General features: G+C 36.0%; 2 protein-coding genes and 1 long non-coding RNA gene across 4 annotated transcripts; 1 reads left to right on the top strand and 2 right to left on the bottom strand.

Annotated features, from left to right (window-relative positions):
* Window positions 1-7,274: 7,274 nt before the first annotated feature.
* Window positions 7,275-10,377, top strand: LOC135732149 (uncharacterized). Of its 2 annotated transcripts, none has more exons than XR_010526716.2 (6): window positions 7,275-8,351; window positions 8,695-8,776; window positions 8,865-8,911; window positions 9,060-9,110; window positions 9,476-9,543; window positions 9,671-10,377. It is a non-coding gene; the product is annotated as an uncharacterized lncRNA (long non-coding RNA). The 2 variants fall into 2 exon arrangements; XR_010526715.2 differs by having other exon boundaries at window positions 8,687-8,776.
* Window positions 10,378-34,617: 24,240 nt separating this feature from the next.
* Window positions 34,618-44,863, bottom strand: LOC135732690 (transmembrane protein 17A). Its single transcript, XM_065250943.2, has 4 exons — window positions 44,521-44,863; window positions 39,273-39,379; window positions 37,901-38,014; window positions 34,618-35,339 (listed from the first exon to the last, which is right to left on the bottom strand). The coding sequence occupies exons 1-4, from the start codon at window positions 44,795-44,797 to the stop codon at window positions 35,022-35,024; spliced, it is 816 nt and encodes a 271-aa protein (XP_065107015.1). The 5' UTR covers window positions 44,798-44,863; the 3' UTR covers window positions 34,618-35,021.
* Window positions 44,864-44,961: 98 nt separating this feature from the next.
* selenoe (selenoprotein e) lies at window positions 44,962-49,680 on the bottom strand. The gene is made up of 4 exons (XM_065250944.2): window positions 49,491-49,680; window positions 49,325-49,401; window positions 48,893-48,971; window positions 44,962-45,271 (listed from the first exon to the last, which is right to left on the bottom strand). Exons 1-4 carry the CDS (start codon window positions 49,605-49,607, stop codon window positions 45,128-45,130), a joined length of 417 nt encoding a protein of 138 aa, XP_065107016.1. The 5' UTR covers window positions 49,608-49,680; the 3' UTR covers window positions 44,962-45,127.
* Window positions 49,681-53,289: the final 3,609 nt, after the last annotated feature.

Raw genomic sequence — 53,289 nt, 5'->3', positions numbered from 1 at the left:
AGGGGAGTTTCATCGATCACGCCACTGCACGTAAGCTTCAGAAACCACTCACACAGCTTACTCACCAGATTGCCCCGTTCGCACTTAATGGACACAAGCTTCCTACCATCACCCACATCACGGAACCTGTCTCCCTCATCACATCGGGCAATCACCACGAGAACATTTCCTTCTACGTCACAGACTCCCCTCTCTCACCCATTGTTCTTGGACACACCTGGCTTCACCAACATAACCCGAAGATCGACTGGCGTCTTGGGACTGTTATCAGCTGGAGTGAGGGGTGTCACAAGTCTTGTCTTTTGTCTGCGTGTCTAACTGTTTCTGAGTCTGTGTTTCAGGGGGAAGCAGTGGATTTATCTAACGTGCCCGCAGAGTACCATGACCTGAAGGTGTTCAGTAAGTCGCGGGCTGATTCTCTACCTCCTCACCGTCCCTATGACTGTGCTATAGAGTTACTTCCAGGTACTTTTCCGCCTAAAGGCAAGTTATACTTTTTATCTGTTCCAGAGATGAAGGCCATGGAGAAATACATTTCTGATTCTCTAGCAACGGGGTTCATTCGTCCTTCCTCTTCTCCAGCGGGGGCGGGGTTCTTTTTTGTGGGGAAGAAGGATGGATCCTTGCGACCTTGTATTGATTACCGAGGGTTGAACAACATTACGGTAAAGAATACGTATCCTTTGCCGTTAATGTCTTCAGCTTTCGAGAGGTTGCAAGGAGCGTCCGTCTTCACTAAATTGGACTTACGTAATGCTTATCATTTGGTCCGCATCAGGGAGGGGGATGAATGGAAGACTGCTTTTAACACCCCTCGTGGCCATTTTGAGTACTGCGTCATGCCTTTCGGATTGACTAACTCGCCAGCGGTCTTCCAAGCACTCGTTAATGACGTGTTGCGAGACATGATAGATCAGTTCATATATGTCTACCTGGATAACATATTGATTTTTTCGTCGTCTCTCCAGGAACATGTGCAACACGTACGACGAGTGCTTCTGCGGTTGCTAGAGAATGGGCTTTTTGTCAAGGCGGAAAAATGCGTTTTTCATGCACAGTCTGTTTCTTTTTTAGGGCACATCATTTCGACTGAGGGTGTCCGCATGGATCCTGATAAGGTTAAGGCTGTGGTGAATTGGCCATCCCCAGATTCTCGCAAGGCCCTGCAGAGATTTCTGGGGTTCGCCAATTTTTATAGGCGTTTCATTCGCAATTTCAGCCAACTAGCCGCTCCTCTGACTGCCTTGACCTCCCCTAGTACTGCATTCAGGTGGTCAGACGCAGCCGAGGCTGCGTTTGCCAAAATCAAGAGCTGCTTCGTTTCAGCTCCCATTCTCGTGTCCCCTGATCGCACACGCCAGTTCATAGTGGAGGTCGATGCATCAGAGGTGGGGGTAGGAGCAGTGCTTTCCCAGCGCACACCTTCAGACGGAAAGGTTCACCCTTGCGCGTTTTTGTCTCATCGGTTATCCCCGGCGGAAAGTAATTATGACATTGGTAACAGAGAGTTATTGGCAGTCAAACTGGCTTTGGAGGAATGGCGTCACTGGTTAGAAGGTTCGGGTGTACCTTTTATCGTTTGGACCGACCACAAGAACCTTGAATACATTAAAACTGCCAAAAGACTTAACTCCAGGCAGGCTCGGTGGGCTTTATTTTTCGGACGTTTCGATTTTACTCTTTCATACCGTCCGGGTTCCAAAAACATCAAACCCGATGCTTTGTCTCGACTTTTTGAGCGTTCCGGTCGCACATCTACTCCCGAGCGTATTTTACCGGAGACTCTATTCATCTCCGCGCTCAGATGGGAGGTCGAATCGAAGGTTTTGACAGCCTTAGAAGGGGTAACGCCCCCGTCTCGTTGCCCACCGAACCGCTTATTTGTGCCGGAGAAGTTACGGTCCAACGTAATCCAGTGGGGTCATTGTTCCAAGGTAGCTTGTCATCCAGGGGTGAGTCGCACTAAGTTTTTAGTCAAACAACGATTCTGGTGGCTGGGTATGGCTCGTGACATTCACGATTTTGTTTTGGCTTGCTCGGTGTGTGCCACTGGTAAGACTTCTAATCGCCCTTCTGACGGGTTACTTTTACCGCTGCCAGTCCCTTCGAGACCCTGGTCCCACATTGCGCTAGATTTTATTACCGCCCTCCCACCCTCCCAGGGTAATACGGTGATTTTAACCGTAGTGGACCGATTCTCGAAGGCGACTCATTTCATCCCATTGCCCAAATTACCATCAGCCAAGGAGACAGCGGTCACTGTCGTAGACCACGTCTTCCGGTTACATGGCCTTCCGACAAACGTGGTCTCCGACAGGGGTCCCCAATTTGTGTCCAAATTTTGGAGAGAATTTTGTAAGTTGTTAGGAGCGACTGTTAGTCTGTCCTCCGGGTTTCATCCCCAGAGCAATGGTCAGACCGAGCGAGCCAACCAAGATGTGGAAAGAGTGTTACGATGTTTGGCCTCCAAGAATCCTTCGTCCTGGAGCCAACATCTCTCTATGGTGGAGTACGCACACAATTCGTTGCCAGTGTCATCTACGGGCCTATCTCCGTTTGAATGTAGTCTAGGTTACCAGCCACCTAATTTTCCCAGTCTGGAATCCGAGATTGCGGTTCCCTCCGCTCACGCCTATGTACAGAGGTGTCACCGCACCTGGACTAGAGCTCGTGAAGCTCTACTCTGGGTGGGGGCGCGCTCCAAGGCTAAAGCCGATCGCCACCGGTCTAAGCCTCCCGTATACGTCGTCGGTCAAAAAGTGTGGCTTTCTACTCAGAACATTCCGATGCGTTCCGTCTCGAACAAACTTGCTCCCAAATTTATTGGCCCGTTTGCTGTTGCCAAGATTATTAACCCGGTGACAGTTCGCCTTAACCTCCCTCCTGCGTACAGGAGAATTCATCCTGCGTTTCACATCTCTAAAATTAAACCAGTTTTTCGTTCACGACTTAACCCGCCAGTCCTGGTTCCCCCCCCGCCTCGTCTCGTAGCAGGGGAACCCACCTATTCGGTGAATCGTATTCTGGACTCTAGGCAGAGGGGACGCGGATTTCAGTACTTGGTGGACTGGGAAGGTTACGGTCCGGAGGAGAGAAGTTGGGTACCTGCTCGGGACATACTGGATCACTCCCTTATTGATGATTACCATCAACAGGTACAGCAGGCTAGGAACGTCAGGTGACGTCCTAGGGGAGGGGGTACTGTCACGGTGGGTAAATACACTGCTCTCTCTGTGTCTCGTGTATGGTGTTTACTCACCTGTGATGTCATGTGCTCGTTATCCCGATTCCCTTCACCTGTGTTGATTGTCTCACTCCAGCTGCTCATCATTACAGACTCTCCATATAAACTCACTCTGCTCTCTGTTCCTCGTCAGATCCTCACTCTTTGTTTGGCCTCCGTGTCTCTCTGGATTGTTTGTACTGCGTAGGTGGATTGTATCGTGTCGTCTTCGTGTTGGATGTTCCGGTCTCTGTTCCTGGGTTTTACTCCACTTCAGACCTACACCACCAACGACCTTCACAACCACCATCACCCGCTTTACCACCGTAGTCCTTCGAGCACCATTACCATCATCCGGACATTGTGTTTGTTTACGTCCCTGTGTTTGTCTACATCTTGAAATAAACCTGTGTTATTTTCCTGCATCTGCTTCCAGCGTGTTCTATCGTTACAAAAAGTTGAAATTTTGTTAGTCATAGTAGCTAGACAACTTTTTAGTTCTCATAACCGAAAATTGAGTTTGTTAATGCATATATTTTTATTTTATATCATGTTGCGGTAAGGATAATTTATTTTATAATGATAATCTAAAAAATGTAAATAATTCTATAGGAAATATTTTTTTAAATCCCCTAAAAATAATGGTTATAGTAAGTTCAGACCTTAATCTTATATGTGCAAAAATTTGGCTTCAAGGGCTTTTTAAAATATTTGATGCTGGACACCTTCTAAATCTGGATTTCGTGAGAATCACCCACTTGCATACTTGAGTTGCAGTGGTTAAGTATGGCAATGAAGTAGTCCTCAACCATAAACATTTATACCAGCACCATGGGATGATCAAATGCATCGTAAATTGCACCGGATGCCAAAATGCATAAATGCAAACATGTTGACTTTAAGTACCTTTGCTCAGCAGTGATATTAGTTTTCTCTGTGGGTCAGATGTTAATAGTCACATTTATATGATTTTAAAAGTGCATTTTTCTCAATTTCAGGAGAAATGCATGAGCCTCACATCTGCATTGATAATAAGTCGACCGTATGGCAAGCAATCCGACTCAGGCCCTCATTAATTATTCATACTGGACCGCTTCAGTTTTTACCATGACTCAATTAGTTTTTCGAGAGCCTTCTGTTGGGCCAGGCAACAGGGTTTTATAATTAAGTCTGCTCAGCATATCCATGATATGACTTATTTGAGTTATTATGGTGGGAGAAGAACACATCCGGATAATTATGGTTTAAAATATACACACTTGTGGGACGTTGACATTTAATATGAGCTATGCTGTAATGTTTTGCGCATGCCTGCACCAGTTAAATGTTTTTAAATGTTAAATGAAATTGACACTATATCTTCCTTTGTTTTGAATGCTGGTGTGAATCTACAAGATTAAAAATCAAAGTGCATCACACACTACAAGATATTAAGATTATCGTGCCAGAGGGAGCACTTCACGTCACCTCATGGGGAAACGGATGGAAATTAATGGGGATTGTGAAATTTAACACTTACTTGACGGGGCGTTACTGACATGACACCTTCATAATCATGACACGTGTCATAAACATGAAGGAGATTTTATGCATGTTTATGACAACTGTCATTAAGTGTCATTCGCTCAATTATGTCATTTTTAATGCTATGACATTGTTTGAGATATCTTTGTTACATAAACCAATGCACATAAACTTGACATTACCAAGACAACATAACTTGTCATGAATCGGTCATAAACATGATATAGCAGATTAATTATCAAATTTAAGAGCTTAATGGTTTAACATTACATTAACCTCCTAAGACCTGAGCTTTGGTTTGTCTTTTTTTCAGATTTCTTCCAGCTATTTTGGGGTTAGGAAGAATCAATAAATATAATAACCAAATATTTTTCTTTGAACATGAAGCAGTGTAATTGTCCATGTTTGTGTACAAAAGGTTCCAGTAACACAGCATTTAATATTATGGTGCAAACAACAACAACAAAATGATGTCCACATGTGGACAACCAGGTCTTAGGAGGTTAAACTGTTATGTGGTTGGTTTTGACATTGACTGTCATGGGGCCAGGCCCGGGGTGGGTAATCGGGAGAACCGGGAGAATTCCCGGTGGGCCGCTTCACTTTTGGGCCGGTCAAGTTTTTTTTTTTTTTTTTACATTTGTCACGTTAGTGAGTCTATCTTCTCTTAAATGACACTTCACACGTTTCGCATTGACACTGCAGCGCGCAGCCTCTGCATGGGTTGTACCATGTGAGGGAGTTTTCCCCTCCCCTCCCATAGAGTTGGTTCGGTCCATAGCACGTCCAAGAAAACTTTTCTCCGGTAGGCTGGGCCGGCCCTACCGTAACAATACGCGTCTGAGAGGAGGAGGGCGTAAAAAACGGGTTGAAGAAAAAATCCATTGGAGGAGGATGCTGCCAAATGTGCCAAACCTACAGATTTATTTTCAAGAGGACAAACAAAAGTGGCAACAGGTATCTTAAAGAGAAATAAGCCTAGTAATGATTAGCATTAGCAACGTAATTATTCGGCTAATACCGTTGTCAAACTATTTACAAGGCAAAATTTTTTTTTGTTAAAATATTACCCTTTTGTGTATACATGGCGATTCATAGACTTTGCAAATATTATGCAAGCAGCTTCTGAGCAGTCCCCCGCTGAAAATGAGGAGGCCATGAGTAAACAATATGAATTAAAGTTATTTAACCCTCAGGTTGTGTTCAGAACCCTATAACACCTTTTGTTTTCCCAGTCAAAAATGACCAGCCTAAAAAAGCTTATAAATCACTTGTTATGCCATTTACCCAATATTGTATTCAATATTTTTGTCAAATTGTTTTCTTTTTTAATTAGGACTTTTATATTTCTATTTGCATTAATCATCGGCCTCATAGCATTAGCAATGCTAATAATTTATCAACCTTTCCTTATGGAATACACTCTAAAAAGGGCTGGGTTATTTATATATTTTATATATTGGACAGAACACGCTGCTGGGTTAAAATTGACCCAGTGCTGGGTTGTTTTAACCCAATTGTTGGGTTATTATAATCCATGGTTGCATAACAATAACCCAACATTGGGTTATTTTTAACCCAGCATGGTTCTGCATGTGTTCTGTCCAATATTTACCCATTATGGGTAAAAAGTAACCCTAATATTTTTTAGAGTGTAGAGGAATATTTTTGTTAACTTCTTACCTTAAGTGAAATATTATTTAACTTTTACCTTATTTGTTGAACCATGATATTAATAAAAACTATAGTAAGAGCTGAAATGTTGCTTTATTTATCCAATTTGAAAAAAGTGCTAATTTGGAATAACACTATGAAAAAAGTGGGCCGGTCTTGGGCCTGAAACTCCCGGGCTGAAAAGTGGCCCCACTCCGGCCCTGCATGGGGCCATTATACTGTAATAGTGTCTGACCACTTTTTACCAGTGATACAAATTGAACTTCATTAAAATATCATTAAGTGTTAATAGTTAAAAATAGTTTTATAACAGCGTCATGAATATTTTTCTTGACCTCAACTATAGTGGTACAAATATAATTTGTCATTAAAATGTCATTAAATGATAATACTCTGTCAAATAGATTTAAAACAGCATCATGAGTTTTCTTCATTTCATAATGTTTCTTCCAGGTGTTAGAGAAATCAAATCAATTATCCAACAATAATAATAATAATAACTAAAATGTATTAAATTATATTTTATACATTTGGAGACCAATTCACCTAAAATTAAATGAAAACAGTACAATGGTGGGTAAAGCCATGCCATGTTTGGTCCATATTGCTGCAAAAAACAGTTACTTACATTAAATTAATTAATTCAATTAATTACATTTTTTGTTATTTTTTTGTTCTATGTCAGGAAACCCTCTGTTTGAGGAAGAATGAGTTCTGTTAGCGATCAGTGTTTTATATATTGCGCACATACATAAAGGTAAGTATAATATTTTAACATGTCTGTCACATTTTTTTAAAGGATTAGTCCATTTTCTAAAAAAAAAAAATCATTTTAATGGACTTTAACCCAGATAGCAGACGGACTCGGCCCGAATGTGGCCTCATGATGGCACTGCTGGCGTGCTGCCGGCAACGGCATGCAACAGGTCAGCCAAGTATGGGCCAGGTGTGGCAATGATGGCACTGGATCCATGATGGCAGATAACATTTGGGCCAGTTGTGGGTGGGAGGTATGTGGCCCAGATCATTGTAGTGATTCTGGCCCAGATCAGTCTAGTGATTGTAAGCCACATTTCAAATACTGTGATTAACAATGAATAATTATAAGAATTTAAGGATTTAATCTTAATGTTAATTTAACCTTTATTAAATAAAATGTTAGTTTTGTATTAAAAGAAGCTAATATATTTGGGCATGTTTGTCTAAATTTTAATCACATAAACATGCCTTCAGATCATGGGTCAAGATTATTTTGTTCAAATGACCCTGAACTTTCAGAAGATTTTTTTCTGAATTAAAAATTTTTGATGACGTTGCTTTGAGAAGCACAATGGATCGATTCGATTTAAACTTGCTTTTGCGCGATTTTCATTGTAGCAGGAGTTTATTCCTGCTGAAGATTTCTGACTTCAATGACTAAGTAAAACTATCATTGTGTACAATCAGATTTTACAAATACACGATATGTTTCACTGTGCTTTTGCCTGCCGAAGTGTTAAAAAAGATCAAATCATTGTGCCAGTTAACCTTCGCATTACGTTAAGGATGCGCAGTTTATTTATGCAGTGCAACAAGAACCTGCACGCGGATGACATCAAAGTACTGCGAGAGGGACTCGAATGATCATGGGCAAGATTCTGATTTCAAATCGCTCTCGCGGTATTTTAACGTCATCCGTTTGTCAGTTCCTCCAACGCAGCATTACGTCGAACACCTTGTCAAAAATGATTGAGATGGCCAATCAAATCAAAAAAGGCGAGTGCCACTGGCCAATCACATAACAGAAGACGAGCTTTCCTGTTAACGCAAGCCGAGCGGCGGCCAATCAAATTAACCAATAGGCGGGGTTAACCCCAGGAGCAGCAGTTACACCGCGTCAATCAATCATAACGGACACAGATTTCAAAGGCAGCAGGATGAGAGTTAACTAGTAAGTACCTGAACTTAAATATTTAAACTTTTTCAATCATAAAAATGTTTTTGTTTAAATGTCTAACAAACGTATAAAGGGATGCAAACGTTTACATGATTCATGTGTAATGTAATGCGTTATATTGTCTGTGTGACATAAATTGATATTAAATTAACGTTAGCTGTTTTCTAAAAGGTTAAGAATTTCTGTGATCATATTATAATGAAGTAATCGAACTTGGTTATCTGGTCTTCCTGATGTTAGAACATTTATTTAAAAAAAATATATATATATACATATATATATATTTAAAATGTATTTCTGTAATGTTTAATTTTATTTTTCTGTGAAAGTGTATCAGGTCTGTGTTCATCAAGACATGAAGACTCTGGAGTGGGACAAAAGAAGGATGATGGGGTGTATATTCCAATAGACACATTAAGGTAAATTAAATATTAAGGCTCATGTTTGCATCTTTGTGTTTATATATCAAAAGATTGCTCTATATGGCTTGTCACATTGTGATTTCAGTGAAAGCAGATAAATACAGAGGGCTGGACAGTGGTTTCATTCATTAGGTGAGTAAGAACTGACCCTAGCCTAACATTAATTTAGTTACCCGAATTGCATTGTTGAATACAAAGGACAATTATAAAAATACAAATATTTTGAATATCGAATACTGTGAAATTATTTTCTGTTAATCATCTGCTGTGTTTGCTTCAGGTAAAGAGGTGGGACAAGGATGCTGACAGGACAGGAGGAGGTGACATTCAGGTTAGTGACAGTACATCAGGGCCACCATTTAATTTAATGTTAATTTGTTTGCTTCCAAAATCAATACTTGACAAATCTTTACAATTATATTTGCAAAGCTGAATTTGTCATAGGTGGATAAAGTATGACAGCAATTGTGAAGATCTTAGACGTGCAGTATATGGTTCTTCTCATAAATTGATGTTTACTCACTCCTCTTACATTTATATTGATTTGACTTAATTTTCTTGGTAAATAATAATGGGGATATTCCCAATATAATATATTTTAAATACATGCTTAGAACATATCTCATTTGCTCATTTGCTTTGTATCTAAATGAAAAGTACGTCTTTAAGGTCTAAGCTATTTTTCATTTTATTTAGACATTCAACGCAGACATTTTCATCCAAAGCAACTTGAGGAAGAAAACAGAAGCAGTTCATCCTAAAAGGTTCATCTTCTAATTGTTTACCTAACTGTTTGTTTTAAAGTATATCATTATGCTTTTAATAACTTTATTATATGGCTTTTGCTTCATAACAATTATTGATTTGCATCTGTTTTCTTTTATATAACAGTGGGCTGCTGTAATGTTTACATCTATGGAAAGAGGAGCTGAGAAGAAAAGAGAGGCTGGAAAGCATTACTTCTTGTTGAGGACCATCCTGAATAGGAACACTTTCTCATACACATAGATTATTATTAGGGTTTGATTTTTTTTCTTTTTCATTTTTATTAATTGTATTGTTTTAATTTTTCGTTTTATTTGAAATTACCCAATTTTAGATTCATGCTAATACTTTAACTGGAACTTTTATCTTTGCGTGAAGCTGGCTGTGGAGTTGGTTTCACATACACATGAAGTTTCTAAATAACTTAACTAACTTTTAAGTTCAGTTTGGTTTAAACTTGTATGTACATGGTAATTCATTTAAATTTAAATTCATACTAATATATAAATTTCAATGAAAACTTCTGTATTTGTGTATAGCTGGTAATTTGGGCAAACTACATTTCACACACCAATGTAACTGTCACAAAGTTTTTTTTTAATTATCAGTTTGTTCTAAACTTTTGTTTGTTTACTAAGGATGAAATTGCTTTGTAATTTAAATGGTTGGTGTTAGATTCATGCCAATAATGTATTTGAACAAACTAGTACTTTTGTTTATTGCTGGCAGTTTATACTAGAAGAGTTTTAACACATACAATGTCGTAGTGTTATTGACTTGTGTGCTATTGATTAATAAAAAGGCAAACAATTTGAAAGTAATTGTTTGTGTGATTTATTTATTAATATAGTTTGGGCAAGATTAGGCTGAGTTATGGCTCAGTTTTGGAAGTTCTGGTTAAATGCTGGTTTTAATATGGTTGACCTATGGCTGAGAACTGGTACCGATGTTAGAACCTGTTCTGGCCCAGGTTTGGGCCGATTATGGGCTATTTTCTGGCAGAGACATGGGCCAGTTATGGCCCATTTGTGGCCCTTGTCTGTAATTCAGAACTGGGCCACTGTAGGGCCGTCATTCTTCGTTGTATGTGGGCCGAGGAAAAACTGGTTGTGTGGGCCGGAGCTGGGCCGGAACAAAATTGCTATCTGGGAATGGACACCACCACTTAACACTTAACTCAACACTTAACAGTTTTTTCAACGGAGTTTCAAAGGACTATAAACGATCCCAAACGAGGCATAAGGGTCTTATCTAGCAAAACGATTGTCATTTTTGACAATAAAAATAACAAATATCCACTTTTAAAGCACAACTTCTCGTTTAAATTCCGGTCGTCATGCGCTAGCGTGACCCGACGCAATACGTCATGACGTCAAGAGGTCACAGAGGACGAACGCAAAACTCCGCCCCAGTGTTTACTAATGTGGTGAAGGAGGACCGTTCCTACGTTGTTGTATGTCAACTGATACTAATTAATGTCTTTGTGTCAGTTTATTGTTTAAAATAGTCAGCAAACGTGAGTTTTATATATGTAACACGTGACCTCCCTACGTCACTACGCATTTACGTTAGGTCGCGCTGGACCGGACCTAAACGAAAAGTTGTGCTTCAAAAGTGTATATTTGTTATTTTTCTTGTCAAAAATGACAATCGTTTTGCTAGATAAGACCCTTTTGCCTCGTTTGGGATCGTTTTTAGTCCTTTGAAACTCCGTTGAAAAAAATGTTAAGTTTTGAATTAAGTGTTAATTGTTGGTGTCTATTAAAGTCCATTAAAATGAGAAAAATCCTGCAATGTTTTCCTCAAAAAACATAATTTCATCTCGACTGAACAAAGAAAGACATCCACATTTTGGATGACATTGTGGTGAGTAAATTATCTGGATTTTTCTTTTAAGAAAATGGAATATTCCTTTAACAGTTTTAATACAGTTTAAAATAGCAGTTTCAAAGGACTCTAAACAATCTTAAACGAGGCATATTTAGGGTATTATAAAGTATTTGACAGACTATTAACACTTAATATCATTTTAATAATAACTTACATTTGTACCACTGTAGTTGAGGTCAAGAAAAATATTTATGATGCTGTTCTAAAACTATTTGACAGAGTATTAAAGAGCAACTATGGTCCAATTCACGATTTTACATTGCCTTTGGTCTTGGACTACAACAAACACATGGATTGTAGGCAACAGTTTACTTCCTGGGATTGGTGATGTAGACAAGACCGACATTATCATAATTCATCCCGCTTGGACTCACAGCTTGTAAGTTAACTTCTATCAGCATTGCATTGTGACCGAATCTTTCAAACATGGTAAGGGGCTTCACTTTATTCATGGATTTCAGGCCAATCACAACGTACAGATTAGCTGGCCAATCAGGGACACAGCGCTTTTCAAATCGATGAGTTTTGTACAAAATCAGTGCGTTTCAGGAAGACAGGAAAATCTGAAATGTACGGTATGTGGAAAATAATGTGATCAGGGCAGCCTTTATTTGCTTGCGAGCAGATCGGGAGGTGTAAGATTTGATCTGTTAACATGACCTGACCATGGTCCTGGCCTTGATTTTCTCTCTGATTCTTGGGAGGAGATAAACAAGGGAAATTCAGGTCTGAAAATCCTATCTTAAAAAGTCCACCTATTATGCAAAATCACTTTTACAAGGTGTTTGGACACAAATATGTGTTGATAGTGTGTGAACACAACCAACGTTCATAGATTTTTTTAATCCCCTTTTAACCAACGCAGTCTCATTAGACATGCTGTTTTGATTCTCTTGTTAATGTGACGTCACACTGATAAATCCCCGCCCACCGCCACTGAATGACAGTCCTGCATTACCATATTTTCCACCCTCTGCCAGTTGTACACTGTCTGTCATATCTAAAAACTGAGATACTATTGTCTCAGACTGTATTCAAAGGATTCAGATCTATTTTAACTGAAAGCGTTCACTGTCGTAACTGGTAAGGGAATGAGGAGAGGTAGCACATTTGCGTTTAAAGGTCCGTATACAAAAACAATGCAGTTTTGCTCCCACCCAAATAGGGACATTTTGGACATGATATCATAAACGATCATAAACGAGTATTTTGAGCTCAAACTTTATTAACACCTCAGACTTACAATACATTTGTAAAAAAAACGATGTTGCTGCAAAATGTTGCCATAAACTATATTTGGTTTCCCAAAGAACCACTTCTTTCTTACTATCCAACCTTTTTTTCAACACAAAGAACCTTTTGGTTAAAGAGAAGAGAGTAAAAGCGAGAGTGTGAGAATGTAATGATTTCCTACTTGATTTCCCTGTTCGGACGACCTCTGAACTTTTGTCACAGTTTTCTCTGAGCGCTCCCACATGGACAACGAGCTACTTAGAAAACAAACTCCTTAGTGTGTCAAGAATTCGACTCAGTCTGGCCTGTATGTCAGGAGTCGGCAGGTGCCGTAAGAACTAGAAAGGTTTAATTACATCTGATGCCACATCGGCATTACGGCACATCTGATCTCAATTACATCACTTCCTTTATGTGTCCAAATGAAAAGCATGTGAGGGGAATGTTTGGACCAATCAGGTTTGACATCACTGAGCGTTCTTGTGTTTTATAAAGTGTTATTTTATAAAAAGATTCAATTTGTATTCTAGTTCCATCGTTCTTTATGTTTCTCAGAATTGTGTCAACTATTTGGGAATTCACAGATGTAACAACTCAATTGTAGTGATTCTTGGAAACAAATACTGTATGGACCCGAGCAAACACAGATGTGAAACTGTTGTTTGTGTACACTTGACATGTTTTTATCCACGGTGAAGCGACAGGCCCTGCCGTACGTGCATTCAAAAGGTTTTTATTCCTCGGCACTCAAATGATCAAGATTATCTCACTTGTATTTTTAGTATCTAGGGCATAGAAGCTTAAAACAACAACCCTGATATGATGCATACTTAAAACTCATTTGTGTGCTATACATATAGTGTGTATTGTCTCGGCAGTGTGTCTGTGTGAGCGAAGATAAGTATTGTGCAGTTTTGGTTGGTGGAGCATGAGACATTAAAATAATAGCCTGTTGGCAAAGCATGTGTAAAATTTCGCTAATTAAGAAATAGCCTGAAATGTGACGGCAGGAAATTTGGCCATTGTTTAACATTTGTTTAAAGGCTTTTTTCTGTGCGCAATGACCCACGGTCGGGTGTCTCACGGAGACCATTAATGTCAAATTTTGTGTCATGCAAATGAGCTGGTTTAGAAAAAAACTGAACCCACAATAGTGCACGTCCAAAGTAGCAAAACCGACTTTCTAGTGAAAATATCTGCAGATGTTAAACATGCATAAATGTGTTTTATTAAAAAAATGTCAACAACTCAAAACCCATGTTATGTCAGAGAGAGAACATGAATAGAAAGATAAGATACTAATATAGAAATACTGCAAGTGTTTCCAGATAAAATTTTGCCACAGGCATTAATCTCATGGCTATTCCTATAGATATTTTATGTAGGTGGCAAATTTGTATTAATTCATCCCACATTTGTACGTTTTTGTACGATTTGCTTTCACCCCTGCACATGTACGCATACATTTAAAAAAAATGATGGGTTATTAAAACAACCCAGCATTTTGGGTTGAAACAACCCAGCATAGGTTAAATTACAACCCAACGGTGTGGGCTTGTCCCTTTTTTGACCCAACACTGGTTTGAAAATAACCCAGCATTTTTTAGAGTGTATAATTATGTGCATTAACATTTTATGTCCTTCATTTTCATCCCAATAATTTTCTGATTGGCCGCTACATGTTTCCGGAACATTTCTCGTCCTGTAGGGAACGTCAAGCCTACTCTTTTATTCAGCTGCTTGTCAACAGCGAGGCTGAAGCCCATTAACCGAGACGCTAGTTCACTAACAGGCCCGGCGCTCATGGCTGTCACAAAATCTCGAGATTAAACACAAACCCTGGGTAAGCCAAATTCATCAACGTCCAGAACAGCCGCTTATACCACCTGTAGGGCCCAGTTATTTCTCGATTGCCTCCGACACAAATGACCAGACAAATTGAAAATGTGATTTTCTCAATTGGTGTCTGGGCGGAGAGGCTGTGTGGATGCAGCGATGGCAAATAAGACTCAATTCTAATGCCAGAGATGAGCTCTCTGTTCGCCTTTGGAGAGGAACAACACTGCTTTACTTTGCGGTGACAATAGCTGGTTGAAATTGATTCGCTTTATTTGCAAATGTTGTTGTTATTCTGTTACTATAGATTTATGTGCATGTTAAAATGACATACTGCATTATACTGTGTACCTCACTTTAATTAAGTGTTAAGTGTCCGGTTATCATCTCGGCAGGATAATATAAAGTCAGCTGGCCATTATCGTAAAACAATCCCCAACATGCTGGTCAGGATCTGAAGAGATGCAATGATGACTGGTATCTCTCTGAAGGGGTTATTTTGCAGTAAATAACTGGCTGACTGAACATCTTCCCATTCATTACATGGCTACTTACCAAATAAATAAATGGACATGAAATATTGATTTGAGTTACAATTTTATGATGTGAAAAGAATGTGATGGGAGAGACTGGACATACTTTTGTAAACCATTATAAAATGTTTTGTACGGTGCAATAAAACATTGGACACCAGACATGGAAGACCAAATCGTGTGGATTGCATTGCGGAAACTCCTCTGTGCCTTTTTTGTTTAAATTGTGTATCTGTACATTTTGGGAAATTCAGCTTCAACAACAAATTTGAATATGGTGTACAAATATACTCAAAGATTCTCCAATCCTCGATTTGAATACCTTTTCGATTCTAAGGTCACGATTCGATTCGTTTCGATTCACGATTTTTACTTCTTTTTTTTTTGAAAGCATGAAAAAAGACTTTTATGGAATATAATAAATGACCTTGAACCCAAAGATGCCCTGCCATGTAAGTCATGCTGCCAGCTGAAAAATATGGTACACGCACATACCTGATAAAACGAAACTTCCTGTCAAAGGAACATTCCTGTCAATAATTTGCACCTTAAAAACCCACTTTTATTACCGTCAGAAGAGATTGTGAGACTATACCCAAATAAGTCATGTTTAAATGCTGTTTTCATAACTCTTATGCAGGGTTCACAGCAGACGCAGTAGACGCGCGAGTGATTTACATTTTAAGTCAATGCAAAGACGCGCTTAGGCATCCTGCGGTGGAAATTGAGCGTTGCCGCATGAAACGCGAGAGTTGAAAAATCTGAAATTCAACGGAATTTGGCGACGCATTAACCAATCAGGACCTTGCGGAAGTAGTGACGTGATTACAGGAAGCGAGCGGAGTGGCGGAGTCTCAGCGGAGTCGCAGAATTCCCTCCCATGACGCAAATTTCTGCGTGGATGTCTCGATTGACTAGAATTTCACGCGCGAATGAAGCGAGTGAACTCAAATGTTCAAGCGTCCAACTACGCGTGAATAGCGATTTTTTGCCGCCTCTACCGCGGTTGGTGGGAATGCACCATTTAAGCAACTGAAATAAGTTGGTGTGAAACTTAAACGGATTTCGGTTCAAAGAAACGACCGGTCCTGGCAAAGACGCCATTCTGCTGTGCACACGTGCTCTGATTGAGTTCAGCTCAAGGTGGGAGCCGCTTGCTGTTTTTTGTTTCCCATGTAAAGAGCAGCCCGTGTGGTGTCTCCTGTATCTGCCATGCTATCTTTTGACTGGCTGTAGCTAGCTAAGTTAGAGGAGGTTGACTCGCAGCACTCAACACGTGTTTTTCCCCGCTTGGCAAGCTGACCGGATGTGACATGGGGGCATGGCAGCATCAACGATTCCATTTTTTAATTCGAAGTTTGAGGTTTCGAGATTTGTGACTTAATTACGTAATAGAAAATATGGTAACGTATGATATAAAAACAGCTTATATCTATTTGCTACACTATTAAAGGGTCTCCATATCCAGTCTACCTCACTATTGTTTTTAACTCATTCCCCGCCAGCCTTTTTTTTATAAAGTTGCCCTTCACCGTTTTTAGTGATTTTCACAAAAGTAAAAAAAAACTTTCAGAAAAAACTTCTAAAAATATATAAACATAGAAATATATCAAATGAAAGAACAGACCCTCTCCTTTCAAGCAAACAATAATAATAATAAAGAAGTTTCATCCTATCTATATATTTTCTCTGCTCATAAACTTTTCTTTAAAAATATATTTTTTTAGTAAAAAGCTGAAATAATTGTATTTTTTGTTCAGAGGTCAGATTCCAAACGATTATTAAAACAAAACATAAATAATGTTTTGCCTCAGTATTTTTATAAATTGGGTAAGTGTGCCAGATTATCATAAAAACTCATCAGGAACATGTTTTTTCATGCAAATGTTTTCTCTTATTGTCGAGATAACTTGTCATATGTCAGCGCCTCCCTAAATATCAGCATGTAACAAATAGTAAGACTTACTAAGAATAGTAACAGCGTTATTACAGAAAGAGCTAAACTTAATATAAGTAATATTTAATTAAAGGACACCAATTAGGCCAATTTTTACAAGATGTAATATAAGTGTCAGGTGTCCCCAGAATGTGTCTGTGATGTTTCATCTCAAAATAGCCAAAGATCATTTATTATTGCATGTCCAAAATGCCCGTTTGGGTGAGAGCAAAAACATTACTTTATATGCAAATGAGCTACTGCTCTTCATTGCCTTACCAAATGACGCAGTGAGAAAGTTCGGTTAAAATAGATCTGATTCCTGTGAATACAGTCTGAGACAATAGTATCTCAATATTAAGATCTGGCAAACAGCGTATAACTTGCTAAGGGTGGAAAATATTGTAATGCAGGATTGTCAGTCAGTAGCGGTAGTCGGGGCTTTATCAGTGTGATGTCACATTAACAAGAGAACCAAAACAGCATGTCTAATGAGATATTTATGTCAAAAGTGTATTTTGCATAATAGGAACAAAATCAAGTAAAATTGTTACAGTTGAAATCTGACAGTACTGCATTTGAAGAGATGGAAAAGTCCTTGCCTAGAAGCAAACTTCTTCATAAGCAAGGCCAAAGTTCATCTGTCTCCACTTCTCACAGCTTTTCAGAAAAAATGCTAGTGAATGCCCAACCAATGCCCGCAGGCAAACCAAGTTTAACCCTGACAGCATTACGGGGAAAATCATGAAACCTAGACGCTTGCATCACAGAGACAAACACTTGTGACCCATGAACGCCTCTTTCCACTACTATGTGGTATTACAAGTCATAGGAACACACCACAGGCTACTTTTTGATAAGAACACAAAGTCGACCGCAACAATGAATCACGATTGCCACAGCATAAGGTTGATGCAATGCAGATTTTAAAAAATAGCATAGAAATCTAAAAACCAAAAATGTTTCTTGTGCACCTTTATTTTTAAAAGTTTGCTTACTATCAGGTTCACTGTTCCTAAGTTATGTGCTGCTCTTACTGATATATCCACTGTTATTAAAGTCTATCAATCTTGAACACTACAGGCCAAACACAGTCCACATATCATATTTTATCTGGAAGTGCAAACATGTAATGAAGGCATCCACCCAATGGCATCCATCACTTTCATATTATTACTTTTATTTCACATGTGTCGTATAGCCGTGGATGAGGATAATGTGTAACATTCCCTGCAGACAAGCGAAATAGAATAGATGAAATTCCCAGTTGCTGAAATTTCTCATGCAGTTGGATTTCACCTGTCATACAGAAATGCTAATACGTACAGTACTGCCGCAACGCACAAGTTTATCTTAATTTTAAATATGTATGATACAATACTGAGATTGGGATCGTGTTTAAACAGTAGGAAACTTTTGTCATGCAGGCGATCGCCAGAATCTTTAAGCCGTATGAATTTAAGATGGAAAACTCAGATCCTTTAATCTCTCCCGGCAGCCTGATATAGGGACGTATCAGCCAGACTTAAAAACCTCAATGGTAACTTGCTGCACAACACAAAGGGCTCATGGGAAGCGAAGGCACGGTTCTATGCTATAAATACCACACTACTGCCACTGTCTGCCTCATACTACATTACCTCTTAAAAACCCTGTTGCGGGAGTACGCCAGCTTGCTAATGAGGTATATGAGTTGGTAGTTAACTTTCAAGTCAAAAATATTTTCATCACAATATTATTCATGGATATTTTTATACCAACAAGAAATGGGCAACTCTGCAGTACAGTGGGGAACCTTAAGGGCCTTCTACGCCTTCAGAGAAGGCCTAAAAAAATTAACAAAAAGATTTTTTATAATAATAATACAAATAAATAATATAGTATTCAATAAAAATATGTTTTTACATTTTAAAATTTCTATTTAATTCAATTTAATACAATACATGTAATATATTTTCTCTCATCTGTTCTAACGTTAAGCTTACTGTCAGGTTCATGTCATGAAAACATCTAATCCAATCAGAATCGTCTGTCTCTATTAAGGCCCGGTTATCTGGCTCATTCATTGGTTAGGACTTCATGAATCCCAGGGAAGGCCAAGCTATGTGTTTTGGTGTGGAGAGTGACGGGCAAATCGACCAATCACGTTTTGATTTCAAGGGGGCGGGTAAAAAACAAAACATTGTAAGCCTTCATGAAGTCCTAAGCATGCAACAAACTGGATGCGAGCAGCCTTTGAACACCAAAGACGAAGATCATAGACCGTTAATATTAATACAGTCTAGTGCCCCGAATCTCTGCGGTGAGAGTGGTTGAGGTAAATGGCGGAAAACGTGATTGACGTTGTGGTTAGCTTGATAGGGCTGAGGTAAAAACGAAATAACTTAAGCACGTACTCGTGAAGAGCACAGCCGGGAGAAGCGCGTGCAAAGGAGACTGTAAATATGACGCGAACACGAGTAAAATAAAGGGTTTAATTATACTTTTACTTCCTGACAGTTTCACTTGTTACGCGAGGATAGTAATGACTGACAGACGACGGCCATACAATATAATTTCCTAACAAAATCTGAGAGAATGCGAAAACATTCAAATATTTTTTTCCCCGCTATACTCAATGGGCAGGGCGGAGATACATTTTGGTAGCCCTCGGGGCTCGGGCTAGAGATTTTGCGAGCCCTGGATATCTTATAACAACAGTTATAAGCCACAAGGAGGTGCACTGAGAACGCAGGGTGCTATATTTCCCCTTATGAAAAAGGCTAACAAGGTATCCTACAGCTAAATATATATTTCCAAAAATAAAAAATAAATTAAAGAACATAATTTAAGCTTGTTAAATGCAAATTTACAGAGCCCCTGACTGTCATTACAGAGCAGCAGAGTCTGTATTTGTGTTTATCAGTTAGATTAAAGTAATTTTAAACTTTAAAACTGCATATAAAGGCAGACAATGGCCATTCTGTAATTTAACTTTGCGTGCTCAGAATTTTTACACGTTCACTGTATGATTTAACGAAATATGAATAGCCTAGTATTATGGATGGAGAGGCATTTGCACTTCATTGCATATTTTGAAGGCCCAGCTGAAGTACCCACGGTTCGCCACTGCTGCAGTATTACACTAACAATCATCTAGATGCACACAAATGTAATAATCATAGTTGCAATATTCCTGAATCAATATGCTTTGTTTAAACTGTTTTTTTTACATTTGGGTTGATATTATGGTTAGTTAAGTTGAATTTTATTTAAATGTATACTTGCATAAAACATGCTGGGCCTCATGGGAAAAGTGGTGTAGGGTGGAGGACAAGTAAAGGTTTCATTATATATACAGTAATTTAACATATTTTTCTAGTTATTAGCTTTCCATTTGCCGAATTCTTATGGGAACCACTGTTACCAGTAAAAGCAAAGCTGGCAATAGTTAGGCTTATATCACTCACTACACTTTATAAAAAATGCTATGGGAGAAACAATACTGTAACTGTGCATTCACACCAGACGTGGAAGAGGAGGCAAAAACCCGCTATTCGCGTGTAGTTGGATCCTTAAACATTTTGAGTTTACTCGCTTCATTCGCGCGTGACATTCTTGTCATTCAAAACATTCATGCGAAAATTAGCATCATGGGAGGGGCTTCTTCGCCTCCGCTCGCATTACTACTAGAGCAAGCTCCTGATTGGTTGACACGGTGCTAATATTCGCCAAAGTTCAGATTTTTCAAATCACGCGGCAACGCTCAATTCGCGCTTACTGCGCCGCAGGATGCCTATTTGCATCTTTGCATTGACTTAAAGCTATGGTCTACAATTTCAAAGATTGTTCATTATTAATAACCTTGTTTAAATGCTGGTTATGGTTCTACAGTAAAATCCTAACAATATGAAAGAAAGAAAAAAATCCATTCACTCTATTGGGTGTACAGCGGCAGAGAAGTTGACCAATGTAAGCTGTCCGGCCGGACAGCTTACATTGGTCGACTGCTCTCATTCAATCCCCGCTCCACTTGAAACTCCATCTTGCGCTCGCGTCTCCACCCCATCGCATCCCACCCGCAACATGAAATTTATGACAGTGTATGGTAGCTAGCAAACTAGCAACAGCTCACAAATGGAGAAAAAACAAACCGACAGCAGCAAGCGGCCCCTGCTTGAAAGAAAGAGAAAGTTGTAGAAGAGCAGAGATATAAACGGAGACTCAAATTCGAATTAATATAGGGTCCGCCATTGACCGTTGAAGGAAGCTTCGGGGAGAAATGGGACTGAAAACCGACGCTGACACGGCAGACTTTTTGTTGAGCAGATACGCATTTATTTATACTTTTATGGTGTGCGGTGTTACATAAATATCTTTGTATCAGTCTGACAACATGCTCATGCTGCCGGTCGGCATTGGAATGTTAGCCGATTAGCATCGCGTATCACGGGTCAAAGTAAATATTTATTAAAGTGCTTGAATTTCAATAGGCCTAGTGGGTTTCTGTTCGAGCCGATCGGAATTTGAACAAGATGCGCTGTGTGGTGCTATAACAATTACTCAAAACCTTAGCAATACTAACTAATAATTATTGTGCAATTAATGTGCGCTAGGTAGCACTTTTGACCAGGGTAAACGAGGCTCATTGGGGAAATGTATGCCAAACGTTGTTGTGAAAGTAAATGACGTCAATCAGTCATAATTCTAAGCGTTCATTCCTTCAAGGCTTTATGTGTTTACTGCTCGGTAAATCTCTGTTCTCATGTTTACTACCGGTGATCACAGCTTGACTGAGTGACGTTGTTCAGGTCGTTTCCCGGTGGGAGGGATAAGGTAGCACAGAGGGGCGGGATGAGTTTTTTAAAACTTACTAACCGTCTCAGGCTTTCTCGACCGATTTTCAACATTGTAGATTACAGCTTTAACATGTAAATCAATCACGCTTGCCGCCTCGTCCACAGCTGGTGTGAACGCTACATAAGGAGTGTGTCGTTGTGAGTAGGGGTCTTCACTGGTCCACTTAGATCCGAAAACCTAAGGTCCGAACCGAGCAGGTTTCACATGTCGGGTCTATATTAGTGGCCTCGGGTTTTGGGTCCATTCGTCAAAAACACATTCATTTTAAATTATCCGAGAAGACCCAAACTATCTTGCGTGTGTGCATCGAGTCCTTTTCCAACCCTCCCTCTGTTTGCAAAGAGAGTTTGTGACATTGTGTGGCTGGCAGTATGTTAATTTTTCTTGAGCCAGACCTGTCAATCAATTTTTAATACACACTGTAATTGCTAACTGTACCTTGGTGTCATCATCAGACAACAAAAGAAAATAAGTAGAGAAGTGAGCCAATTTGCGAGCCAGACTGCGATTTTGCCAATGATGACATCATTCGTTTCCACAATGCTCAATTTCCATGAGTGGCAATACCAGCCAGAAATGCATACAAATAACACGCAGTATGAGTATCGTGCAATACTTACGACAAATTCCAATTTTGCGTGCATATGATACGCCAGTCCTTCTCGTTCACTTATACGCCACATCTTTTCGTGTCGTTTTATTTATTGGTTTCCCATTTGTTTTCTGTTTTTTTACCATTGTCGCTTGGGTTTGGGGTAAGAGCAAGTTTTGTAACATAAAATGACACCCTAGCCCGAACCCCAATTCTTAACCCAACTCCAAGCGGCCATGGTTTAAAAATAGACAAAACATAGATAAACCTATATATTAAATGACATCCTGAAGCAAACCCAAATCTAACCCTAAACCCAAGCGACAATGGTTTAAAAAACTCAATGGTTTAAAAAACAGAAAACAAATGGGGCACCAATGAATACAACGACATGAAAAGATGTGCCATATAAGTGAATGGGAAGTACTGATTTACTCAAATACATTTGTTCTGATGACACTAAGGAAGATATTTTGATGAATGATGAATGATGAGCGAAAATTCACACACCCATAGTAAATAGGGCTCATGAAAGGAACATTCCTCAAAATATCTTCCTTTGTGTTCATAATAACAAAGAAATTAATACAGGTTTGAAACAACGTGAGAGTGAGTAAATGTTGTCAGAATTTAAATTTTTGGGTGAACTATCCCTTTAAATTCTCCTTACTGAAAATCAAACGTATACCAACCAGAGCTGCTGACAAAGCAATAGAAAGATTGAGCAATTTCAACCAACATTTTTAGCTCTATTAGAAAAGCCCTGCAATGTGTTACAAAACAATGAGAAGTCATCATCTTCTCTCTTTCTAAGCATAAAATCTCTGTTTTGTATCTTTTGTTCATTTAATAGTTTTCTGTCTCTTCACCTCCTCCCATCTGGCCAGCCCTGCAAGGGTCCTACACGGTCCCACACACATAAAAAGAAAGGTTGTAAAACAGTTCTTCATGCAACCGGGATGCAACCATTTTTTGTTCTTCAACGAACGTTTTAACCCCTTCAGACCCTGTGTCCAGTGGAATGGACTCACATGTTTTGGTTCAAACCAATAAAAATGCTGATCAACCAATCAAAACCAGGCGCACTGATTAAACACCTGAAAAATCAGGTCTGAAGGGGTTAAATCAAATGTTCTTATAAGAAACAACAGTATGCCAAAATAGGTCTTCTATGTCATTTTTGTTTTTAAAAGTGTACAGCCACATGCTTCAGTACACCTTAGACCTCAGTGCATTGCTTTACATTTATCTTTAGCTGTATAATATACCGTCTGAATAAACATGGTACATTACCTTTTACTTCATCAAACTCTTTTCATTTCCACATTTGACAGACGCTTTTATCTAAAGTGACTTTACGGCGCATTCAAGCTATACATTTTATGGTGTGTTTCCCGTGCAGCCAAAACAATGTGTTTTGCCTTCATGTTGGCAATGTTGCCCTCTAATCTTGTTGCCTTAACACTTTACTTTAAGGGATGTGCTTAAGTCTGACATGACATCTTCATAACATGTGCCATGAACATGAAGGAGATTTAATGCACATTTATGACAAAGTGTCATTTGTTCAATTATGTCATTTTTAATGCAAAGATGACATTGTAAGAGATGTTTTTGTTATGACAACTTGACATTAAAGCAACACCAAAGAGTTTTTTTACCTTAAAATAACGTTTCCAAAAAAGTTTCAGTGGTTCATCCACTCAAAACAGGGTGAATGGCACTTTCACATTCGCTTTGCAGCCCTCTATCGGCCAAAACCGCACTAAAGAAGTTTCCAACCGTCGGGTAGTGGTCCTGTAGTTCGAGTGAAAACTACAAAAACTTGCTTTACGGCAGACCTACAATCCAATCAGAGCCAGCTATGCTGCAGTATTTACGACAGTGCTAATGAACAATTACGCTTCTAACCTGTAGAGGGAGCAAAGAGCAGGAACTCTTTAGTGTTGCTTTAACCACTACCAGAGTCGTATAATAATAGAGTTACGACACTCACATAGACGTCCGTTGTAAGAATGGAATGCGGAAGTAACAGCGTTTCATGTAGTGAACGGTAGTGACGCATAGTTCCAAACGCAGCACTGAAGCCCATTCATTTCAATGGCACCTGCTGGTAAATCGATGAAATTACCGTTTCTCTTAACATTTTCGGACATTTCTTTAATATAGTCAACAGTGATATTTTATTAACTCTGCTGTAGGTAATGATTATCGTTAATAATAACTAGTAAAAAAATTATATTTTAATGAGTTGTGTATAATGTGTGAATAATATAGATTTAATGGTTTAATATTTTATTAATGGTGGCCATCTACTTTATACTTATCTTTTTTATATATTACGAGTAACACTAGGGGGCAACAGCGACAAGCTAAATGCCTTATAAGAAAGTCACACTGCTTCACAATGCTGCTGTGTTTCATTGTGTTTGGTAAGTAATACGAGTGATGTATCCTCGAAAATCATGTATGATTATATTAACATTTAATGTGAATTTAAAATATGAATTTAGTATTTTCTGTTATGCTTCACTGTTACAAATAACCGCAGTGGCGATCTTTTTTGTGATTTTAATATAGTAAAAGTGTAGGAATTATGTTTTTAGCAGATTGATAGCCATTTATATAGCCATATTTTGGTACAAAAATAAAAGATAAACTGTGTTGCTGTAGTTCGTATAGATAACCACAGTTATATTTGGGTCACAATTAACTGTTTATCTTTATTAACTGATTTACTGTATTTCCATCACTCCCTAGTAAAAAAACGTTATAAACACAGTATAATTATCAATTCCCATTACAAGCTAATATTTACCTAAAATAGCTGAAAGCCTATGCAAACAGATTGACAGCCCTGCTTGGTTTGGAACTGTAGAACGTTACATGAATCACGTGACCGCGCGGCGGCGAGATCAAAGCGTTTCGTAACTCTGTTATTATACGACTCTGACCACTACATCATAATTTGTCATGACAACTTGACATTACCAAGACAACATAACTGACCACTTTTTACCAGTGATACAAATTGAATTTGTCATTAAAATGTCATTAAGTGTTAATAGTCTGTCAAATAGTTTTATAACCGCATCATGAATATTTTTCTTGACCTCAACTACAGTGGTACAAATATAATTTGTCATTAAAATGTCATTGAGTGTTAATACTCTGTTAAATAGTTTTTTATAAAATGGGCAGTTCTGGTTCTTCATTCTGATTGGTTGAAATGCGCTCTAAGCCGTGATAAAATACACCGGTAACCTCACGGTTCAGACCACATTACATAAGTATCACTGCGCCACTGTTGCTGCGTACTGATTTATGAAAATAAACACCACAGTCTTAAATCATATTTTTAATTTGTCTACAATTGCACAATTAATGGCGATATCCAGATAAATGTCAATAAATATTGTTAAGTCATCTCGTTGATAAAGAGAAAACGTTGTGTGAAGAGTTTATAACTCAAGTTCATACGTCTGCTATTATCCACTGGGTGGCGATCTTACCCAACCTAAACACTGACGCATTCACTCAACACTGAAAACACAACGTGTAAGTTTTGATGGCTTTGAATCTGATCTCTTACAAAAGTTCTTCACAAAAATGGAATTATCTCCGCTTTTAGCTAAAAAATTTGAGAGGTGATAGGAGAACAAATGAAGGTAGGATGAAACGTTTTTTTTTTTGTTTGTTTTTGTTTGAAAGCGGATGGTCTGTTCTTTCATTTGATATTTTATGTTTATTTAAAGAAGATAATTTTTCTGAAGGCATTAAACTTAAACTGGGTGGCAACTTAAAAAAAAAAACACGCTGACGGGGAAAGAGTTCAGCATGCTTCCAAGCATATTTGATCATCACTTCAACAGTTGCACAATATAAATGTTAATGTATAAATTAAATTAGATGAATGGTGATTTATAAAATAAACACCACAGTCTTAAATCATATTTTCATTGTGTCTTTGCTGCATCTCTGTTGGTTGGGAACTGCGCTCTGTTTCAGTCACACTTGATTCTGAGGAACTACTTTGTTTGGCGGAAGAGTAATATTTGTACAAACATAATTACAACTTATTTGTGTTTTATTTTATAAAATCCCGCTAACGTTATGCATATGAAGTAACCGTTTTATAAACGCAATAAACCACTCGAAGCGTTGGGTTACCAGTGCATTTTATAACAGCTAGGGGGGTTTTAGGCACTCCGCTTCGCGTCGTGCCTAAAACGCCCCATAGCTGTTATAAAATGCACTGGAACCCACTGCTTCTTGGGGTTTATTGCTTTAATAAGAGCATCATGAATATTTTTCTTGACCGCAACTTCAGTGGTACACATATAATTTGTCATTACAATGTCATTAAGTGTTAATACTGTTAAATAGTTTTATAACAATGTCATGAATATTCTTCAGTTCATAATGTTTTTTTAAGTTTCCTCCACGTGTTTAACAAATAAAATCAATCATTCAATAATAATAATAATAATAATTAAAATTGATAAAATTCTATTTTATTGCATTTGGAGACCGAGTCACCTAAAATTTAATTAAATCAGTACAATAATGGGTTAACCTATGCAGGGTCGGGTCCATATTTAAAAAAAAAAAAAATTTAATTAATTAAATGTTTTGTTCGTTTTCATTTGTTTGTATTGTGCCCATACATAAAGCTAAATATAATAATTTGACGTGTCTGTTGCATTTTATTAAGGTATTTAAAATTATTTGACAGTATTAACATCAGAGGTGGGGGACTCGAGTCACATGACTTGACTCGAGTCTGACTAGAGTCACAATTTTCAGTACTTGTGACTTGCTTGATTAAAGTATGAAAATGACTTGACTTGACTTTGACTTCAGAACAAGTTACTTGAGACTTGACTTGAAGGGGAAGACTCGAAAATGACTTGAACTTATAAATAATAAACAAACAGCAATAAAATTCATTAAAATAGAAAATATTATTGTGACGTCAACACCACTAATCAGCGTCTGTGCCTTTAATGCTGCACAATTCAAACCGCGCCAAACATAGCAGACATTAACGTTAGTCGAGTTCCACAAATAGTCTCGTTTGGCTATAAAGACTTTGAACTGGACCGTGGCAATAAAAAAAGATTTGCCAGATGCAAAATATGCAATGCAAGAATATCCGACAGGACAACCGCAACCTCAAGAAATATAAGGTAAGAAAGTTATCTCTTTATAGTCCGTTTTACTCTATAACGATTACGCAATAAATTATCGTTAATCTTTCCTGTTTTTCATAATTTGGCCTTGGTTGCATATTATGCTTTAAATGTGACCATTATCATTACTGATACGTCTCATAAATATGTATTGGGGAATTTGGCTATAACAGTGGCGTAGCTCTATATTACATGTAGGATAATGTCTGTATTAAATGTGCACATTTTCAAGTGTTTGTGTGGACTTCGTGTGGAAAATGCTCTAGCAGTTAATATGTGGTCAAGACCCACGGTTCGGCCCGCATGTAATTCGATTTGCGGATTGATCCGCAAATTTAAACAGGAAAGTTTATGTGGTAGTTTTTATATGGAGCGCCTGTTATGCTGGGCCGTTTGCAATTCGTCCTCCGTTTGTGTGTGCGTGCACGTTTAAGTGCCCTCAATAGTGCGCACACACAAGAGAGATGCGTTTCAAAACAAGCGAACATAAAATCTTTCTGTTCTTGTCAGGGCACATACAAACCAAATGATCTCCACACAGTATTCTTTTTCTAATAAAAACATTTGTTTATTTCTTAAATGTATGTATAGATTAGGCAGAAACCAGTCTGTTTTAAAGAGACAGTAACCTCAATTAACCTACTCAAGTCTGTGTCATTAAAGAGATAGTTCACCCAAAAATGTAAATTCTGTCATCATTTACTCACCCTCATGTTGTAACAAACCTGTTAAAATTTAATTGTTGTGAGGAACATAAAGGAAGATATTTTGAGAGATTTTTGTAACCAAACTGTTTGTGGACCCCATTCACTTACATGGTAAGAAAAAAGAAAAATTAAGATAGCTCAAACCGCGCCAATACGATTTTCTGGCACAGTCCTCGAATCAGTGAGTCCTTAAAAATGTGTTTTTAAACATGCTCATTTCATTTGACTGCTTCATCTTACCCTTGTCTGTGTGGCAAGGGTATCTCTGAATGTATGAAATGTGAAGTCTGTATTTTGGTAAACTTTTCTTTCCTCTAAACAAACCCGGTCCTGTGGGATAGTAAACAATCCAAAGTGCTTTTCACATCGCATGTAACCCATGGGTTATCTTCTCTCCAGACACGCTTTTAGAGCAACGTTTCACACTTGAAATTTCGAAAGGGGGTTGGCACTGTTTTAATAGGTTATATTGGTTAAAGCACTGCTTTTAACCCTGGGTTATGAAACCCTGTGGAGAGGATTATCTCTGCTTTTGTGAAGCATGCACAGTGGTGCCAAAGGTTTGCAGTGTGAAATAATGCAGTGATGAATGTAACTGCCAGTTGTTTAGCATCCAGACTCCCCAAAAACTAATTGTCGTAGTGCTCGCCTTTAAATATTCATGAGCTTTCTACAGCCAAAAACTTAGCATCCCAGAGTCACTGCAAGCTATGGTTGTCATTGACAGTAATGCAAATAACAACATAAAAACCATGTTTACAATGAAACCTAAATATCCAGGAAATATTGTTATCCCTTCATTCATATTGTGAGGTTAAAAATGAACCTGGGATGTGAAGTGCCCTATCTTAAAGATGCATTGTGAGGATCTCTTGACAAAAATGCAATATAATATACATTACTATATTATCAGAGTATTATCAACTATATTATACAAAATAAAATGTATTGTTTTTGTTCAGTGTTCCTGTACAGCTCAGTGGTACAGCATTGCGTTTGCAGTGCAAACGGTCATGGGTTTGAACCCAGGGAACACAAGTACTGATAAAAAAACATGTATAGCTTGTAATCCACTGTAAGTCGCTTTGGATAAAAGCGCCTGCCAAATGCATGAATAAAATGTTTCTACAGTAGCCCAAAACGGACAAACTGTTATACAGAGCGCATTGTCACTGTGTTGTCTCAGACATGTTTGTCCTGTGGCAGCTACCGTAGATTCTCTATGCGTTTCGAAAGGGAGGGGTGAGCTGTGGACTAAAGGGCTCATTATAGTAGTGTGTACGTCCTACGACGTAGCCGCGATGGCGTAAGTCACGCGTTGGTTTTCATATACCGTCCACTGACGAAGACGAGCAGTGATGGATGTAAATAAACTGTGACTTTGGTTGCAGTTTCAGCTAAATCACTCTTCAACTTGGCCCATTTTTGTTCTCACCGTTGCAAGCAGAAATACCTATGACACAGTTTTTTATACCTGACGGGAGGGGTTCTAGTGGACCAATCACAGCACTTGCGGTCCGCTAAGAAGTGACGTGCTGTTAAAAATTTGGCAAAGTGCACGTCAGGCTACGCAGGATAATCTACGGCATAGACTTTATGCACGACTATAAATTGGACTTATGCCATTGGTTGCAATTCACAATCTCAAGGCTAGATGGCGCTAAAAATCTACACACCGGAACCAATCAATCACCAAATCAAGTTTACACTTTTGGAAAGGATTTCTAATAGATGTTAGAACACGGTTAAAGGAATTTTCTCCCCTTCAGACATGAACGCGACAGTGGATCTGGCTTGGTTTGCAGTTCTTGGTTCAGTTTATCCCACAGTACATTAGGTTTCATGTCTGAGCTTTGTGCAGACCAGTGAAGTTTTTCACAACAGGCTCAGTAAAGCATTACTTTATGGACCTGGCGCTGTGCACAGGGACATTATGCAGAGCTTTGCTGTGCCTGAAACTTCAAATGTTTGCTTGAAAGGTTTGTATGGCTTTTTGACAGTATTGACTACAGACACTACAGTAGTGGTGTTAGTATGAATGAAGTAAAGTCTTTGCTCTAGTGAAGGAAGCCCTGCCATCCAGTTAAAGGATTAGTCCATTTTCTTAAAAACAAAATCCAGATAATTTACTCACCACCATTTCATCCAAAATGTTGATTTCTTTCTTTGTTCAGTCGAGAAGAAATTATGTTTTTTGAGGAAAACATTCCAGGATTTGTATCATTTTAATGGACTTTAATAGAACCCAACACTGAGTTTCAAAGGACTATAAACGATCCAAAACGAGGCATAAGGGTCTTATCTAGCGAAACAATTGTCATTTTTGAGAAGAAAAAAATGCACTTTTAAACCACAACTTCTCCTCTATCTCCGGTCCTGAAAGCGCCAGCGCGACCTCACGCAATATGTCATCACGTCAAGAGGTCACAGAGGACGAACGCGAAACTCCGCCCCAGTGTTTACAAGTGTGGAGAAAGAGGACCGTTCCTACGTTGTTGTATGTCAACTGATACTAATTAATGTCTTTGTGTCAGTTTATTGTTTAAAATGGTCCGCAAATGTGCGTTTCATATATGTAACACGTGACCTTTCTACGTCACTACGCATTAATGTGAGGTCGCGCTGGTGCTTTCAGGACCGGAGATAGACGAGAAGTTGTGGTTTAAAAGTGCATATTTTTTAATTTTCTTGTCAAAAATGACAATTGTTTCGCTAGACAAGACCCTTATGCCTAGTTTGGGATCGTTTATAGTCCTTTGAAACTGCGTTGAAAAAAACTGTTAAGTGTTGAGTTAAGTATTAAATGTTGGGCTCTATTAAAGTCCATTAAAATGATAAAAATCCTGGAATGTTTTCCTTAAAAAACATAATTTATCCTCGACTGAACAAAGAAAGACATCAACATTTTGGATGACATGGTGGTGAGTAAATTATCTGGAATTTTTTTTAAGAAAATTGACTAATCCTTTAAAGGGGACATATCATAAAAATCTGACTTGTTTAAGTGCTATAATTGGTCCCCAGTGCTTTTATCAACCTAGAAAATGTGAAAAAGATCAACCCAGTAAGTTTTGGTAAGCCATTCTCTGCAAGCATGTTAAAAAAATAGATCATTGAAATTTGGCTACCCTTGTGATGTCAGAAGGAGATAGTACTGCCCCTTAATCTGCACTATCCAACCACAGCACTTCCATTTAGTGCAGAGATCAGCTCATTTGCATATAAAAGGACACACCCCAAAATGAAAAAAATTTGCTCAAACCTACAAAGTGGCTATTTAAAAAATGTATAATAAATTATCCATATGGTTTTTTGAGCTAAAAATTCACATATGTACTCTGGGGACACCAAAGATTTATTTTACATTTAAGAAAAGTCTTGTGAAATGTCCCCTTTAAAACAGACAACTGTCAGTTGTCAAGGTTTAATTGTTGGTAATTTTTTATTTTATGCTGACCAAAAAGCGATTTTAAAGATATCTGTCCTCCATTAAATCAGATAGGACTTGGTCTTGTATGTCTGAAATAGCTGCCTGAAGATGCTGCAAATATGGCCACCGAGTGGTGTAACTCTTTTTAAAGGGATTTTTGTTTTAAATTCATGCAATGTGGGTAATAGGTGTTATGATCTTACTCAGTCCATATTAAAAATATCAAGGATATATTTTCACGAGATGTTCTTTATATTATTTAGAAAACAATAAATCACATAAAAATTAGGTTGTCAAAAATGGGTCACAAATAGAGAGAACTCTTTCAAAAAAATCTCACATTGTTTATATTTTTAATATATAAACAATGTGAGAGGAAAATAAAATGATGCTGTAAGGCAATTTCCAGAAAACACTGTCAGCTCGTCTGTGAGACTCAATCTTCTTAATTGACTGCATTGCACATTGAGATGCTATTTAATGCAAATGAAAAACAACACCTGAAGCAACGGCCCACCAGACCGTCTCTGGCAAATGTTGTTACGCCATATGTTGACAGGTTGCCCCATCTGTTATAGCAATAATTACAGTAACAGAGGGAGTCTTGACTGGGAAAAGAGGAAAGCTCTCTCTCTCTTTCTCTCCAGGAACTGCCAAATTACTGCTCAAATATACAGCACACAAGTTACTTTTATCTTCTCGCTCATATGAAGCCCTCATATCTCAAGAGCTACAGTATTTGAAAAGGGAACATATGTGTGTGCGACACCTCCCAGCTGGCAGAAATCTTAAAAACGTATAAATTATTTGACTAATGATCTGTATGAATGAATCATTTGGTAGGTTTTTGTAACATGTTTTTTTTTAAAAGCTGTGTATATAAAGCATTATACAGTAAAGGTGCTTTCATAATCATTTTTAACACACATAAGTATTAAAAGGTATGATCGTGTTACTGTATAAGAAAGGGATACAGTATCATGCATTACAATACACTTTACAATACGTTGTATTTGTTAGCATTAGTAAATGCATTAGCCAACATGAACTAACAATGAACTATATAGTGTAGCATTTATTAATCGTTCATATTAGTTAATACCAATACAGTTATTTATTTCAGTTTACTGTGCATTAACTAATATTTTTTTAGAACAACATTTGAGGGAGATGAGAGGGATAGGAATAGATGCATGGGAATAACTTCAATTTGGATGTAGTTGTGCTATATTTCAGAGGAGAGTGATGCTCAGTGTAAGTATAATTTCTGTATCTTCCTCCTGATGACTCATTCTCACTGTTGGTTTGCAGTAGTGATAACAGATGAAGGCAACAGTATCAGACCGCCACCATGTGGTCAGAAGACAAAATACACTGTTTGATTATATATATATACACACACACACACACACACACACATCTAAAGGATTATTAGGAACACCATACTAATACTGTGTTTGACCCCCTTTCGCCTTCAGAACTGCCTTAATTCTACATGGCATTGATTCAACAAGGTGCTGAAAGCATTCTTTAGAAATGTTGGCCCATATTGATAGGATAGCATCTTGCAGTTGATTGAGATTTGTGGGATGCACATCCAGGGCACGAAGCTCCCCCCACCACATCCCGAAGATGCTCTATTGGGTTGAGATCTGGTGACTGGGGGGGGCCATTTTAGTACAGTGAACTCATTGTCATGTTCAAGAAACCAATTTAAGAAGATACAAGCTTTGGACATGGTGCATTATTGTGCTGGAAGTAGCCATCAGAGGATTGGTACATTGTGGTCATAAAGGGATGGACAGGTTTAGAAACAATGCTTAAATAGGCAGTGGCATTTAAACGATGCCCAATTGGCACTAAGGGGCCCGAAAATGTGCCAAGAAAACATCCACCACACCATTACACCACCACCACCAACCTGCACAGTGGTAACAAGGCATGATGGATTCATGTTCTCATTCTGTTTACGCCAAATTCTGACTCTACCATCTGAATGTCTCAACAGAAATCGAGACTCATCAGATCAGGCAACATTTTTTCTGTCTTCAACTGTCCAATTTTGGTGAGCTTGTGCAAATTGTAGCCTCTTTTTCCTATTTGTAGTGGAGATGAGTGGTACCCGGTGGGGTCTTCTGCTTTTGTAGTCCATCCGCCTCAAGGTTGTGCGTGTTGTGGCTTCACAAATGCTTTGCTGCATACCTCGGTTGTAACGAGAGGTTATTTCATTCAAAGTTGCTCTTCTATCAGCTTGAATCAGTCGGCCCATTCTCCTCTGACCTCTAGCATCAACAAGACATTTTCGCCCACAGGACTGCCGCATACTGGATGGTTTTCACTTTTCACACAATTTTTTGTAAACCCTAGAAATGGTTGTGCGTGTAAATCCCAGTAACTGAGCAGATTGTGAAATACTCAGACCGGCCCGTCTGGCACCAACAACCATGCCACGCTTAAAATTGCTTAAATAACCTTTCTTTCCCATATTGACATTCAGTTTGGAGTTAAGGAGATTGTCTTGACCAGTATATTACTATATTGTATATTAAAATTAGTATATTTGTAGTGTACAACTTTTACACTATTATTTAGCACAAAAATAGTACTGTACATTCAAGTATACTTTATTTTTACCAGGGTTTCTGTGAACACTCGAGAGCAACATGTTGAATACTCAATCAGTATGGTCTTTAGCAATTGTTAAAACTTAAGATGAATCACTTCATTGCTGTTCTCATTTTTGTAAGTTGCTTTGGATGATCTGCCAAATGCCTAAACGTAACTGTTATAGTATTAAAATAAAATAATAATTTAAGAAAATATAATATTTACTGTATTGTTCTGCAGGAGACTGGAGAATGTTGTTACAAAGTGGAGAAGCATAAATATTTAAAAGCTTCGTACAAAATTTAAGCTTCCCCAACCATGTAACAACTTGGTTGATGTGATTGCCAAGTAAGATAAACACCTGAATCAACATCCTTTGTCGGTCCTGGAACAACATTCAACATTCAAACAAAAAGTCCTTACAAAAACTCAACCCATAACCTAAATCCCATAAAATCACAGGGAAATAAATACCTAGTCTTAAACCTAACCTTGCCCCTAAACCTAATCCGGCAGTCAGATTGGTTGATACACAGGAACAGATCCATGACCTGATGGGTGAAATCACGTTCACCATAGCAACCCAATCTCTCCTACTTTGTACTCCAAGATCAGAATGATGTCATGGAAGACTTTCTGCTTGGTTACAGCCCATGCATCAACCTCCATGGTCCATAAACTCTCAGCAGGGCTGGATGTCCCTCACAGGCAACACACTTCTGGTTCCATATGACAATCCAACCATAGGCAAGGTGTCTACTGTATGAAGACTCTGTACAGGACCAAACTGACTCATGTGAAACTGCAGAGCGAGTTTACGAGTCATGACCCGCAAAGCGAAAAACGAAGCCAGGACCTCGGCCAGAAGAAAGGCCAGGTAGAGAGAATGAACGGCTCGCTCCAGAGGCAGAATGATGATGTTTTCATCTGTGATGAAGAAGAGGAGAATAGGCAGCTGGAAGAGGAAGGACAGCAACCAGAATCCAGCTAACTCTGGAACCTGATAAAGAGAGAGAGAGACAGTCAAAGAGGGAAAGAGAGGGAGAAAGATGGGGTACCATTTCTATTTAGGTTGAATTTTATTAATATATACACACTTTAAAAAGTAAAAGTTGGATCTTCTTTAAAAAATATTTCAATTTATAAATCAATTTACATTTTAAATCAATATGTTTAATCTACTTAAATCTTCTCAGTTTAAGTTAAAAATTCAAGGTGACAAACCTTTTACAATTACTTCAATTGGTAACACCTAACAAATTTACCTTTTATCTAAATTGAGCTTTGTCAACTAAAATTTTTTACTTAAAGTGAGAAAATTTAAGTTGAAAAAATTTAATTTTTTAAGCATTACCAATTGAAGTAATTTTTTAAGTTAATCCAACTTTAATTTTTTACAGTGTATATGCAAATATGTGAAAACATAAACTTTCCTGGAAGTTTAACCCTTGTGCATTGTTCAAATTCACTACACTTTCTGGTTATTTGTGTCCAAAAAGCCACTAAATTAAACAGCTGTAAAAATGTATCTAATTAATTTCTTTATTTTTTTGTATAAATCTGTTATCATAACTATCAAATGTTTACAAAAATGTCATGATTTTAACCTCTTGAGCTCTGGCCACGCCCTAGGACCCACCGGTGGGTCCGCGGGGAGGTCATAAAATTATTTTGTAAAAACCTTTAAACTGTAAAGCACAAAACTAGTCATATATGGTATTTTTTGAAAGAGTAGAACCTCTGCTTTATTGCAAGTCCCATGATATTTGCTTTAATTTTACATAAAATAAAATAATAAGGTCTAAATTCGTTCTTTCGCAACCACCCCCCCCCCCCCCTTGTGAAAATCATATGAATAATGTTCATATTTCATATTTATAGCACACAAACTCACCAAACATATACAAATCACACATCAAAAGAAAGCTCTCACTCTCAGGAATGTCACTGTGTAGTTTATTTCACCGATCTTATACATTACAGTGACATAACCAATAATAATTTTCAAAAGAATCACGAAAACTGAAATGACTTATGTAAACAAGCAAACGTATGCATCATATTTCTGCGAGTCTAACGCCTCCTTTCGATTAAAGCTAAATAACTTTTGCTTAGAAGATGCTATCAACAAAAAACTTTTTTCTCCTGTTTATTGCCACCTAGTGGAATCAAAAGAGATTATCTAAAGTGACATAGACCAAACATGTCCTAAATTACAGATTCTTAAATAAAAACTTAATTAAAAAAATTATAAAAATCTGAGTTTTTGTCAGTGTTAATCACAGTATTGTAAACAAATAAAATACAAAATATGCAATATTTTACACATGTTTTAAAAGCAGAGAGTTTTCTGTCAAATGAGACCATTTTTATCAATTTATTCCAAAGTATGCGAGTAGGGCTCTCTTTTAAATTCTGGTATGCCTAATTCTGTAAAAAATTCAAAATATGATGTAGAGCTGAAGAGGTTAACTCTTTAAATGCCAAGTTCATAAGTGATGTCACTTATTTGGGGGGGGGGGTGGAATACACAAAATGTAAGATTTTCAATATATCTGGCAATTAAAGAGTTAAAATCATGTTTTGATTAATGCATATTTATTAACAGATACCAGATTTATGCAAAAAGAAATGTAAAAAAATTAATTCAATAAAATTTTACAAATGTATATTGTAGTGGCTTTTTGGCCACTAAAATTTGCCCACGGTATATTGTTAAGTTTTTGAAAAACTTCAAAGCATTTTCTCAAAATATTTGTCAATATAAGATTTGTCACAAAAATCATTCCATTTGATGAGACACAGAAAAAGTTGTGGCTAAATTAAGACTAAAACCCAGAAGGGTTATTATTTACATAGTGCTAACTATCTAATATAAAATTACAAATCTTTTTAGTGTCTTTTTTATTTATACAAAAAAAAAAAACTTTATTACTGTACAGTAAAATAGGCATCCCCAGGTAAAAAATAAAGTATATTTGAATGTACTAAACATATACTTAATTGATATTTTTGTGCTAAATAAAAAAGTAAATATACTAATTTAAAGTATAGTTCCACTACAGTAATACTTCGGTGCACTTAAAAAAGGATACTAATGCCACTAATGCTATTGTATTGAAATTAATGGTGTCTCAAAATAGCACAGTTGGGTACACTTACATGTTCTGAAGTTTATCTTAAGAAGTACTATAGAGTCATTTTTTGTATATTAAGTATATGAAAATATTACAATTTAATTGTAAAATGTACATAAATAACGTGTATTTTAGTGCACCTTTTCACCTGGGTTGTTGAGAATAAGAACATGATAGATAAGAGAATCACCAGCATTTTAAGTGTGTGTTTTTGAAGATGACACGTTTAAAATAAAGTTTCTTGAAAGGTTCTTAATAGTCATTTTGTGAACCAATATGGCATTGGTGTGAAAAAACCTTCACAGAAACTTTACTTTTAAAAATGTACTCTGTTTTATTTTGTTACTTTGTATCACACATACAGCACACTATGAGTCCATAACTAGTTGTTCTAATAATTGATTTATAAAGTTTTTGTATGTACCTTCTCTTTGAGGTTCCCGATGTAACCCAGATACACACGCAATACTTCAAATATGCTAATCAGCACCAATCCCGTCACCAACAAGCACTGGTAATACACCGGCAATAAAGAGAACTAAAAAGAAATGAAAGAGAAATGACCTGCATTTAAATAACCTTTAAAGAACATAACTTTAGTTTGACTCTGAAAATATCTTCGTTGCAAATGTTAGGTGCACTTTAAAAATGTGCTTCACGATGCCATTGAAGAAGCATTTTTAGCATGCATGTAGGTTAAATTACAACCCAATGGTTGGATTTGTCCCTTTTTGACCCAACACTGGGCTGTAAATAACCCAGCATTTTTGTGTGTACTGTAAAGTATAATAAATACAATAATAGCAGCACTTGAGCTTCCGCTTTCATTTGGACACAGCAGGTCATCTCTAAATACAGCCATGATTTTAATGTTTGAACCCACTTTCTGCTAATGGCCTGCCAGCTGCTGCGATTATGGGTTTGATATTCACACATTTATTATAATTATCACTCGAAATCACTGAAACGGATCATTTCAAAAAATATACAGAGATAAAATAAAAGGTGACCTTATTTAAAAGCGTTTACAGTACAAAGCTTCTCATTTATCATAAACTGCCTCACAACATTTGCCAGTTCATTAAATATATCAAATTCAATATCAGGAAACTCTTCACAATCACAGGAAATAAGATATGAAATTTACCTAAAGGAAAATAAACCTATTTTTAGGACCATTGGATTTTTTTTTATTCATGAAATTATTTTGGACTACATTCTAATTTTTTTTGTAATGTAAAACATATTGATTTAATGTAAAAACAAGGATTGTAATATTTTAATGTACTAGTACATAATTAAAACTGTTTGAGATTGGATTATACACTGCAAAAAAATTATTTATTACTTGGTATTTGTCTTGTTTTCAAATATCTAAAATTTCTTAAAATAAGATGAATTTTCTTGATGAGCAAAAAGAAAAAAAAGTCTAGTTTTTAGACAAAAATAATACAACATTTCAGTGAATTTGTGCTTAAAACAAGCAAAAATATTTGCCAATGGGGTTCTTGAATTAAGTGTTTAAGAAAAACGTAAACATATTTTAAGATGTTTTTCATACCCCATTGGCAGATATTTTTTGCTTGTTTTAAATTTGATATATTTTGACTAAAAACTAGATTTATTTTCTTAGGTTATTTTGCTCTTTAAAAAATTTCTTGATTTCAAAAAAAATTAGATATTTTTACTAAGTAACAAAGTAACAAAATTACTAAGTAAGAAAGTCATTTTTTTGCAGTGTATAAACCCTGTAATGAAATGGTTTGTGCATGATTGCAGTGAAGGACTCCACACACCTTTAAATCCAACATGACAACCTCAGAAATCCACCATAAAGGAAAGAAGAAGCTGTTGAAATACAGCAGCATCTGCAGTGGAAGATGAGAGGAGATCTCACTGCACGCTGAAGAACACAAAAACATCAGCTGTAAACATGACTTAACGGTATATTCATTCAGTCAAGAAGTTTAATCAAACCCAAATGCTTTTTAAATTATCTATTTTATTTTTATAGGTTAAGATGTTTTGTGTAGACCCAGAGACTTGTTTACATACATTGGATGCACCGGCGTAGGGGACACCTCCGCAGTGCGTGGGGGCCCCGCCCCTTTGATGGGCCCCCCGATGTACATTAAATCAATATTTATTTGAATTTTAACTGCACTCAAATTTGTAATCTTCGCAGTGAGGGAAATTCTCACTTCTTAAGTGGAGCTGTCCCGCTCACGGGACACCTAAGTTTACGTCAATATTTTCCATATAAATTTTATGTATAACACAACAAACTATATATTGTTGGAAATGTCTAAGCCTCTAGAATACATATATCAACAGTCTTTTATAAAATAAATTATGTAGGGAGAGTAATTGATTCAATTTTAAAGAGAGTGCGCCTCAAAACATTTAAATGTCACTGTCCCGCCAGCGGGACGCCAACATTTACTTCAGTGTTTTGCAAGTGAATTCTTATCCAATCATGACAAACTATATATCATTTGAAAGCTCTAAGAGTGTAGATTTCATTTATTATCACTATTTTGGTAAAGGAATGACATAGTGAGAGCTATTTTCTAAAATGCCACGGGTATACAGGTGGGCCCACGTTGTTGTTATATATTTGTAACACTAATACTATAATCTAAACCTAAAAAATCTTGACAAACTATATGTCATTGGAAAGCTCTAAGAGTGTAGTTTTCATTTTGCATCACCATTTTGGGAAAATAATGTTGTAGTGAGAGTCAGTTTCTAAAATGTCACACTGCCACAGTTGGACTCAATTTGTTTTTGCATATGTATAGCACTTAAACCCTATTCTAAACCTAAACAATCTTATCTTGACAAACTATATTTTGTTGGAAAGCTCTAGGTGTGTAGTTTTCATATTTCATTGCCATTTTGGGAGAATTATGATGTAATGAGAGTCAATTTCTAAAATGTCACGGGGCCACAGGTAGGCCTAATTTGTTTTTACGTATTTATAACAATAAAACCCAACTCTAAACCTAAAAAATCATGATAAACTATATATCACTGGAAAGCTCTCACAATGTAGTTTTCATATTTCAAGGTCATTTGATGATAGAAATAATGTAGTGACAGTTTTTAGTTACATGACCCCACCCCCCATAGGAATGCATATTAATTTGATATATTCATAATTCTAATATCATATTATAAATCTTCAAAAATGTTGACAAACTATATATTGTTGGAAAGCTCTAAGAATGTAGTTTTCATATTTCAAAACATTTTTGCAGTAATAATAATGCAGTGATAGTAATTGAATAATTTGTGACAAGTGTATGCTGCAAACCGTTGACACCTAGTGGCCGTTGTTGGCAAAACCACTAAAAGTGTGACACACACCTCATTTTTTGTGATTTTAACTTGAAATTTGGATCAGAACTACTTGAGACTTATGGCTTCATGTTTGCATTATTACTTTTGTGAAACATTTACATTTTTATAATTTTATTTATAAAAATAATATGTTATGGAATTATTTGTATTTATTAAAACAAATGTAAACTGCTATAACAATTTAATTATTTAATATTTTCACCTCCTTTCACCAAAGTGTCTTCTTCAAAACAAGACCAAGATTAGGCTTCTAGACCAAAAAATGCCAGAGTTATATTAATTTGAAGATGTATATCACAATTTCACCCCCCACTCTAAAGGTATTTGCACCACCTAAGGGGTTAAAGTGCACCTGTTTTATTGCCAAAAAACAAGGTTATTTTGTGTATTTGGTATAATACAATGCTTTTGCGTGGTTTATGGTTAAAAAAACACTTATTTTTCACATACAGTACATTTTTGTAGCCTCAGATATATTCCTCAAATGCAATGATTTTTTTTAAAACTCATTGATTTGAAAAGCTCTGTGTCCCTGATTGGCCAGCTAATCTGTATGTTGTGATTGGTCTGAATACCTCTGACGTCAGCTGGAAATGTGACGCTCCTTACCATGTTTGAAAGATTCGCTCACGATGCAATGCTAACAGAAGTTACCTTACAGGCTGTGAGTCCGAAGCGGGAGGAATTATGATAATGTCGCTCTTGTCTACATCACCAATCCCAGGAAGAAATTGCTGTCCAATCAAACAAATGTACTTTTATTATAACTTTTAAAGGCATTGGGAATTCATTTTTTTTTATTTACTCACTGTTGTGCTGTTAAGTGTCAGAATAAGAATGCCAAAAAAGAAGGCTTAAATTTTTATAGAATACCATCGTCGAAGACATCATTTGAAGATAAACGTAGGTGTTTATGATTACAATAATCCCTAAAACGGACAGAATCGAGCGAGGAAATCATCTGGAAATCTTTTAATAATTAGAATAGAAAATAAGTAGAGAAGATGTCCGGTGTTCTGTCGAAGTCTGTTCCCTCCATGTGTTTCTTATAGCGTTTGTATCACGTTACAATCATAATTTATTCAGAATAAATGTTTTTTTATACTGAAAAAGCAATAATATCAAATTTTTTTTATATTTCATAATTTTTTCGTTTTCTATTATTTATTTTTATTTCCTTATATCTTAGCTTATGTCTTCTTCCTATTTGTTCTAAAATTATAAACATACTTAATAAATATATAAATATAGCACACACATGATGTAAAGTGTTATTAATATATAAACAGGCCTTTTTAATGTATGTTTAAACATAATACTTTTATAATAGTTTCAGAACAAACACGTAAGATAAATATAAGGAAGAAATAATAGAAAACAGGAAAATTATGAAATATTAAATAAACGCTATTAGATATAATACAGTATTGCTTTTATATGTACTTTAGCGATTCATACTGTAAAAATAATTGATTTAGCAAAAAAGAACAATACATATACATTACATACATGCATATCAGTAGTCAAGCCATTTAAACTTTTTATCTATCTAAAAAATAAACGTAACGTGATTAAAACGCTATAAGAAACATTGCACTAAAGGGAAACATAGGGGAATCAGACTTCGACAGAACACCGGATCCATAAAAATCACGGTTTAATGCTAAAAAAACTTCACAACCCTACTGCAGAGCAGTCACTTTCTGCAACCAGTTTGGCTCCGCCCACAAAAAACGTCATCTCTGTTTGCAAACACGAAATTGGTCTATAGACAAGGGTAAGACATGACCAAACATTTACTGCTCTGTTAAATAAAATATGTGGATTATAACATGAGGTTTATATGAAATGTTACAAATTATTTCTGTCATTGATAAAACAACAATAAAATCAGAACAGCTGCAAGTTTGTCTGCATGTTCATAAAACAAAAATGCTTTCTTGGCAGTATATTTTTTTTTAACTAAAGGGCATTATACACTGCCTATCAAAATCATGACAAATACTACATTATTTGTAGGGCTGTGCAAAAAAATCTATTTTTCGATTAATCTGTTCAGGGTTTTTTTACGTGGTCGATTCAAAATCGATTCTCAAAGAGCAGAATCAAATTTTTTTTCATATTTGTTTTTGCAAACATTGAACATAAGATTAACGTTAATCTAATTACTATAGTCTTCTTCACTAGATGTCACCCTATTTTTTGCCTTGCGCGATGTTACCAAGGAGCGAGAGGCGAGCCTGTCGTTCATTCATTCAATGCTTAAAATGGCGGTTTAATTATATAAAATGAAATAACTATTTTTTTATTGATAAACAATGAAGAGTACAAAGTACAAAAGTCACAGTATAAACATTTTATACATTATAAAAATGTAATATTTGTACAAACTGTGGCATAAACATTTAGAAAAGAAGCATGTAACAATTTTTAGAATTTGTGTTAAAAAGAAATAACTCTGTTATTGCAGCAGGTGCTGGAAATGACATCAGTGTTGGTGGGAGGGGCCCCATCTCCTGCTTTGCAGGGGTGGCTCACAGATGTGCGCTTTGTTTATATGCACTAAAAAAATGCTAAGTTATTTTTGAACCCAGAATTGGGTCAAAAAGAAATTTGAGACTTTTCATCCTGAAAAGTGAAGCTGCTGGCTCTTTGATCTCGCCCTGGTGGCTGGCTGCAGTACAAGTCATAAACCCCGCCCTCTCCATGCAAACGAACCGGACTCGGATAAAAATAAAATATATTACATTTCCAATAAAATTTTCCAAAAGATGCGTTTGGTTCTTTAATGTAGTTGTTTTATCACGCTGATATATGTTCAATTATTCATTTTGTGATAAGTTTCATTTTAGCTAGCAATTTGATGCGAGGCGTGTCCTCATGATTGACATTTGTGATTGATAGCTTCTCTGAGCGGATTGTCGGAACTTCGAGGGAAGATTGAAGATATAACTAACTATTCATTTTCGATTTCTGTGTTATTTCACACCGACTAAATGAGCTTTATTTTAACTTACCTTATTTTAGCAAGCCAGTCAAGTAAGACGTTCCGGTGGCGTGGTTGAATTGGGCGCGCGAGCGTTTGGGCGGAAGTTTGAGCCTATGGGCGATTTCTTCTGCGCATGCCCAGGCTCCAAACTGATGTCATGCACCCATCCTCGTTCATTTTACGTTTAGTTCATTACAATGAAATGAGTCGTTGCGTCCTCCATCTGTTTTTTAAACTATATGGTTTGAGAAACACAGACAACTACGTATTTGTCCTATATGGCATCTACTGTAGTCTCTCAATGCATTTCGAAATTGAGGTTGGTTGCAATTCGCAATCTCAACACTAGATGCCGCTAAAACACATTACACATTTAACCCTATTTTTATCCTATTCATACAATCTAAAAAAAAAAGTTTGTTTGTTTTCAATCCAGCAGCATTGGGTCAAAGGGGATGATCTCAGCCCGTTGGGTTTGTAACTTAATTTTAATTTAACCTGGGTAAAATGCTGGATTGATTTAACCCATTGTTGGGTCAAATATAAAAATGTTCTGCATTATTTTAACCCAACGGCTGGGTTAGTTCCTTTCTGATCCACTGCTGTGTATAAAAGTGTTAACAGTTAATACGACTTGAATCTCTACAGAAAGACTGTAAATCATTTTACACCGACTGTGGCTGACATCTCACCTTCATTATCTTGATAAAAGTCTCTGAGGTCTTCACTGTCTCTCGTCCTGTTATTTAAAAACACAGAGCCGCTTGCATTAGCCAGACCCACTCTCAGATTTCGAGGTATAGGTGTGTAAAACACAGGCATGGTAAACCACATAAACAGCATGCAGACAGTCATGCATTCATCTCCCATTTGCTTCGTGCGTTGTGAGATTAATTGGTGCCATCCAAGAGCTAACCAGATTAAATCCCTGGAAGCAGATGGAGTCTGACAGCAGATTAGAGCTGTCATCCTTAACAAGAATTCACCACGGTAATCACAGTTACCAAAATACCATATTGTTACTTACTTCAAAGAAAATTTTGAAGTAATCTGCTCTTTTTTTCATTGGGTTTGTGATCTTTTGGCACAACTGCTTTTCTTTGTAACCGAACAAAACAATGTCACACACTCCAAAGATTTCATATGAAAGTTTATTGTAAAATCTGTATAGAGTGAGATTTAGGACAGTGGTTCAACAAACCGCCTCATGCCGTGTGTGTGTCAGTCCAGAGTCTGGCTGTGTTCAGCCTTGAGATGCTGGACGTCATTGGTAGCAGTGGCAGCTTAAACCAGCAGGTGTCACAATTCATCCCGGGGTGCTTTTAAAGGGAAATGTTTAAACTCCTCTGGGACCTCCTCACCTTTCTGTGACCTCCTATAGAAACCAAGAGAATCTAGCAAGCTGCTGATCTCATCTGCTGTCATCTTTTTCACAGGAATAACCTTTGGAAAGCACACATGAGTGAACGAGCAGTTAAGGAGGTGAAAATGATTGATACAATCTCATAATCGTTGTAAAACATTCATGAAACAGACAGTTCTTTCAATAAAGTCACCATGGTGGCCCACAATATGCTTTGACATTTAGTAATATGTTAAAGGGACACAAGGCAGCATTTTTATGTTAATAAATCATCTTCGTAAGTCGGTATATGGTTAAATGACTCATTACATGACGAATGAAGACTCTCTCGCCCGCCCCTACCGTCTGTAGGAAGAATACCCCACTTGCAAGTTCGCTGTATCCGACCCGGTGTCCTTCAGTCTCGTATAGTCTTAGATATAGAACGTATTTACTCCCAGACACTAGGGGGAGCTAGTAGAGAAATAATACTCAGACTTGCCTTGTGTGCCTTTAAAAAAGGATATATACTATGAAAATAACTAATATACTTTATTATTTTCTATAGTAAACTGTAGTCAATTATACATTAGTGTATATTATAGTATTAACTACAATTATTTTATAAACTGTAGTAAATATTATAGTATACTTTAGTATTTATCATAGTAAATTGTAGTATACAGTAGTAGCCTATATTATTGTACTACACTTTGTTAATGTATACTATACTACTTTATAGTACTTTATAGTAACTACAATGAGTTGATACACTGTAGTGTACTTTAGTATTTACCAAAGTAAAATGTAGTATACTGTAGTATATTTTAGTATTTACCACACTTTGTTAATGTAGACTATAGTATTCTGTGGTATAAACTACAATGAGTTGATAAACTGTAGAAAATATTGTAGTTTTTTTTTTATTATAAAGTAAACTGTAGTAAATTGTACTGCAGTATATTTCAATAATTGCTACACTTGGATTAATGACACTTTGTTAATGGATACTATTATTCTTTAATATAAACTACAAGAGTTGATAAACTGTAGTACAGTAATATGGTAATATAACACTGTAATATAATTTATTTTTACTATACTTCACTGTGCTAAATTTTAATATACTGTAGTAATTACTACACTTTGTTTATTGGTAGAAATAACTATAGAACGTTGATAAACTGTAGTGTATGTATACTGTAGTATACTTTATTATTTATTATAGTTAACTGTAGTAAATTGTAGTATACCGTAGTATATTACAGTATTTACCAAACTTTTATAATGTATACTTTAGTATTCTGTAGTATAAACTACAATTAATTGATAAACTGCAGCACTGTAGTGTACTTTATTATTTACTATAGTAAAATGTAGTATACTGTAGTATATTATAGTAATTACCACACTTTGATAATGTATACTATAGTATTCTGTAGTATAAACTACAATAAATTGATAAACTGCAGCACTGTAGTTTACTTTATTATTTATGCGTATATCTACTGTAGTATATTATAGTAATTACTACACTTTGTTAATGTATACTATAGTATTCGATAGTAATAATATGTTGATAAACTGTAGTATATACTGTAGTATACTTTATTATTTACTAGTAAAATGTAGTATACTGTAGTATATTATAGTTATTACTACACTTTGTTAATGTATTCTGTAGTATTCGGTAGTAATAATATGTTGATAAACTATAGTATACTGTAGTATACTTTATTATTTACTATAGTTAACTGTAGTAAATTGTAGTATACTGTAGTATATTATAGTAATTACTACACTTTGTTAATGTATAGTATAGTATTCGTTAGTAATAATATGTTGATAAACTGTAGTATATACTGTAGTGTACTTTATTATTTACTAGTAAAATGTAGTATACTGTAGTATATTATAGTAATTACCACACTTTGATAATGTATACTATAGTATTCTGTAGTATAAACTACAATAAATTGATAAACTGCAGCACTGTAGTTTACTTTATTATTTATGCGTATATCTACTGTAGTATATTATAGTAATTACTACACTTTGTTAATGTATACTATAGTATTCGATAGTAATAATATGTTGATAAACTGTAGTATATACTGTAGTATACTTTATTATTTACTAGTAAAATGTAGTATACTGTAGTATATTATAGTTATTACTACACTTTGTTAATGTATTCTGTAGTATTCGGTAGTAATAATATGTTGATAAACTATAGTATACTGTAGTATACTTTATTATTTACTATAGTTAACTGTAGTAAATTGTAGTATACTGTAGTATATTATAGTAATTACTACACTTTGTTAATGTATAGTATAGTATTCGTTAGTAATAATATGTTGATAAACTGTAGTATATACTGTAGTGTACTTTATTATTTACTAGTAAAATGTAGTATACTGTAGTATATTATAGTACTTACTACACTTTGTTAATGTATACTATAGTATTCGGTAGTAATAATATGTTGATAAACTGTAGTATATACTGTAGTATACTTTGTTATTTACTATAGTTAACTGTAGTAAATTATAGTATACTGTAGTATATTACAGTATTTACCACACTTTGTTAATGTATACTATACTATAGTATTTGGTAGTGATAACTATAATACGTGGATAAACTGTAGTACATACTGTAGTATACTTTGTTATTTACTATAGGTAACTGTAGTAAATTGTAGTATTCTGTAGTATACTACAGTATTTACCACACTTTGTTAATGTATACTATAGTATTTGGTAGTGATAACTATAATACGTGGATAAACTGTAGTATATACTATACTATACTATACTTTATTATTTACTATAGGCAACTGTAGTAAATTGTAGTTAATATATATTATAGTATGCTGTAGTATGAACCACAATGAAGTGATAAACTGCAGTACTGTAGTGTACTTTATTTACTATAGTAAACTGTAGTAGATTGTAGTATACTGTAGTATATTATAGTATTTACCACACTTTGTTAATTTATATTATAGTATGCTGTAGTATAAACCACAATGAAGTGATAAACTGCAGTACTGTAGTGTACTTTATTTACTATAGTAAACTGTAGTAGATTGTAGTATACTGTAGTATATTATAGTAATGTTTACCATAATACACTTTAGTATATTGTAGTAATTACCACACTTTGTTAATGTTTACTATAGTATTTTATAGTTTTTGTAGATTAATAAATATGTGTTGATAAACTGTCGTAAATATTGTAGTATCATTTAATATTTATTACAGTAAAAACTGTAGTATATTATAGTTATTCCTACACTTTGGTAATGACTTTTTTTGGTCACTTTTTTAATGTATAATATCTACTACGAGTTGATAAACTGTAGTAAATACTGTCGTAAACTTTATTATTTACTATCATAACTGTAATAAATTGTAATATACACTGTTTAATGTATACTAGAATTAACTATAAAGTATTTACTATAGTAAATACCAAGGTTTACTATATAGTTTTTAATTTGGGGATATATAAATATATAAATTTACTTTATTAATTAAACATAAATATAAATGTATATAAAACAATTTGATATCTATAATGTTAAACATGTAATCATTTCTTTGACAGAGACTTTTGCAGCGTATCTTTATGCAAGAAAGTGCAAAATGTGTCCAGATGTCTTGTTTGTCCATAAGAAAAATCCCATTTTGATTGCATGTGCCTGTCTGTCTTACCTTCACCTCCTCATCTTTATCATTGAAGAAGATCAGTCGTGGTTTTTTCTCCTCTCCTGACACATACTCCAGGTTATGACTTTAACCAGCGGGTTAAGGTTAACACCAACAAACCAGAAATGACCTTTGGCTCTGGTCTTTAAATGTTTAAACATATGGCAGAGCTCTGGGCCCGTAAACTTTTCATTAACATTCATGTGTCAGCCAAATGCTGTCTTACCAAAGCAACACAGCAATATGCTCATTGAATTATTTCGCAGACATTTTTTTTTTTGTTATATATTGTGTCATGTATGATGTACATAAAAGAAATAAACAACCCATTCACTTCCTATACACTAATTTTTTTTTTTTTTTTTGAGCAAATCCAGTGTAATACAGAAAACATACAAAATACAGTCAGGAATTTCAAACCAGTAATTTATAGGATACTACAATGCCCATCGCTCCATGAGGAATTTATAGAGCTCTGGCATTTTCTTTATGGATCATCCGACAACACTGGGAGCCTGTCACCCCAAAAACAAACAAATAAAGGTGATTGTTTCTATACAACAGATTATTATTTTCTGGAATAACTCTTCAGATTTATACTCACCAGCAGTTTTCCTCTGGCTATGATGAGCTCTTCATTCTCAGCTTTGCTTTCTGTAACATTTTCAGCACTTCTCCCTGTGGCACAAAGGATCACAAGAGTCACCAATGTGAGCCACATCCTGAGCTTACAGTATCAGACCCGCACGGATCTTAAAAAGATTGAGGTCTTCTGGTGGAATGAGGGTCAATGCAGAAGATATGGGATTTCTGACGGCATGTGGCGAAGTCTCATTGGCTGAGTCGTGGGATTTTAGTTCAGGGAAATCAGATAAAATTAAACAATGCACCGAAAGACGTGAGTTGGTTGGAGGACAATTTGAATGAATTTATGTATTGAAAGAAAAAGAGTGCATTGTTTATTAAAGTCAAATGTATTTTAGGTTTCTTAAAAGTTTAGGATTTTTCACTAAATAGATGTTTGGGCAGCTGCACTTGTGTCACATTCTCCCACAAATCCATGGATGAATAACCAGCAGAACAGAACGCAACAGCTGCTGGGTAAACAACACTGAAGCACAGTTAAGAGTTCATCTTTAAATTTGTCTTTGAGTTTGTTAAAGTACATTTTTAGCTTATACACTGCAAAAAAAAAGATTTTCAAGAAAAAAAATTATTGGTATTTTTGTCTTGTTTTCAGTAAAAAATAAAAATTCTTAAATTAAGATGCTTTTTCATGATGAGCAAAACGACCCAATAAAAAACGTCTAGTTTTAAGATCAAAAATGTCAAATTTAAGTGATTTTGTGCATAAAACAAGCAAAAAAATCTATCAGTGGGGTAAGCAAAAAAATCTTGAACATTTTTCTTAAACACTAAATTCAAGAAAAATTTGGTAGATTTTTTGCTTGTTTTATGCACAAAATCATTTAAATGTAATATTTTTTAATTAAACCTAGACTTATTTTCTTGGGTCGTTTTGCTCATCAAGAAAAACACATCTTAATTTAAGAATTTTTAGATATTTTTACTGAAAACTAGACAAAAATACTAAGATTTTTTTTTCTTGTAAATATTATTATTTTATTATTATTATTTTTTTTGCAGTGTAGCCACATAAAGGACATATTTTTGTCTTGTTTTCAGTAAAAATATCAAAAAATTCTTAAATTAAGATGCTTTTTCTTGATGAGAAAAACAACCCAATAAATTTAGTCTAGTTTTTAGATCAAAAATGTCAAATTTAAGTGATTTCGTGCATAAAACAAGCAAAAAATCTGACAATGGGCTAAGCAAAAAATCTTGAACATTCACTTAAATTTGATATTTTTGGTCTAAAAACTACACTTATTTCTTATGTCGTTTTGCTCATCAAGAAAAAGCATCTTAATTTAAGAATTTTTAGATATGTTTTATTGAAAAAAGACAAGAAATACTAAGATTTTTTTCTCGAAAATCATTTTTGCGGTGTACACTTATTTTCCTTGGTCATTTTGCTCATCAAGAAAATAAATCTTAATTTAAGAATTTAGAAAGTCATTTTTTGCAGTGCATCAATGCGAATACACTATAGTATGCATACAAATTAATTATTATATTCAATCAAATAATATATAAAAATGTACTTGTGTAGTGATTTAGTATTGGTTTGTGTCCTCATTTTCATATTTTAGCCTGCTATAGGGAATTCCCATACGGTAGTTGAGAATTTCATTGCATAGTGCAATATAGTGTTTTATGTACATGTGACAAAAAAACTTGAATTTTGGCTCCTGAGATACCTTTATCTAATCAATTTTTGAAGTCAGCATAGATATCCTTTAAAGTGACTCCACTTTTTTTGAAAATAAGCTCATTTTCCGGCTCCTCTAGAGTTAAACATTTGATTTTTACCATTTTGGAATCCATTCAGCTGATCTCCGGGTCTGGCGCTAGCACTTTTAGCATAGCTTAGCATAATCCATTGAATCTGATTAGACCAGTAGCATCGCACTAAAAAATAACCAAAGAGTTTTGTTTTATAAAAACTTTGCTACTACAAGCATGTAGACTTAAATGGCATGACACACCCAATGTGTAAAAAATTAACACATCATTTTTTGCATTGTATACATTTCTTTGCTTTGATAAACACAAAGGAAGATATTTTAAGGAATGTTTGTAACCAAACATTACTTCCATAGTAGGAAAAATACTGTTTATTTACCAAAATTCCTCAAAATACCTTCATCAGAACAAAGAAATTTATACAGGTTTGTAAAAATACGAGAGTGAGTGAATGACAACAGAATTTTCATTTTTGAGTGAACTATCCCTTTAAAAGTGTATACTTTCCTAAAGGAAGTGAGTGCATTGACTGTAAGTCACCTACAGAGGGCGGCAATAATTCAGAATGGACTTTTGGCATTGTTTTTTGAGTAAAAGTGCTTGCCACAGACAGTTATATTTCCATTGAAAATAAACCATTCTCTTTAGGAATGCCACAGTGAAACCATCATCCTCTATCATCTACGGGCCTCATTTCTGTCTGTCCATCTTCCTCTCTCTACAGCCGTGGCCAAGCGCTGATGTGTCCGATGACACAATGTCTATCTCTAAAAAGACCCAGATTTCCCCTTTGGACCCAGGAATTATAATATCTGCAGGCTAGACATTAAGTCCAATGTAGCCTAATTCTGTGAAGATGTAGGTGATATATCAAACGGCCTGTTGAAACTTGGTAAGCCTAAACCTAACATTTATCCCAGAGGAACATTTTATTGCTCTTTCATAGCTTACGAGCTCTTACTCGTGTTTAACTTAAGGTCGACTCAGATTTCGCCAAAAATTCCTTAGGAACAATCAACACGAATAAGATGTGAAATACAATAAGGGTACACATTGAATGTGGATAAAATAGCACAGCGGAGGGCATGGTGACAGTTAAGAGTCTAGAGGAGACATCTGAGATTTACTGAGTGCTTTTCTCAAGAGAAAAATCTCCAAACCACTCCATTTCCCTGCTGAAAAGAATAACGTTTCTTGACTAGTTAAACCAGCAATACCTTCCTTGGTTAACCAGAAAAACCCTACTGGTTGAACAATTGACCACTGCTTGCTATCTAGGAGTAAACATTGAGAAATTATATTGTTTATAATCTTTCTGTAGCTCAGTGGGTAGAGCATTATGTTTGCAAAGTAAATGTCATGGGTTTGATTTTCAGAGATTTCCATGTTGATACAAATTAGGTGTACTTTACTGTAAATCTACCAAATCCAATTTAACAATGAAACTTTATTTAAAGGGGACATATCATGAAAATTTGACGTTTTCCATATTTAAGTGCTATACTTGGGTCCCCAGTGCTTCTATCAACCTAGAAAATGTGAAAAAGATCAACCCAGTAACTTAGTTTTTGTAAACAATTCTCTGCAAGCATTCTTTGCAAGCATTTGGCTCCCCTTGTGATGTCATAAGAGGATAATACCGCCCTTTAATCTACACTATCCCACCAAAGCACTGTCATTTTGTGCAGAGATCAACTCATTTGCATTTTAAAGGACACGCCCAAAAACGGCACATTTTTGCTCACACCTACAAAGTGTCAATTTTAACATCTTCTAATAAATTACCCGTGGGGTATTTGAGCTAAAACTTCACACGTGTACTCTGGGGACAGCAAAGATTTATTTGACATCTTAAAAAAAGTCTTGTGAAATGTCCCTTTAAAGGTGCAGTCTGAAACTTTTTGCCTCTATATCGCCATCTTTGTTTGAAACAGAAAATTGCAGGTCACTTCACATTCTTAAAATATCACTTGATGCTAATAGACGATAATGAAAAAAAAATCATTATTTTAAGTGTATCGTGAATCGTGGTGAGG

The sequence above is a fragment of the Paramisgurnus dabryanus genome, chromosome 5 (assembly GCF_030506205.2).
Source record: "Paramisgurnus dabryanus chromosome 5, PD_genome_1.1, whole genome shotgun sequence".
Lineage (NCBI taxonomy): Eukaryota > Metazoa > Chordata > Actinopteri > Cypriniformes > Cobitidae > Paramisgurnus > Paramisgurnus dabryanus.
The sequence above is the reverse complement of the archived record's forward strand: the minus strand, read 5'-3'. Positions and strand labels throughout refer to the sequence as shown.

Excerpts from the sequence above, each read along its gene's own strand:
- LOC135732690 (XM_065250943.2), bottom strand. The coding sequence starts at position 44,797 with ATGACAGCTCTAATCTGCTGTCAGACTCCATCTGCTTCCAGGGATTTA. Across the intron at positions 39,380-44,520 it reads CTTTTATCAAGATAATGAAG|CGTGCAGTGAGATCTCCTCT; the intron begins GTGAGATGTCAG and ends TGTGTTCTTCAG. Across the intron at positions 35,340-37,900 it reads TCGGGAACCTCAAAGAGAAG|GTTCCAGAGTTAGCTGGATT; the intron begins GTACATACAAAA and ends TCTCTTTATCAG.